Genomic DNA, 72,089 nt, shown 5'->3' with positions numbered 1-72,089 from the left:
GAAGGAAGATTCGAACCTGCGACCGTAGCGGTCGCGCGGTTCCAGACTGAAGCGCCTAGAGCCGCTCGGCCATCACGGCCGGCGTTTACACTAATAGATAAAATAATAGAAGAACACTCCAAAAGACGGTTATAATAATAATAACAATAATAATAATAATAATAATAACCATACCACGAAACACCTTTCCACTCACTTGTCCATGAACCGCTCCACAGATCATTTAAACCAAAATTCAAATCAGCCAATCACCAAAGCTCTCAACCACTCTCTAACAGCTATTACATTCATAATGAGAACTCTACATCTCAAACCATCAACCCCTCCCCTCATTTCACTCACACACAGACACAAGCACACACACACACACACACACACATATATATATATATACATATACACACTGTTCATCTCTCTCTCTCTCTCTCTCTCTCTCTCTCTCTCTCTCTCTCACACACACACACACACACACACACACACGGAGAGAGAGAGAGAGAGAGAGAGATAAACATCATGAATAGACGTTAGTTTTCAACATATACATCGTTAGTTTGGCAACATTTAGGCAAACAAACAAAACAGGAGAAAACAATGAAATCACCATATTTACGTCTTTAAAAGCACAGTTTTCGAACAAATAGTTTTCGAACAAATAGCTATGCCTAGTGGCAAGAGAGTAATAGTCCACTACATAAATAAGGAGAAACGTGGTAAACAGCGTGAAAGAGAAAGTTCAGAAGATAAAATTGTGCTTATGTTTTGGAAATGAAATGGTAGCGCGACCTCCAGATCAGACGAGACAAATTCAGATGACAACAAACTTAAGTAATTACTTATTTACATAAAAAACAGGACGTGAACTGTCTGATAATCTAAAGCCCACTGAAGAAGCCCTATAGCACGAAAAAGGCGGAACGCGCCCAGGAAAAATAAACTACGGTTGCAGCAAGAAAAGGCAGATTTATTTACAACACAAATATTGTGTACTTTAATTATTCATTGCGTTTAATAATTTGTTGTTGTTATGGTCTTCAGTCCAGAGACTGGTTTGATGCAGCTCTCCATGCTACTCTATCCCGTGCAAGATCTTCATCTCCCAGTACCTACTGCAACCTATATCCTTCTGTTTAGTGTATTCATCTCTTGGTCTCCCTCTATGATTTTTACCCTCCACGCTGTCCTCCAATACTAAATTGGTGATCCCTTGATGCCTCAGAATATGCCCTACCAACCGATCCCTGCTTCTAGTCAAGTTGGGCCACAAATTTCTCTTCTGTCCAATAATTTATAACGTTAAAAAGCATGTTGGCGCACAGTGCACGGTGCCGAGTCTGATAGTTTTTCAGCCAGTAACACAACCTTATAAACTTTAGCATTATAACCATACACCCTGTAATACTGGAATATTGTAAAGTTTAATTATTTATTGATTTTAATACCTTCCATTGAGTAAAATGTAATTTACAATGTTAAAAAACAAGCTTAGTGCACAACATTCTGCTCAAGAGGATTTTGTCTTTATTTATGATATTTGGTTATCAATGAACTTGTGTTCCTTGAGGACGCTAGTCAGTTGTCTCCTGAAGATGGCACAATAAGTCGAAAACACCAGGGAATCCAGATTACAAGCAGCAGTGAGTAGTGTGACTGATTATTCATTCCTTAAATTCGTTTCTGTACCAATTGAGAAAGAACCCAAGATAGGAGTACAAAACAGAAACGGAGTCTTTACGGATTAGTGAGTACCTTTCACGTTTTATAAGGCTTATTTCAGAATTATTTCAATTCGGGGGAAAGACTTCTTGATAATTTATAAGAAGCGTTGCCTATCGAACGCATGGGCTCTGAACGGTATATATCGAAGTATGACTGATGTCACACCGTAAAATGTGGAAAGTCTTTAGCGCGTTGCCAAGGGAACTTGACGTAACGTATACTGTTGTGAATAGGAACGAGTGAAATCGTCGTAGTTTCGAGTTCGGTACTCTGACCTGGAGAAACTTAATTCCTCGACTGTGCAATGTGCATTCTTGTTGAATTTCTGTTTGGAATATGAATTCCTGCCAAATGAAGATTTCAGATATTGTGTGAATTGTCATGCAGACAGCTGTGTGAAACTTCGTGAGAAAGGCGCCGATGGTGATTTTCCATTTCAATTGTATCGCGTAGAGCGTCAGAAAAGGACATCGATGATGAATACCACCTGCTTCAACAATTGTAAGTTGGCTGTCGTAAAGAGCACTATTTTAGTCTCATGTTGGATAAGAGACTATACCTTACAAGCGACCGCGTCCGAAACAGAATTATCGACAAACACCGTTTGTAGCTGTACGGTTGATTCAAATGGCTCAGAGCACTATGCGACTTAACTTCAAAGGTCATCAGTCGCCTAGAACTTAGAACTAATTAAACCTAACTAACCTAAGGACATCACGCACATCCATGCCCGAGGCAGGATTCGAACCTGCGACCGTAGCGGTTGTTCGGTTCCAGACTGTAGCGCCTAGAACCGCATGGCTACTCTGGCCGGCTAGCTGTACGGGTTCTGTGGAGAAGTCAGGTATGTGATAGTCACGAATGACAGTGTTCCTGTCGGTGGACAAAACAAGATAGTTTAAATAGAAGAATCGCATATAGCCATTAGGAAATGCAAGAAAGAACGATCACCAAAAATCCAAATTGAACATTTATGAAACTTCGGACGCACTGAAAGGGAATCTCGGAAGTCTTGCCAGAGACCAAAGTTAAACGGCTTTAAATCCTACAACACCTTAAAGAAATCAGGATTCCAGCATAAATTTGTAAATCATTGTGTGAAATTTGTCTCTTCGGACGATCCATCTGTGTCCACACGCGGAATATGGAGCGCTCGTGAAAATATTCAGATCGTTTATTAAAAGAACGGAATACAGGGACATGCTATGCCTCTTCCGGTACCCATACTTCCACAAAGTGCGGTTGCATGGGAATGTTCAGCCTTCTGAGACTCTCTCAATATTCCTTAGAGACATACACGGTTTACGGGAAACAAGGATAGCTTGCGGCGACCTATACAAATCTCAAAATGGTTTACAAAGAAGATGTGGCTGACGAGTAAAGTAACTGAAATTACTGATTTCCTTTATAATTAATATTTTGTAGTTCCTGTAATCACCACAATAAACAATATCCATATTTGCCTCCACCAGACTCGTGCGGTCGATATACAGGGCTATTACAAATGATTGAAGCGATTTCATAAATTCACTGTAGCTCCATTCATTGACATATGGTCACGACACACTACAGATACGTAGAAAAACTCATAAAGTTTTGTTCGACTGAAGCCGCACTTCAGGTTTCTGCCGTCAGAGCGCTCGAGAGCGCAGTGAGACAAAATGGCGACAGGAGCCGAGAAAACGTATGTCGTGCTTGAAATGCACTCATATCAGTCAGTCATAACAGTGCAGCGACACTTCAGGACGAAGTTCAACAAAGATCCACCAACTGCTAACTCCATTCGGCGATGGTATGCGCAGTTTAAAGCTTCTGGATGCCTCTGTAAGGGGAAATCAACGGGTCGGCCTGCAGTGAGCGAAGAAACGGTTGAACGCGTGCGGGCAAGTTTCACGCGTAGCCCGCGGAAGTCGACGAATAAAGCAAGCAGGGAGCTAAACGTACCACAGCCGATGGTTTGGAAATTCTTACGGAAAAGGCTAAAGCAGAAGCCTTACCGTTTACAATTGCTAAAAGCCCTGACACCCGATGACAAAGTCATACGCTTTGAATTTTCGGCGCGATTGCAACAGCTCACGGAAGAGGATGCATTCAGTGCGAAACTTGTTTTCAGTGATGAAGCAACATTTTTTCTTAATGGTGAAGTGAACAGACACAATGTGCGAATCTGGGCGGTAGAGAATCCTCACGCATTCGTGCAGCAAATTCGCAATTCACCAAAAGTTAACGTGTTTTGTGCAATCTCACGGTTTAAAGTTTACGGCCCCTTTTTCTTCTGCGAAAAAAACGTTACAGGACACGTGTATCTGGACATGCTGGAAAATTGCCTTATGCCACAACTGGAGACCGACAGCGCCGACTTCATCTTTCAACAATATGGTGCTCCACCGCACTTCCATCATGATGTTCGGCATTTCTTAAACAGGAGATTGGAAAACCGATGGATCGGTCGTGGTGGAGATCATGATCAACAATTCATGTCATGGCTTCCACGCTCTCCCGACTTAACCCCATGCGATTTCTTTCTGTGGGGTTATGTGAAAGATTCAGTGTTTAAACCTCCTCTACCAAGAAACGTGCCAGAACTGCGAGCTCGCATCAACGATGCTTTCGAACTCATTGATGGGGACATGCTGCGCCGAGTGTGGGAGGAACTTGATTATCGGCTTGATGTCTGCCGAATCACTAAAGGGGCACATATCGAACATTTGTGAATGCCTAAAAAAACTTTTTGAGTTTTTGTATGTGTGTGCAAAGCATTGTGAAAATATCTCAAATAATAAAGTTATTGTAGAGCTGTGAAATCGCTTCAATCATTTGTAATAATCCTGTATATCGTTCGGAACCCGCGCTTTCGACAGACAATGGGTCTTATAAATTAACGATTTCGTGATAATCCTAATGTCCACAACGACAGTACCAAGCGAGATCGCGCAATTTGACACCTACTCTCCAAGAACGGGCTTCAAATCGTGGTTGGACGAACTGCATTTTTAAACTGTCTTCTTCTGAAGTGAAATAGGCTCAAATCATTAGAAAGCCATTATCAGAATAAGAATTGAGCAGTGGTGTTCCCTTTAATCATTCCAGCTATGTCAAAAGGTTTTTTAAACGACCGTTTTCCTTCTTACAACTGATCCTTCTATGTTTCAACTCCTTCAGATCCTAAATATACAGGGTGTATCATAATTTATGGCGCAAACGCATGCAGTTGAAAGTACACGATACTAGAAGCAAAAAAGTCTCGGTAAACATAGGGTCGAAAACGCGTACCTTATGAGCTACGAGTATTTTTTCATCTTCGATACTGTGAAGCAAAACTCTTCTACTGCAAGCGCTCTGCTTTCCATATTTTGGAAAGTGATAATATGGACCAAAACAAGACAAAAATGACCAGTAAACATGTGCACTAAAATACATACCTTAAGAGCTATGAGCACTTGTTCATCTTCGGTACTTTGGAATACAACTCTTCTAATGAACAAGGGCTCATAACTATTAAGGTATGCATTTTAGAGCACATGTTTACTGGTCATTTATTTCTTGTTTTGGTCCATATTATCACTTTCCAGAATATGGAAAGCAAAACGTTTGCAGTGGAAGAGATTTGCTTCACAGTATCGAAGATGAAAAATTGCTCATAGCTCTTAATGTATGTATTTTCGACCCTATGTTTAATGAGACTTTTTTGCTTCTAGTATCGTGAGTAGTAGGGCAACCTATGTGCTATGATATGCTGCATTGTTGCTAAATTTATACAAGATGGCGGCGATGACGCCATTCAAGATGGCGGCATGTAGACTTGGCAACAGTGCATGACGTCATCCAAGATGGCGGATTTTGGTGGGAAAATAGGCCAATTGTGCTATGTCCACTAACCTAACCTCCAGAAAAAATGGCGGGAATTTTGAGTTTTGGCGGGAAAATAGGCCACTAACCTAAGCCTCCAGAAAAAATAGGCGCGAAATTCAAATTCCAACAGGATAATGCATGCAAAACCATACTTGTCTTTATTATTATTCATTATCATTCAGCATTTATTATTATTTATTATCATTATTTATTTTCATTTATTATTTATTATTATTTATTATCATTATTTATTATCATTTAATATTTATTATTATTTATTATCATTTATTATTATTTATTATCATTTATTATTATTTATTATCATTTATTATTATTTATTATTAATAGCTTACCTCCACAAACATAGAAAATCGCGCCATGTTCAAATTCACACTCCATAATCTCTGGAAAACCGTACTTCTATTTATTATTATTATCATTTACTATTATTTATTAGCATTTATTATTATTTATTCAAGATGGTCGATTTTTGCAGCAAGAAAGCCAGTTCCCTTACTTCCATAACAAAAAATCTCTCACAAATTCAAATTCAAACACGATAATTGTCACACCTACGAAAACAACGAGACCAATTGGCCATGTGCACTAACCTAAGTCCACCTCATCCTACGAAGTTTCAATTTTTCGCCCTCACTTATTGTTTCGCTCCTAAGCTATGAAAATCGCGTCAAATAGTAATAAAGTGCACTTTTACTAACGTAAGTCATCAGCTGTGAATTCGTTGGAAAAGGACTGAAGTCTTTATTTCAAACAGTACCGTCATCACTTGTTCTCCAGCAGAGTTAGTACACATCCTCGAGATCGCGGCAACACCCTGTGCACTCGGCACGAGGTCCACGCTCCGACTTACTTGGTTCATATGGTCGCCTGTAGAGGAGGCTTCCCTGGTCACCGTTAGCCCGCGGCTGCTCCCGGGCGGCTGGGGTCCGGTAACCAGGACGGCGCGCGCTCCCCCGCAGGTGCCGCAGAGTCCACCTACGTAAACATGTTTTCGCGGAGCGCGGCCGCGAGCACTTAACACTGGACAGGATGGAACCTGTCGACCACGTGCGGGGCAAAAGACACGTTCCACCCCAAATTTATTTTTCTGAACAGGTTTGAATCTGCCGATATCTAACTCACACAACCGCCCAAGATGTTTGGAAAGTTCTGTCACGTGACACGCTAAAAGCTTAGTACCTCCGCAAGTGAATGTAGCAAGTTCCCATGACTACTTAATTAAATTGATCAATTAATTAACCTCTCTGATGCGGGTAAGTGCCACGTCCACCTAGACTTGGAATCAATTTTCGCCAGTGCCATGACTTGGAATGAAATAGTTAAAGTCTCTACCGACCACCACGTCCCCTTACCGACCCATGTTCGTTGGCTAACATGTACTAATGTGTACTGCCGTTTACTAACGTGTACTAACCTACATTAACCTATATCACTTTTTGTCCACACAAATTAGCCAAGTTTTAATTCTGATGGTCAGTTCGTGTTTCGCTACCAACACAAGAAAATTGTGGCAAACCAAGCCACTAACCTAAGTCACCTGTGATGATTCCAAAATGTCGACTTTGCCTCTCTCACACACCACGAGCGCGAGACCGCCCACGTCACAGCCTGGACCTTTATACTCGCATCAGACATACTCCTCTGTAAATATTCTAGCTAAACTATGACCCAAATACTGTTATTCAATCCGCACAGTCTAGGACATGGCCAGAGCACACCCTAAGTACCTAAGCCGAGAACATCGCTCGCCCCACCTGTAGTTAACCGCTGAGAGACGGAGATATGCTGCAATCACATCCCTTGCGCTCTCGTAGCTACTTGCCTCAGCAATTCGATCTAACAAAACCTCCAAGTAGAAAAAATAATAACCAACTCGAACTCTCTCATATTCTATATCGTCCGACAAATACTTAACGTACATTTTATTTAGGCATCGAGTACATCTATCACTCTCGTACAAAAAACACTCGCCCTGATGTACCTGGTGTCATGCTGCACTGTCGGCAGACACGCAAACAGCTCCTAATTTCAGTGCACAGTATCAAACTGCTCCTAAATAATGCAGTACACATAGCTGTAAACACCATCAGTACTCGTAATCTGTCCAAATAACGCAAAGCAAAATAACCCAACAGACGCACACAATGAACCTGTCCCACACTTAGTCACACGTCCGACGGCTCTCAATTCGCTCAAAAGTCTCTGTTCGACCCCTCAAACATGACTTGATGACAGCCACATTCACACCTAACACCTGAGAAATTCATATCACCTAGACGCCGAACATGACTATCCAAGCAAGGCCGCGCGCGCCGTCTGTCACCGTCCTAACTCAGTGAAGTCCAACACACATGTTAAGGCCGCATTCCATCGCTTGCCGGCCTATTTGCGACACATCACCACCTTCACGCCTGTTGCCACAATAGCCGAGAGCGAGTTCACACACACACCCTCCGCACACATCCCAGTGCTGCCCTCCCCTCACAATCTAAAACAGTCATCATACTATGTAAAAAAAAAAAAAAAAAAAAAAAGAGCCCAGTCAACCTCTCCGAAATTGTATAGTGCCTCCCAGAAATAGTTAACGCTTGCTTCCTTTTTTTCTCAGCTTACTTGTAAATTCAAATTCTTACCCTAACAGAACTTGTTCACGAAAATAATACTGAATGCGCTCCTAACCTCCTACCCTTCCAGCTCTCAACATACGCAAATGTTCTCAACCCTCCTATATCCCAGAACAATCGATTAATCATTATTATTCCTTCTTACAGGCCTAATTTCCTAAGGACCCGTTATCGAAGTACCATCCTGCTTTTCTTTCTGGGGCTTTCTGTGCTTACTTTTACAGAGATCGCTAAATTACCTCCACAGCCCCCCTCAATTTATACACACACACACACACACACACACACACACACACACACACACACACACACGGTCATCCTCTCTACTCATCCCATAACATAAGCAATACTAACTTTCCAATCCATTATATACAAATCCTACACAATGTAAGCCACAGTAACTTTACAATACCGACTATATGCCCCAATGCTCTCCATTCCTACGGAAGCGCTGCTCTTTCTTTCTACACACGTGACACTCAGCGGTAGTCAGCCCTTCTACATCAACGGACAGAAATCCCTCTCAGAATTGTTTCACAATTTCGGCGATCGCTTCCCCTCAACACAAATGCGTTACTTTCTCTTCTTCCTTGCCTTCTCGCTTTTTTTATACAAACATCTCCAGACTCATAGCCTACAAGAACACACCACAATTTATCGAAGTACAGAATCCTGTAAACCACTCAGTAACTAGAAACAAACAGACCAAAAAATGATATTCTCACTCTCGAATACCGAAGTCGTTGATCTCATTATACTTACAGTTAAATGTTACGATCGCGGTCTCAATTGATTGGCATTCGACAATGAGCAAAGTATCGGAAATGCACTCTCTTGACCCCTGTTACTCTGGAAATATCTCTATCGTCCTTACCACTTCCTCTCTACTCATCACATAACATAAACAATATTAACTTTACAATGCAATATTTACAAATGCTACACAATGTAAACCACATTAACTTTACAATACAGAATATACACATTTGACACAAAACAGTGCACTTATCCAGTAAATCTCCACAGCATGCGAAAAAAAATTTCCTATTTCTAAGCGTCTATATACCCCAATGCTCTCCAATCCTAGGAAAGCACCGTCAACCTGCTCTTTCTCTCTACAGACCCGACACTCATAGCTAATCTTCTCTCTTACATCAGCAGACCTAAGTCACCCTCAGAACTCTTTTTACAAATTCATTATCTTCCTCCCTCCCCCCCCCCCCCCTCAGCACAAACGCTTTACTGTCTCTCCTTCCTTTTCTGTTCGCTTTTCTACAAACAACCTCAGACTCATAGACTGCAAGAACACATGTACTTTCTCCATAATGTTACACGATTTTAGCTGTACTTCTCAATATCATGCACTAGGCTACACCCTACCAATCACTAGTTCATCATAATTCCCAAGATATAGACTTCAAATTAATTCACTACAAACGCCGAACTTCATCTATGTGCAGCATGCTGTAAACTGACTAACTAGAAACAAACATACGCAAAATGATATTTCCACTCTCGAATACCGCTCTCAGTCATGTAACATATTCGAGATCTTGGCTATTATTTACACGTCAACTAAGGTCTGTCCCAGGTCTATAGAACCGACAAGCGTGTATCCAACACACCACAATTGATCTTCACTCAACTAAATAAAGGAAGCAAATGTGCAGAAGTAGTCAACTGAACAATCTACATTCCATCGAATAACACTCCAACTCAAACCAATCATCATCTCAAATTCTGACTTGATCACCAAAGCCGACCAACACATACTATTACTTCACGATTCGGTCGTCTAGAGGATATCAAAGTCGACTCTTACAGATCGATAAACAGGTCTCTGCATTCGGACAGCTGCTCCAGTTATTTATTATTATTTATTATCATTTATGATCATTTATTATTATTTATTATCATTTATTATTTATTATTATTTATTATCATTTATTATTTATGTCATGCGTGTGTGTTCGCCACGAGGTCCGGAGTCCAACTGGGTTAGTACACATCGCCACCAGCAGAGGGCCTCATTCAAGATGTCCGATTTTGGTAGGGAGTTTGAATTTTGACGGAAGATCATACAATTCGTTTACCTAACAAAAATGGCTCCAAGTTCAACTGTGTTTAGCTTCTATCACAATCACCAGAGCGCTTTATCATCATGTCAGTTGGATACGCAATTACCATTATTCCAGATGGCTGCACCCAGTGCGAAACGTGTCACCTTTCCCGAACCTGCATGCTACAGTAAAATTACAACTTGGCTTTTGTCACACCCTACACATCGTTTCAGCTGATCCCATTTCCATATCTTCGCGAGAAAGACATATCCATTACCTTCTGCAGCCTGTTTAGAAACAGAAGAACCTCATTTACTGCAACAGGACCTTGCCTTGACCATTCGCCGGAAATGCGAGCGCCGTCGGCGGCATTTCAAAGCCACATATCTGTCCATCTAAACAGCCGTCCACTAAGCCCCAGGACCAGCATGCCGAAGTGGGCTCTCTCTATACCTGCTCTCCAGCTATTGTCTAACCACATACACTGCACAAATGGGTTTCCTGAATAGCGCAGATCTCTATCCTCCCCTGCATCTCCAACTCGAGATGTAAACACTGTCTCTCCCTCAGCCAGCGAACGCGACGTCATTCATGCTGTGCTGACAATTTCCACTCACAAATCTTAAACACTCTCATATATAAAAGCCTATTCACTCCTGCCAAAACTCACTTAATAATAAAAAACATTCTCCCTTTCTAAGCATATATTAGTACGCTTTTAGAACAAATAGACAAACATAATTCCAAGCAGAAGTAATCCATATGATTAAAAAGAAAAAAAAGACCTCAATTTAGTTTATCCGACATTTATTTACATGTCCTAATGATACAGTCGTAGATGACTCGCGTCATCCACTCGCTCAGTCCTTCAACACACACTTTCACAGAACTTGTTCTACTTTTATGCCACCCACCCCGTTATAATAATTTTGTACAAGCATTTACGCCCCCCACATACAACCAAGCTCAATAGAACATAATAATTCATTTTTTTCCACAGGTCGTCATAATCGGTGAACAATTAAACGTACTAAATAACGCATACATGTAGTCAAATAAGCAAATACTTTTACCTACATACACACCCCTCTCACCGAGGAGAGAGCATTTAATATTATATACTTAAAAACAGACCAATAATAACAATATTCCGACTCGCACCTTGTCCTTGTAATAAAGATAAAATTCATTTTCCTATACAGTACAAAATAGCCATTTTTCATCAATGCACCCTCAGTCAACCTAAGTCGCCCTCAGAACTGTTCAGCTAATTCGAGAGCCTTTTCCCGTTGGCAGAAACTCGTCAGTCTTTCTGATCAGAGCCTGCTCTCTTTTATACAGACATCTCCAGACTCGCATATTAGAAGACCAAGAATATTTTTAATATAATATTATAAAATTCAACTCGCACTCGTCGATATTAAGCACAGTCCTAGTACTTTAGCGCGCCATAGACCTCTGACCAGATAGAATTCCTGCCATACACAGACATTAACCCGGACTGATGCACGGCCTCTCACAGGAAACTATACCTTGCACCTTGTAAATCATATTCTTATAGTCGATAGGATAACACTGAATGATTTTAAATAAAGGACAGCCATAACACAAGGAAACTAGAAGAGGCTGGTGGCGTTGTGGCAACTTTCCAAACTACCCCCCCCCCCCCCCCCCCGGAAGTGATTAACAGCCTCTACATTTAAACTAATATGTCGCAATGACCCAATAGTTGATAATTCTGCCTTCCACCCCTGGTGATTGTTCATTTTGCGCACAAGTACAGGATCACCATTTTCGGTGCTAACAACCCCAGAAGTTGCGGCCCATCAACCAAAATTTGTTCCCCAACTCATACAAGCATTGTCACTCAATCATTATGTGGTACCCAATGCACGGATGGTATGGATAAGACACCACTGATCTACTGTAATATTATCCATCACAACTGATATCGCGAAAAATTTTGCAGCAAGTCCAACACTGGCCACAGCATGTTTTCCTAATTTCAGTATCATAGCTAAACCATACCTCGTCTACTTTGCAAGTATCATTGCGTGCATTGATAGATGACTGCTCAGTACGTCCATTCACACTTAATTCTCGAACACACAAAATGATCCAAGTATAACAGACAACGCTATACATATTTCTGAGACCTCGCGCATAGTACTCGATCAATCTCCCTGCGTATGGCGGTCACAGAGCAATCTCGCCCTCCTACGTTAAAAGACCGTCCTCACCTCGGCATTGACCAGCCTACCCCGCAACATCGCTACCCAATTAATCCTCAATCGAGCAGACGAATATAGCTACGCTTCACCTCTCTTGAGTGAATAGAGCTTTCCTAGTCCTAACCCCTCCAAGTGCACCACATTTCTCGAGATGTAATCGAGTCTTGGAACTTAGCACACCATATCGATCTATAGTAACAGATCTCAAAGTGCCTTAATTTAATAGCATACAGTTAAGAAGAACAAGAACGGATTAGCCGTTTGTTAGGTGTGTTGTAAACCTACTGGGCATTACCTCATTTCAGTAGTTTGCGTATGCGTTCAGTGTCTTACTAGATTCCCCCAGAAATTGAAAGCGACGAACAGTCTAGAAACTTAGTGTGGATGTATAAAGGACTGTGAAACCTACAGAACATTTTTGTTCTTCACAGTTATACTCCTATCAGTTACATAAAAATAAATAGTATTTATAGCAAAACTGAAACTGTCATTGCTTGCTTCAGGTTTTATTCGAAAGTTGATTTGTAGCCTAAAACAGACGGATGCAGTAGTATAAATTAAAAAGTTACAGATTTGTCTTGTAGCGCTACAAATCGCAATTTCCTCAGACTAGGTAAAATTTTTAAAAAATGTAAAAACAAAAACGTATTAAAAATCGATTCAACACTTCGTCGAGCTTATATAAAAGACTTTTCTGGTATCGCTGAACAACTTTTGCACTTATCAATTATAACAGAAAACTGTTGCCCTTGATCATAATGAAGAACATTCTATAAACTACAAACTAAGAACAATAGTTATATAGATCTTTTTGTATTGTGCATGTAAACTGTACTTGCATCAAAAGTAATTGTTCTGGTTACATAAAAGCGCAGAAATTACCGAACAACTTTTTTTTTTTGCCTAAAAATGCAATTGATATTTTGTAAGGATACAGAAAACTCAATAGACTAACACTGAACGATGCACGGTTCTATAAGTAATTATGTGCAAACAAAGAAACGAAGAACAAACAGAAATCGTCAGCTCCCAGTTCCTCTCTCACAGATTCATTTATGTTACTTTCGCCACGGATGCTACCAATACTACCGGAAATCCTGCCGCCATGTCGTTTAGGTAGTGTACCGAAACTACCGAAATGTACGTTTGGCTAAGCGCAACTTTATTGTGCCTGATTGAATAGTCCTTAAGTTACATGAAAATTAACATCTGTAAACCTCTTATATGGCGCTAATCTTTTTTATACGAAGTTGTAATTATTTTATCTATGAAAAAAGGTACATTATATTGTTTCTTTCTTCCGTTTCTGATAGTGGCACGATACTGATGTAAGTGTCGTCATTGTATCATATTTGCCAATAATAACTGGACCGTTACGTTTCAAAGTTGGTTTCATTTTGTCAAATGGCCAACCTCTCGGTTCTCCTGTTTTAATTATGTGATGCATATAATTTCTGACTGTTTAAAATAAATTGCGAGTGACTTGCCTGCTGACGCAACAGTCGATCGCCATAAGCGGTCTATAGTTACTTATTTTATTATTATAAAGTCGCACCTGCGGCTTAATTCGAAATCCGAAGAACTTTTATAGAAAATAATCTATTTTGTATGAACGTTAACTGCGTACTAGGTGATTCGTCACCAACCATGCCGTTAACCAACAATGGCCATTTTGGACTGAATTTAATTTTTATTCGGCCTACTAAAACCAGTGGCCTTGATGTTACTTAAAGCAAAAAGTAATCAGCATCTACAACAATTTCCGCTGCAGCTGACAGTAATTGTGATTCACAACTTAAGTATACGAGGAAACTTAAAATTTCACGCGAAATGGTTCAAATGGCTCTGAGCACTATGGGACTTAACATCTGAGGTAATCAGTCCCCTATAACTTAGAACTACTTAAACCTAACTAATCAAAGGACATCACACACATCCATGCCCGAGGCAGGTCACGCGAAATCATTTGATAGAAAATCAATATTCTGTGAAGTCACCATAATTAAATTTAGACGTCATTACTTCTTGAAATTAAAAATTTTGTAAGTCTGAATGCGTTGTTCCCGTCAAATACTTCAGTGTGTTGTCACGTTACATCTCACAGATCCCTCTGAGTTTATAATGCCAGATGAAATGCTGTCTTCGAAAGAAAATTACGTGACCGGTACTTCGTTCGGAAGGAGAGGTCACGAGTACATAGATCCTTCTGAGTTTTTAATGTCACATCAGATGCTGTCCGCAAAAGGAAACTATATCACCAGTACTTCGTTCTGAAAGGGAGGCCAAGAGACTGCATCAAATTCCTGATCCCCAATCGTGTCCTGAATGAACTCTCACGCTACTCCCCACTGTACGATTTTGTTCAAATAAATGGTTCAAATGGCTCTGAGCACTATGGGACTTAACATCTATGGTCATCAGTCCCCTATAACTTAGAACTACTTAAACCTAACTAACCTAAGGACATCACACAACACCCAGCCATCACGAGGCAGAGAAAATCCCTGACCCCGCCGGGAATCGAACCCGGGAACCCGGGCGTGAGAAGCGAGAACGCTACCGCACGGATTTTGTTCATAGCTGTAATTCAACACCTGCAGAATATTTCAATAAAGACAAAAATCAGTCATCAGCTGCACAAGAAAACCTTTATTTCGTTCACTTTAATGGCTTAGAAAGTTTAAACTGTTGTGTTTAGAAGTGAAATAGGCTCAAATCATTAGTAAGCCAACGTCAAAATAAGAATTGGACGGTGGTGTCCTACAAAGGACTGGCAAAAAATACAGAAAATATGTATTTTTCGCTAATCCTTTGTAGGACACCACCAACCAATTCTTATTTTGACACTGGCTTACTAATGATGATTTCACTTCTGAAGATGACAGTTCAAAGTATCGAAACCGGTAAAGTGAACGAAATAAAGGCTTTCTTGTGCAGCTGACGACTGAGTTTTTTAACTTTGTTGACTCCCGAGTGTGCACAGGGAGATACGTTGAAGAAGGTCGTAATCTGTAAGAGACAGCCATCTATCCATTCATGGTAGTCAGTTCGTCAGATGAGAACGTTAAGTTCATTTGCTTCTCTATCAGAACAGCAGGCTGTGTCCGGGCACCGGATGACATCCTCTCCTCTGTCTTTCATCATCATCATCATCAACAAAACAACAGAAACACAAACAAAACACTGCCTTCTATATGCACACACCAGAGTGGCCTGTACAACACCGTTACTACTTTCAAGAGTAAAGTGCCTAGAAGAGTGGGGAAAAGGAAAACATTTCCCATTTAGCACAGGGAACCGTAGAGGACTTCCAGCTAACAAAGTTGCTCTGCGTTAACACATTTCACGTCTGAACAACATTCGGGCACTACCAATGAGCGTTTAGCCCAAACAGCAACAAAATCTAGAACAATAAAAGTCGGTTTCAGCTGAATTGTTATGTAGGAAATCACAATACAAAATACAAAAATAAATGTAATGTGGACTTCATTTCCTTTTGTAATGTTCTGATTGTATTGGTGTAAGATATCCAACAAGCTCCGGCCTAACAAAAAGCAAGAAACTGACAAACACTTCACTGGTTCAAAATAAAGGTAAAACGTACTTCATTAGCAATTCTTCCTGTTAACTGTAAGAACAATATAGTTCTTCTGGGTCTGCGACCGCATTGTCAGTGTGTAAAACCTCCGCCGTTTCGGCCACTACTGCAAGTGGCCTTCCTCGACGATATTTTTTTCTTTTTTTGGCTAATTGGTGAATGATAATAATCTGCTTCTTATGTACTGGCGAAAGAGGTAGTTTTCGAACTCTGATAAGCTGTCAAGATTGAGGAGAAAGTGTTGTAAATGTCCTTTATTGTTCTTTTGATTACTTCTTTTCATTGGTGGTAATAGACTTTGATGGTTGTTTGCTCTATTGCTTGCCACTGGTGTAAATAGGCCATAGGAAAAGTGCGGCAGTTGTGACGTAACGGTGACAGTTTACTGTTAATACGCTGCACAGTCTGTTCCTACGATTTCCTTGTGTTTTGTTAATCTATACCATCGCTCGTTGCATATCTTTGCTGGTTCGCCATATTGACGGGATCTACGAAACGCAATGACTGAATGACTGAACACATGCACAACACTGTAGAGATCCCTGGAATACTTGCGGACAAGAAAAGAGGCTCAGATATTGTGAAGAACCGTCTGCCTCTACACGCAAACGTAATTTGAGGAGGTCTGTCTGTGACCATATATATCAATGTTAAAATTAAAAAAAATACTCCTAAGCAAGTTTAAATCCATAGTTGTCACCAGAAGATGGAACTAAGGTTTTGAAACATGTTGCGACTAATAAAAATTCGTCCCATTAACGGATTACAACTAAACAGGACTTTTCATTATGATGCAATTATGTACACTCAGCAATCAATAGTATCCGGACGCCCACAAAAGCAAACGTTTATCGCATTAGGTGCATTGTGCTGCCACCTACTTCCACCTACTCTATATCAGCGACCTCAGTAGTTATTAGACATCGTGAGACAGCAGAATGGGGCGTTCCGCGGAACTCACGGACTTCGAACGTGGTCAGCTGATTGGGTGTCACTTGTGTCATACGTCTGTACATGAGATTTCCACTCTCCTAACCGTCCCTAGGCCCACCGTTTCCAATGTGATAGTCAAGTGGAATCGTGAAGGGACACGTGCAGCACATAAGCATACAGGCCGACCTCGTCTGTTGACTGACAGCGACCGCCAACAGTTGAAGAAGGTCGTAATCTGTAAGAGACAGCCATCTATCCAGACCATCACACAGGAATATCAAACTACATCAAGATCCACTGCAAGTACAATGACAGTTAGGTGGGAGGTGACAAAACTTGGATTTTATGGTCGAACGGCTGCTCATAAGCCACACAACACGCCGGTAAATGGCAAACGGTGCATCGCTTGGCTTAAGGAGCGTAAACATTGGACGATTGAACATCGGAAAAACGTTGTGTGGAGTGACGAATCACGGTGCACAATGTGGCGATCCGATGGCAGGGTGTAGGTATGGCGAATTCCAGGTGAACGTCATCTGCCAGAGCGTGTAGTGCCAACAGTAAAATTCGGAGGCGGTTGTGTTATGATGTGGTCGTGTTTTTCATGAAGGGGAATTGCATCCCTTGTTATTTTGCGTGGCACTAACACAGCACAGGGATACACTGATGTTTTAAGCACCTTCTTGCTTCCCACTGTTGAAGAGCAATCGGGGATGGCGATTGCATCTTTCAGCACGACCGAGTACGTGTTAATAATGCACGGCGTGTGGTGGAGTGGTTACACGACAATAACATCACTGTAATGGACTGTCCTGCACAGGATCCTGACATGAATCCTACAGAACACCTTTGGAATGTTTTGGAACGCCGACTTCGTGCCAGGCCTCACCGACCGACATCGATACCTCTCCTCAGTGCAGCACTCCGTAATGAGTGGGTTGCCATTCCCCAAGCAACCTTCCAGCTCCTGATTGAACGTCTTTCATATTGAATTCCAGCATTACCGACAGGGTGCCCCACGAACTTGTCATATTCAGCCACGTGTCCGGATGCTTTTGATCACATAATGTATCTAAGCTCATTCACCACTTGCTGAGTGTTATCGACGTTACAGAGTAAGTAAGCGGAAAATCTGCAGAACCTAATACTTTCTGTAGCGTAAGTGTCAAACTTCTCGGCTTACTTCACTTCGCTCAGCCCGAGCAAGAGCCTAGAGATTTCATTGCTACAGTGCTCATTACGGTCTGCGTCAGAATGAGAATGAGTGCGAAACTAAAAATAACAAAGCGGTCGACGCAATGACGCTTTGATAGCGATACTCATGTCACAGAGCCCTCATTAAAAGCCGATAGACGTTCCAACGCCGGCGCAAAGCTCTTGTCGGCTACAGCTGGTCTGAGTTGTTTTCGTGGTCGTTTCTCTGTACATCCTCGTGTGACAGGAATCTTCGACGCCCAAAGTCTTTGTTAAGGGACGGAAGGCGCGATAATTTCATGGAGAGAAATGAGCAGTCTAGGGTGGATGGTCGAGTGTCTGCCTCTTGAGATGGCGTAACTTCTGCATAACGACCTTTGCGATATGAAGACGTGCGTCATCATCAAACAGCTGCACCTATTGTCGCAGTTTTCCCGAACGTTTAGCCTTAATTGCAGTCCGTAATTTCTCCAGCGTTGCGCATTACCGCTTTTCAGTAATGGAGACAATAGGTTCCTTGAAATCAATAAGCAATTGGCGCCGATAATCAAAGAACAGAGTGAACATCACCTTTTCAGCAGATGGATAGCTGTTGAACTTCTTGGGACGAAGAGATGATGGATGCCACCGCTGCACCGTCGACGCTTTCACGATGGTGACACCAGCTTTCGTCGCCCGGAAGGAGGTGCTTAAGGAACATGTTGCTTTCATCACTGATATGCATCACACGCTTCAAACAGACATCCGGTATGTGTTTTGTTCGACATTCAACTCCCGGGGTTTTGACTAGCTGCAGACCATGTGGTAGTCCAACTTCTGACGGATAATATGTTGCACGCTATCGACGGTGACGTCGAGAGCCTTTGCAAGCGCGCGAATGGTTATGTGCCTGTCCCCCACAATCGCATCATCAGCCGCCCGCTTGTCGTTCATAACGGATGAGGCTGGCCTCCCAGATGGACCAGCACCTTGTGCCGAAACGCAACTGGCTCGTGAACTTGGCACACCGTTCTACAGCGACGGTTTTCGACAAACACGCTGCACCATACACATTCTTCGTACTCCGATGGATGTCAACCTGTGTTTCTCCTTCGGCAGCCGAGGAAAGATAACAGCATGTTGGTTCTCTCGGAATCATTTGGTAATAACGTCGGCACAGTTCACGTTTCAGCATTTTCCGCACGCACGCCAGAGAAATACGAATGCCACACTAATCCCTTGCCTACATGTCGGTGCTTATATACCCGCATCGTAGTAGCACTACGTTGCATAAAAGCTGCAACAACGCCCTCAGATGGAAATTATTTGATCACCCCTCATATTTAAAAAAATTTTGTTTGTTTGTTAACGAAGGGAAATAGGAAGAAATATTGGCAATCACAATCAATTTCAATGTGTTGTGATAGAAGACTAAATACGGTATGGGCCGGCCGGCGTGGCCGAGCGGTTCTAGGTGCTTCAGTCTGGAACCGCGCGACCGCTACGGTCGCAGGTTCAAATCCTGCCTCGGGCATGGATGTGTGTGATGTTCTTAGGTTAGTTAGGTTTAAGTAGTTCTAAGTTCTATGGGACTGATGACCTCCGCTGTTAAGTCCCGTAGTGCTCAGAGCCATTTGAACCCTTTCTGAAATACGGTATGTTTTCTTCCTTGTTTGTAGTAAACGACTCCCCTCCTTCACTTCAGCTTACTTTATTCTGTAGGAAAAAATCGAAGATTACAAACGGCAAACATTCTACTCCATAAAATACATTGGGGTAATTCAGAGTATCGAAGTATAATGCATTAGCTCAGATATCTGCGTTCGACGTATAAGGTTTTTCCTGTCAACGAAGTGGTCATAAGAGAGCGGCCGAAAATTCGAGTTACTCAACGACTGGGAAGAAAATCGACCACGTCATGCCAAAGTTTAAGATCACTTCAGTGAAGGGGTGAAATTGTCCTTTGTTTGACAATCAAGATAAGTCAAATTATAAATCTGCTGTTAAGAAATCTGCAAAATTTTATCACTCTTATTGAATGCACAGCACATGCAGAAACTGCAAATTACGAGGGTTGGAGCCAGCGATGTGGAAGTCGTAGGATACTCTTAGCAGTGCCAGTTGTGTTGACAGTTCGAGCGGCGCGGTCAATTGCCCGACGAATTTGTATCACTTCTGAAGCGAATGCCGTGAAGTGTTTCCTTCAGTTTATAAATCGAATTGAACTCACGAGGGCTTAAGTCAGGGGAGTGCAGTAGGTGGTATAGCAATTAGCAGCCCCACCAGTCAAACAAATCAGTAACAGGTGCTTGAACATTGTCCTGCAAAATTATGGTCAGGGCCTACAGAAAGTGTCATCACTTCTGTCTCTAAGATGGTCGTAGGTTGTGTTCCAAAAATGAACAGCACACAGACAGAAGTGATAACGCTCTCTGCAGGACCTGACTATCACTTTGCAGGACAATGCTCAAACACATACAGTGCAAGCCGTTACTGATTTATTTGACTGATGGGGCTGCTAAGTGCTATACCACCTACTGCAATCCCCTGACGTAAGCCCTCGTAAGTTCAACTCGACTTGTAAACTGAAGAAAATACTTCACGGAATTCGCTTCAGAACTGATACACATTCCTCAGGCAATAGACCGCGCCACTCGAACTGTCAACACAACTGGCACTGCTAACTGTATCCTACGACTTCCACATCGCTGGCAACGGGTTATATACAATGCTGGTGACTACTTTGAGGGTCAGTAAAACTTTGAAACACGTATCTACACTCCTGGAAATGGAAAAAAGAACACATTGACACCGGTGTGTCAGACCCACCATACTTGCTCCGGACACTGCGAGAGGGCTGTACAAGCAATGATCACACGCACGGCACAGCGGACACACCAGGAACGGCGGTGTTGGCCGTCGAATGGCGCTAGCTGCGCAGCATTTGTGCACCGCCGCCGTCAGTGTCAGCCAGTTTGCCGTGGCATACGGAGCTCCATCGCACTCTTTAACACTGGTAGCATGCCGCGACAGCGTGGACGTGAACCGTATGTGCAGTTGACGGACTTTGAGCGAGGGCGTATAGTGGGCATGCGGGAGGCCGGGTGGACGTACCGCCGAATTGCTCAACACGTGGGGCGTGAGGTCTCCACAGTACATCTATGTTGTCGCCAGTGGTTGGCGGAAGGTGCACGTGCCCGTCGACCTAGGACCGGACCGCAGCGACGCACGGATGCACGCCAAGACCGTAGGATCCTACGCAGTGCCGTAGGGGACCGCACCGCCACTTCCCAGCAAATTAGGGACACTGTTGCTCCTGGGGTATCGGCGAGGACCATTCGCAACCGTCTCCATGAAGCTGGGCTACGGTCCCGCACACCGTTAGGCCGTCTTCCGCTCACGCCCCAACATCGTGCAGCCCGCCTCCAGTGGTGTCGCGACAGGCGTGAATGGAGGGACGAATGGAGACGTGTCGTCTTCAGCGATGAGAGTCGCTTCTGCCTTGGTGCCAATGATGGTCGTATGCGTGTTTGGCGTCGTGCAGGTGAGCGCCACAATCAGGACTGCATACGACCGAGGCACACAGGGCCAACATCCGGCATGATGGTGTGGGGAGCGATCTCCTACACTGGCCGTACACCACTGGTGATCGTCGAGGGGACACTGAATAGTGCACGGTACATCCAAACCGTCATCGAACCCATCGTTCTACCATTCCTAGACCGGCAAGGGAACTTGCTGTTCCAACAGGACAATGCACGTCCGCATGTATCCCGTGCCACCCAACGTGCTCTAGAAGGTGTAAGTCAACTACCCTGGCCAGCAAGATCTCCGGATCTGTCCCCCATTGAGCATGTTTGGGACTGGATGAAGCGTCGTCTCACGCGGTCTGCACGTCCAGCGCGAACGCTGGTCCAACTGAGGCGCCAGGTGGAAATGGCATGGCAAGCCGTTCCACAGGACTACATCCAGCATCTCTACGATCGTCTCCATGGGAGAATAGCAGCCTGCATTGCTGCGAAAGGTGGATATACACTGTACTAGTGCCGACATTGTGCATGCTCTGTTGCCTGTGTCTATGTGCCTGTGGTTCTGTCAGTGTGATCATGTGATGTATCTGACCCCAGGAATGTGTCAATAAAGTTTCCCCTTCCTGGGACAATGAATTCACGGTGTTCTTATTTCAATTTCCAGGAGTGTGTTTTGTACGAGTTGTAAATAAATAGTTGCCACTATTAAAGTTCCAACCTTCGTATATGCCTTCTGCTTAAGAAAGTTATTCCCTCCCCCCGCCCCCCCCCACCCGCCCAACACAGCTGTAACTCTTCAAACTACACCGACACTTGTTGCTAATTTCGTAGGGCTCATTACGAATGCATAAAGCATCCTCTAAATATTATTATCTGAACAACGATCGTCAAAAAAATTGTGCGTCAGCAGTCTTCTTTCAGTAACCATCTATGAACTTACTAAATTTATTAATGATGAATTGGATCTCAGTTATCCAAAAGTCCCAACCGTCATTGTTTCGAAAATTGGAGTCACATGGCTCTGGATAGAAGTGCTTGTTGGAGAGTATATGTGGTACGGCATAACCCTAAGGCACTAAATCCCTTTTAACCTTTGTCTATCAGAGGCAACTGCTGATCTGTTTATTTGGTCATATCGCAAAAGAATACACATAGTTGACAACGGTGACTTACCATTACCTAACATACAAGAACTTGCAGGTAGCGTACTACACAGGATTGATTCCTGATAGTTATCAACACTAAAAAAAAGTCAGCTTTTGAGACAAAGTGTGGAAAAATAAATTGTTTCTTAACACGTGCGTCAGATACGTAAGTGGTGGCCCAGTTGACGTGACGCTATGAATATTTTATTGGAGCCGGCCGCTATGACCGAGCGGTTCTAGGCGATTCAGTCAGGAACCGCGCTGCTGTTACGGTCGCAGGTTCGAATCCTGCCTCGGGCATGGATGCGTGTGATGTCCTTAGGTTAGTTATGGTTAAACACACTACTGGCCATTAAAATTGCTACACCACGAAGATGACGTGCTAGAGACGCGAAATTTAACCGACAGGAACAAGATGCTGTGATATGCAAATGATTAGCTTTGCAGAGCATTCACACAACGTTGGCGCCGGTGCCGACACCTACAACGTGCTGACATGAGGAAAGTTTCCAACCGATTTCTCATACACAAACAGAACTTGACCGGCGTTGCCTGGTGAAACGTTGTTGTGATGCCTCGTCTAAGGAGGAGAAATGCGTACCATCACATTTCCGACTTTGATAAAGGTCGGAATGTAGCCTATCGCGATTGCCGTTCATCGTATCGCGACATTGCTGCTCGGGTTGGTCGAGATCCAGTGACTGTTAGCAGAATATGGAATCGGTGGGTTCAGGAGGGTAATACGGAACGCCGTGCTGAATCCCAACGGCCTCGTGTCACTAGCAGTCGAGATGACAGGCATCTTATCTGCATGGCTGTAACGGATCGTGCAGCCACGTCTCGATCCCTGAGTCAACAGATGAGGACGTTTGCAAGACAACAACCATCTGCACGAACAGTTCGACGACGTTTGCAACAGCATGGACTATCAGCTCGGAGACCATGGCTGCGGTTATTCTTGACGCTGTTTCACAGACAGGAGCGCCTGCGATGGTGTACTCAACAGCGAACCTGCGTGCACGAATGAAATATGTCATTTTTTCGGATGAATCCAGGTTCTGTTTACAGCATCATGACGGTCGCATCCGTGTTTGGCGACATCGCGGTGAACGCACGTTGGAAGCGTGTATTCGTCATCTCCATACTGGCGAATCACCCGGCGTGATGGTATGGGGTGCCACTGGTTACATGTCTCGGTCACCTCTTGTTCGCATAGATGGCAATTTGAACAGTGGACGTTACATTTCAGATGTGTTACGACCCGTGGCTCTACCCTTCATTCGATCCCTGCGAAACCCTACATTTCAGCAGGATAATGCACGACCGCATGTTGCAGGTCCTGTACGGGCCTTTCTGGATACAGAAAATTTTTGACTGCTGCCCTGGCCAGCACATTCTCCAGATCTATCACCAGTTGAAAACGTGTGGTCAATGGTGGCCGATAACTGGCTCGTCGCAATACGCCAGTCACTACTCTTGATGAACTGTGGTATCGTGTTAATTTTGCATGGGCAACTGTACCTGTACACGCCATCTAAGCTCTGTTTGACTCAATGCCCTGGCGTATCAAGGCCGTTATTACGGCCAGAGGTGGTTGTTCTGGGTACTGATTTCGCATGACCTATGCACCCAGATTGCGTGAAAATGTAATCACATGTCAGTTCTAGTATAATATATTTATCCAATGAATACCCGTTTATCATCTGCATTTCTTCTTGGTGTAGCAATTTTAATGGCCAGAAGTGTAGTTCCGGGTTCTAGGGGACTGATGACCTCAGATGTTAAGTCCCATAATGCTTAGAGCCATTTGAACCATTTGGACTCTTGTTGGAGGCTGTACACATGGCACAGAGCCAAACACACTGCGCTACAAAACCGAAGGAAGAGTTAGATACAGTAACGTAACTCATAAAGAACTCGGTAGGAATGAGTGAAAGTGCAGAATATGTTGCCGGAGATCTCCGAGTATGCGCACAGGAAGCTGGACGTTACATGACGTTTGGGGAGCGTGATTATAGCGTCAACTGGGGGTCCCCGCAACAAGGGCAGTTTTTTTTTTCCTTTATTGTAATTTTAATCACCCATACAGGCGGGCTGGCAGCAGCACATTACGCTGCTCTTCAGCCTTAAGTGGAACAATAACATGACAGAGGTGATACAGACAATACAAAAAACGGCGAGCAAAAAATGGAGATACAAAAAAAAACAATAAACATGAAGCCGTTCACGTTGGACGATAAAAACACTAACACTTGTGGACACGGCGCACAAAACACGGAGAACGGCGATGGCACAGGTGAACAGTGGAGTCGTAACTGCACGAAACACAAAACGAAGCACACACACGAGATACTGATGTCGATGATCTCCGGCGCGCGAATGTTCACGATGCGTGTGCGAGTCCGGGGACCTGCCAAGAGAGGAGGAGGAGGAAGGGGAGTGGGAGAGCGAGAGGGGAGAGCAGAGATGCCACGGGCAGGGGAGAAAGGGGAGAGGGAGGAAGGGGGAGGGGAAGCCCAGGGGAGAGGGGTGGAGAGAGGGGACGTGGGAAAAGGAAAGAGAAGGGAAGGGAAGAGAAGGGAGGGAGGGTGCCTAAAGGAAAGGACACCGGAAGTGGGGGGTGGGGCAGGGTCAAAGTTGATAGGAGGGGTAGATGGAGGGGAGGAGGACATCATCAGGAGGGGGAGCTGGCGGAAGCTACCTTGGGAGAGGGTAAGGAGGGTGGAGAGATGGAGACCGGGTGGGATGTGCGAATACAGGCGCGGCAGCGGGCGGGGGTGGGAGAGGATCGGGGAGACGAGCGGGTGAGGAGGATCGAGTTTGCGGGAGGTGTACAGGATCCGCATCCTTTCAAGGAAAAGGAGGTGGGAGAAGGGGATGAGATTGTACAGGATCCGCGTGGGGGAGGGGAGACGGATGCGATAGGCAAGGCGGAGAGCATGACGTTCAAGGATTTGGAGGGATTTATAAAAGGTAGGGGGGGGGGGCGGAGATCCAAGCCGGATGGGCATAACAAAGGATAGGGCGGATGAGGGACTTATAGGTGTGGAGGATGGTGAAGGGGTCCAGACCCCACGTACGGCCAGAGAGGAGCTTGAGGAGACTGAGTCGGGAGCGTGCCTTGGCTTGGATTGTCCGGAGGTGGGGAGTCCAGGAGAGGCGGCGGTCGAGGGTGACGCCAAGGTACTTAAGGGTGGGAGTGAGGGCGATAGGACGGCCATAGATGGTGAGATAGAAATCAAGGAGGCGGAAGGAAGGGGTGGTTTTGCCTACAATGATTGCCTGGGTTTTGGAGGGATTGACCTTGAGCAACCACTGGTTGCACCAAGCGGTGAACCGGTCAAGATGGGATTGGAGAAGGTGTTGGGAGCGCTGTAGGGTGGGGGCAAGGGCAAGGAAGGCGGTGTCATCGGCAAACTGGAGAAGGTGGATGGGGGCTGACGGCGGCGGCATGTCCGCCGTGTACAAAAGGTACAGAAGGGGGGAGAGGACGGAGCCTTGGAGCACACCGGCAGAGGGGAAAAAGGTGTAGGAATCTGTGTGATGGATGGTGACATAGGAAGGACGGCGGGAGAGAAAGGAGCCGATCAGATGGACGTAGTTAATGGGAAGGGCAAAGGTTTGGAGCTTGAAGAGGAGACCGGAATGCCATACGCGGTCATATGCACGTTCGAGGTCCAGGGAGAGGAAGATTGCGGAGCGACGGGAATTAAGCTGTTCGGAAAGGAGATGAGTGAGGTGAAGGAGAAGGTCGTCGGAAGAGAAGGACGGCCGAAAGCCACACTGGGTAACGGGAAGGAGGCGGTGCTGGCGGAGATGCTGGTGGATGCGTCGGGTGAGGATAGATTCCAGGACCTTGCTGAAGACCGAGGTAAGGCTGATGGGACGGTAGGAGGAGACGGCGGACGGCGGTTTGCCAGGTTTAAGGAACATGAGGATACGGGAGGTTTTCCACAGGTCGGGGTAGTAACCGGTGGACAGGACTACATTGTAGAGCCTGGCCAGGGTGGAGAGGAAAGAGACAGGAGCTTCACGAAGGTGACGGTAGGTGACACGATCGTGACCAGGAGCGGTGTTGCGTTTTGTGCGGAGTGTAGCAATGAGATCCTGTGTAGTGATAGGGGCATTGAGTTCCGTGTGTGCAATGTTGACAAGGGCAGTTAGAGGAACGGAAAATGAGTGTTTGTCAATCAGCAAGCAGTTACGGTGCACTGTGCTGGTATTCTTCGTTACAACGTAAGAGAATTCGTTGCCTTCCGTGGTGATTACACACCCTATTAAGATCTGTTCTGGCGTAACCACAAACACCGGAACGAAGATGCGAAACGAAAGACCAGAGAAGGCAGTGAAAAAAGGGCGGCCAATGGTGCACGGAATCGGACCGCGCTGCGCCAGGCGCGCCCCCTACAACAGCTGCATATAAACGCAGCTCCTGCAAGGCTCGGCCGCACATGATCGGCTCGAGTCTGCAACGTGATTGGTGCTACGCTGTCAGTATCAAGTGATTCCTTGGACTCTGTGTACACCAAGAACTGTACTGTTTTCACATCGCCTCTCGTTAGTGATATTTGCTGTAACGAAAGTTAAGTAACGTCAGTTTGCTTTCTGAAAGTAAAACTACTAATGTTATTTGTTTGACATTGTTGTACAGCATTCCGAGAACGCTGCATCCCGTAGGCACTTTATTAGTGACGAGAGGGCAAGACCCCACAAGAACCGAGTCCCGTCTTTTCTAATGTCCAGAGAACCATCATAAATCGGGGTGATTTCAGTGTAATTACGTCTTTGAATAACAGTGCGATTTCTGCCCTTCTTACTATTTCTTTCAGTTACTTTCTGCACTAGGCTGTCAGAGTTCTTTCTACAATATGTGATAAAAGTATCCGGACACCTGGCTGAAAATGACTTACAAGTTCGTGGTACCCTCCATTGGTAATGCTGGAATTCAATATGGTGTTGCCCCACCTTTAGCCTTGATGACAGCTTCGACTCTCGCAAGCATACGTTCATTCAGGTGCTGGAAGGTTTCTTGGGGAATGGCAGCCCATTCTTTACGGAGTGCTGCACTGAAGGAGAGGTATCTATGTCGGTCGGTGAGGCCTGGCACGTAGTCAGCATTCCAAAATAATCCAAAGCTGTTCTTTAGGATTCAAGTCAGGACTCTGTGCAGGCCAGTCCATTACAGTGATGTTATTGTCGTGTAACAACTCCGCCACAGGCCGTGTATTATGAACAGGTGCTCGATCGCGTTGAAAGGTGCAATCGCCATCCCCGATTGCTCTTCAACAGTGGGAAGCAAGAAGGTGCTTACAACATCAATGCAGGCCTGTGCTGTGATAGTGCCACGCAAAACAAGAAAGGGTGCAAGCCACCTCCATGAAAAACACGACCACACCATAACACCACCGCCTTCGAATTTTACTGTTGGCACTACACACCCTGGCAGATGACGTTCACCAGGCATTCGCCATACCCACACCCTGCCATCGGAACACCACATTGTGTACCGTGATTCGTCACTCCACACAACGTTTTTCCGATGTTCAATCGTCCAATGTATACGCTCCTTACACCAAGCGAGGCGTCGTTCGGCATTTCAAAAATGGCTCTGAGCACTATGGGACTTACTGCTGAGGTGATCAGTCCCCTAGAACTTAGAACTACTTAAACCCAACTAACCTAAGGACATCACACACATCCATGCCCGAGGCAGGATTCGAACCTGCGACCGTAACGGTCGCGCGGTTCCAGACTGTAGCGCCTAGAACCGCTCGGCCACTCCGGTTCGGCATTTATTTGTATGTCTTATGAGCAGCCGTTCGGCCATGAAATCCAAGTTTTCTCACCTCCCGCCTAACTTCCATAATACTTGTAGTGGAACCTGATGCGGTTTGGAATTCCTGTGTGATGGTCTGGATAAATGTCTGCTTATTACGCAATGAGACGCTCTTCAGTTGTCGGCGGTCTCAGTCAGTCAACAGACGAGGTCGATCTGTACGCTTTTGTCCTGTACGTGTCCCTTCACATTTCCTCTCCACTATCACATCGGAAACAGTGGACCTAGGGATGTTTAGGAATGTGGAAAAATCGCGAGCAGACGTATGACACGAGTGACATCCAATCACCTAAGCACGTTCGAAGTCCCTGAGTTCCGCGGAGAACGCCATTCTGCTCTCTCACGATGTCTAATGACTACTGAGGACGCTAATGTGAAGTACCTGTCAGTAAGTGGCAGCACAATGTACCTAATATGAAAAACATATGTTTTACGGGGTATCCGGATACTTTTGATCACATAGTGTACTTATTGTCCAAGTTTCATCGAGCTATATGTACCTGACAGTGGAACATCATTCGAAAGTTACTTTCGTCCTTAAAGTGTTGCACGCCAGTGTATATTGGACGAGTACATAGGACGAAAAAATTTGGAGCAGGACCTTTTTGCCGAACTCATTTTGAAGCTCGTTTAACTAGAACGGTCATGTACCGTCCATACATTTTCAAAATGAGCTGAAGAATATGGTCTACCCACCTCATACTTTATTTATTCCTTGCGATATCATTTACTGCGATTATGTCAAGGATGATGCGAAGATTTAACGGCAGCCAAAATAAAACATATAACACCACAGTTCCTATGGATAGTCAGTGCAATGCCAAGACTGAGTCTACTGGATTGGTGCTTAGTAATGTGAAGCATTGGGTTGTAGATGAAGACTGACTGCTATGTGCGTGGTAACAATTTTGGTACCTCACTTACTATTAATTATTGAAATGAACATGGCCAGTCAACATACTGATATCAGGCGAGCTGTCCTACATTAATGCAAATTACATTTGAATAACAGTATCCAGGCAATCGTGTGTCATTTGGATAATGCTGCTGAAATGTGCTTTTCAGAGGTAAATGAAAACAAGATAGGTATGAACAAGAAGATACTAGCAGGGGTGATGTTGCTGATGACATCTTTCTGCTATGAAACACACAGTGCTTATTTAATTAGTGAATAGTAATCGAAGCCGTTAACTGTGAAATATGTCGTATCTTATACCGTAATCTAACTCCCTTTTCTTTTAATTTTTGCAGAGATTCATCTGTCTTTAAAGCAGTGTATGTATTCAGCTACGTCTTCTTATTATTTCGATACCGCTACATCATTTAGATTACAGTGAATACTGTTCATAAACTCCTGAATGTAGCAAACCCTATTTTAACCGCCTGCTTTCGACGTCCTTCATGGAAAGAAATTTTGGCTGAAGCCGCGCTTTCATGTATAATTCAACTTGTTTAAGTGAAATCTACTGCTGCTACCCCTAGAAGGGCGACCTTTTTCGCTGCTATCTGGGCGGCGAACGTTTCTTTTTCTTTTCTAACTGCGTCTCATATATTTCTTTAAAACTACAGGAAACATTCTCAGTTTTTCAGTGAAAAGTCGTTAGCACATTAACTCTTAACAAATGAGTGACCACTCTTTCTCGTGATAATTTTGTTAGATTTACTTCATCTATAATTTTGTGATAAACTGAATTCCACATCACTTTAACTAATAAAATGTTCGGTACCAATGGTTATATTTTTTAAGCACGTATGAGTTTAAACTTAGTTGCTATGAGTAAAAGATTATTTAAGGCGCCATACAGAATAGTTTGCGATAGTCTGACCGATGCTGTTACATATTGTTTCCCCACCTACGTACATACAGGGCGTAATTGAATTCCCTTTAGAGACTTGAGGGCAAGTTCCGTACAACAGAAAAAGAAAAAATATTTAGTAAACATTGGCTCTAAAATACATGCTTATTCCTTCTTCAGCAGAAGAGATGTGTTTCTCAGTAGCGAAGATAAGCAGGTGCTCAAAGGTATGCATTTTAGAGCAGAAATTTACTAGATATTTTTTTCTTGTTTTGGTGTAAAAACCTGTCCCAAAAGCCCCTAAAGGGAATTTAATTACATCCTGCACATATTTAATCAGTAGTCCACCGTAAGGTGCATGGCAGAGGGTACATTTACCACTGCTAGTCATTCCCTTTCCTGTTCACCTATCAAATTAAACGAGTGAAAAATGACTATCTACATGCATCTGTAGTAGCCCAGATTTCTCGTTTGTCGTCTTCGTGGATCTTATGGAAAATAGCGTTTTTGGCAGGAAAAATTGTTCAAATGGCTCTGAGCACTATGGGACTTAACTTCTTAGGTCATCAGTCCTCTAGAACTTAGAACTACTTGAACCTAACTAAAGACATAACACACATCCATGCCCGAGGCAGGATTCGAACCTACGACCGTAGCGGTCGCGCGGTTCCAGACTGTAGCGCCAAGAACCGCTGGGCCACTGCGGCCGCTTTTTGGCAGAGGGGTCGTTCTGCAGTATGGTGCAAATACCAGGTCTCAAAACTCTCTCAATGTTGTTGTTGTGGTCTTCAGTCCAGAGACTGGTTTGATGCAGCTCTCCATGCTACTCTCTCCTGTGCAAGCTTCTTCATCTCCAAGTAACTCTTGCACCCTACATCCTTCTGAATGTACTTAGTGTATTCATCTCTTGGTCTCCCTCTACGATTTTTACCCTCCATGCTGCCCTCCAATACTAACTTGGTGATCCCTTGATGTCTCGGAGCATGTCCTATCAACCGATTCCTTCTTCTTGTCAAGTTGTGCCAACAATTCCTCTTCTCCCCAGTTCTATTCAGTACCTCCTCATTAGTTAGTTATCTGTCCATCTAATCCTCTGCATTCTTCAGTAGCACCACATTTCGAAAGCTTCTATTCTCTTCTTAACTATTTGTCGTCCATGTTTCACATTCATACATGGCTACACTTCATACAAATACGAGGGCGGTTCAGAAAGTAACCTCCGATTGGTCACAGTGCGGGTTGTGGGGGGAGTAGCGACGCCATCTGTGCGTTCACGCACTCAACAGGTCAGTCGGCATCAAGCTGTGGTCGAGTGAACATCGTACCTGCGCTAGTTTAGTTTTTGTGGCAGTTTGAAATGTGTGCTGCAATAGAAAACCCCGCCAAATGTGAAGTGCGTGCTGTCATAAGGTTTTTTACAGCCAAAGGATATTCTGCAGCAGCTATTCATCGTGAGCTTTGTGCCGTGTACGGACCAAGAGTTATGAGTGAAGGAGTTGTCCGTGAATGGGTAGGTTTATTTAAAAGTGGACGAGAAAACGTTCATGATGAAGAGAGGAGTGGTAGACCATCATTGGTGACTGACGAACTCGTTCAGACAGTTGATGCAAAAGTTCGTGAAAATCGACGTTTCTCAATGTCGGAGTTGTCTACTGGTTTTCCACAGATTTCTAAGACTCTCTTGTACGAGATAGTGACAGCAAGATTGGGTTACCGTAAGTTCTGTGCACGATGGGTGCCCAAAATTCTTACCGACCACCACAAAACTCAAAGAATGGCCTCTGCATTAGACTTTCTGTCACGTTATGAGGACGAAGGAGAACCATTGTTAAACAGAATCGTGACCGGTGACGAAACCTGGATTAAGTACGTGAACCCTGAGACAAAAGAACAATCAAAGATGTGGGCACATTCAAATTCGCCTACCAAACCAAGAAAAGCCTCGCAAGATTTTTCTGCCAGAAAACTGATGGCAACGGTGTTTTGGGATGCCAAAGGGGTGTTGTTGGTTGAATTCATGGAACGTGGTACGACCATTAATCAAGACGTGTACTGTGAAACAATAAAAAAGTTACGACGGGCTATACAGAACAAACGCCGTGGTATGCTGACTTCCGGTATCGTTTTTTTGCACGATAACGCCCGTCCTCACTCTGCTCGCAGAACAACGGCCCTTCTTGAGTCCTTCAAGTGGGACGTTATCAACCATCCACCTTATAGCCCAGACCTGGCGCCAAGTGATTATCACCTCTTCATGCATTTGAAGAAATGGCTCAGGTCACAGCGGTTTGATGACGACGAAGAGCTCAAAGATGCGGTCACAGGCTGGCTCCAGGCACAAGCGGGTGATTTTTATGCAGAAGGAATTTCAAAGCTTGTGAAGAGATACGATAAGTGCCTCAATCGCTATGGAGACTATGTAGAAAAATAGTGCAAAGATGTAGTTGTAAGATGTATATATTAAAATATTTTTATTTAACTTGGTGTATTTTTTTAAATCAACCGGAGGTTACTTTCTGAACGGCCCTCGTATTTTTAGAAAAGGCATCCTGACATTTAAATCTATACTGGATGTTAACAAATTTCTCTTCTTCAGAAACGCTTTTCTTGCCATTGCCAGTCTACATTTTGTATCCTCTCTACTTTGACCATCATCAGTTATTTTTCTCCCTAAATAGCAAAACTCATCTACTACTTTAAGTGTCTCACTTCGTAATCTAATCCCCTCACCATCACCTCATTTAATTAGATTACATTCCATTATCCTCGTTTTGCTTTTGTTGATGTTCATCTTTAATCCTCCTTTCAAGGCACTATCCATTCCGTTCAACTGCTCTTCCAGATCCTTAGCTTTCTCCGACTGAATTACAATGCCATCGACAAATTCGCACTCCAAATTTGTCTTTTGTTTCCTGTACCGCTTGCTCAGTATATATAGGGTGGTCAGAAAATGTCTGAAACGCCTGTCGTGATGCAGGGCAGATTGTACTGAGACATAAATGTTAAGAAAAAATGCGATACGTTGCACCGTTTCCGAGTTATTAAGCACTGAATGTAGCCAATCGGGGCATCGCGCGCTCACATTCACGCGGCCTGCCAGGGGCGGTGTCACCTAACGAGTGCTTTGATTGGTTAGCAGAAACTTGAATACGCGCGCGCAACGACCTTATTGGCTAACTTCAATGCTAAATTACTCGGAAACGGCGCAACGTATCGCATTTTTTTCTTAACATTCATGTCTCGGTACAATCTGTCCTACAACATCACGACAAGCGTTTCAGACATTTTCTGACCACCCCTACTGCTTCCCTTTCAAGCCCCTCGACTCTTATAACTGCCAGTTGGTTTCTGTACAAATTGTACATAGCCTTTCGCTCCCTGTACTTGACCCCTACCACCTTCAGAATTTGAATGAGAGTATTGCAGTCAACATTGTCAAAAGCTTTCTCTAAGTCTACAAATGCTAGAACCGTGGATTTGCCTCTCCCTAATCTATCTTCTAAGATAAGTCGTAGGGTCAGTTTTGCCTCACGTGTTCCAACATTTCTACGGAATCCGAACTGATCTTCCCCAAGGTCGGCTTTTACCAGTTTTGCCATTAGTGTGTAAAGAGTTCGTGTCAGTATTTTGCAGCTGTGACTTCCGTAATTTTCACACCTGTCAACACCTGCTTTCTTTTGGATTGGAATTATTATATTCTTCTTTAAGTCTGAGGGTATTTCGCCTGTCTCATACATCTTGCTCACCAGATGGATGCCTTTTGTCTGGGCTGGCTCTCCCAAGGCTATCAGTAGTTCTAATGGATTGTTGTCTACTCCCGGGTCCTTATTTCGACATAGATCTTTCAGTGCTCTGTCAAATTCTTCACACTGTATCATATCTCCATTTTATCTTCACCTACGTCCTCTTCCATTTCCATAAAATTTCCCTTGAGTTCATCGCCCTTGTACAAACCCTCTATGTACGCTTTCCATCTTTCTGTTTTCTCTTCTTTGGGTAGAACTGGTTTTCTGTGTGAGCTCTGGTATTCATAAAGTGATTCTCTTTTCTCCAAAGGTCCCTTCAGTTTTACTGTAGGCAGTATGTCTCTTACCCCTAACGATGCCTCTACATCCTTACTTTGTTCTCTAGCCATCTCTGGTTCGCCATTTCAGACTTCCTGTCGATCTCATTTTTGAGACGTTCGTATTCCTTTTCACCTGCTTCATTTATTGCATTTTTATATTTTCTTCTTTCATCAATTACGTTCTATTCTGTTACCCAAGAATTTCTTTCACCTCTCGTCTTTTTACCTGCTTGATTCTCTGCTGTCTTCACTATTTCACCTCTTCTTCTGTCGTATTCCTTTGCCCTGTTCTTGTCAATCGTTACCTAATACTCTGAAACTCTCTACAACCTCTTGTTCTTACAGATTATTCAGATCCCATCCCCTTAAATTCCCACCTTTTGGAGTTTCTTCAGTTTTAATCTACAGTTCATAACCAATACATTGTGGTCAGAGTCCATATGAAGGGATTATTTCAATAATGGTACAAGTCGATTTTTGTTCATTCTCAACTGCAGATTTTTCGGCACTCATTTAATTTTAGGACTCTGTATCTCAGAATGAACAAAAATGGACTTGTACCATTATTGAAAGAGCCCTTCATATCTGCCCCTAGAAATGACTTACAATTTAGAACCTGGTTCCTATATCTCTGTCTTCCCATTACGTAATCTATCTGAAACCTTGCTGTGTCTCCAGGCGTCTTCCATGTATACAACCTTCTTTCATGATTCTTGAACCAAGTGTTAGCTATTATTAAGTTATGCTCTGTGCAGAATTCTACCAGGCAGCTTCCTCTTTCATTTCTTACCCCAATGCATATTTACCTACTACGTTTCCTTCCCTTCTTTTTCCTACTATCGAATTCCAGTCACCCATGACTATTAAATTTTCGTCTCCCTTCACAATCTGAATAATTTCTCTTATCTCATCATACATTTCATCAATTTTTTCGTCATCTGTAGAGCTAGTTGGCATATAAACTTGTACTACTGTGGTAGGCGTAGGCTTCATGTCTATTTGGCCAAAATAATGCGTTCACTATTCTGTTTGTAGTAGCTTACCTGCATTCCTATTTTTCTATTCATTATTAAACCTACTCCTGCATTACCCTTTTTTGATTTTGTATTTATAACCCTGTATTCACCTGACTAGGAGTCTTGTTCCTCCTGCAACCGAACTTAACTGATTCCCACTATATCTAACTTTAACCTGTCCATATCCCTTTTTAAATTTTCTAACCTACCTGCCCGATTAAGGGGTCTGACATTCCACCCCCTGATCCGTAGAACGCCAGTTTTGTTTCTCCTGATAACGACGTCCTCCTGAGTAGTCCCTGTCCGGGAATCCGAATGGGGGACTATTTTACCTCCGGAATATTTTACCCAAGAGGACGCCATCATCATTTAACCATACAGTAAAGCTGCATGCCCTCGGAAAAAATTACGGCTGTACTCTCTCCTTTGTTTCAGCCGTTCGTCGTACCAGCACACAAGGTCGTTTTGGTTAACGTTACAAGGCCAGATGAGTCGATAATCCAAACTGTTGCCTCCGCAACTACTAAAAAGTCTGCTGCCTCTCTTCAGGAACCACACGTTTGTCTGGCCTCTCAACAGATACCCCTCCGTTGTGGTTGCACCTACGGTGCGGCTATCTGTATCGCTGAGGCACGCAAGCCTCCCCACCAACGCCAAGGTCAATGGTTCATGGGGAGGACTCTCTCAATATTGCTTCCCAAAGTGAAAGTCTTCTTCGCTTTATGGATTCCCATTTGAGTTCGCGGAACATTTCCGTAATACCCTCATCTTGACCGAACCTAATGGCAACAAATTAGCAGCAAGCAGTGAGTCGCATCTGCGTTCTGTATGCCGTCTCCTTAATATACGAGCTACATTTTCCCCCAATAAACCGAAGTAGATCATTCGCCCTCCTTACAACCAACCTTACGTTCTCGCTCAGCTTCATGTTGCCTTGCAACGTTACATCTAGATACTTTACTAACGCGACTGTCAAACAGCATAGCAGAAATACTGCATTGTAACATTATAGCATTGATTTTATTACTCAGCTGCTTTAATATTTGGTGTAAGCTGTCATTAATCACACCAAATAGAAATTCTATCCAAGTCATTCAGTGAACTCCTACAGTCACTCAGAGACGATACTTCCCCGTACGCTTCAGCATAACCAGCAGTCATCTTATCCATCTAATCGTGTTTGTAGATAGAGAATAAGAGAGGTTTCTCATACTTCCCTGGGGCGCTTCCGACGGCACCTTTGTCTCTGGCGAACGTTGGTCGTCCAGGAAAACTAACTGGGTTCTGTTAATTGAAAGATCCTCTAACTACTCACATATCTCAGAACCTATTCCGTAAGGTTGGTCCTTATTGCCCTTTATCAGACATCTTCCGAAAATCTAGGAATATAGAATCTGCCTGCTGCTCTTTATTCATGTTTCGTAAGATACTGTGGAAGAAAAGGGCAAGCTGAGTTTGGCACTAGCGGTGCAAAATCAGTGTTGACTTATGGACAGAAACTTTTCTGTCTCAAGGAAATTTATTATATTCAAACTAAGAATATGTTCAAGAATTGTGCAGCAAACCGACATTAAGGTTATTGGTCTGTGATATTGTGGGTTCTATCTCTTATTCAGCGCTTTATTTCCAGTCGCTTGACACTTGCCGCTAGGCGATTAATACAAGTTGAGATGGGGTCAGCGCCGACGACTACTATTGTAAAACAGAATTCTGGTTCCATCTGGACCTGGCGACGCATCTGTTTTCGACTCTTTCAGCTGATTTTCAACGCTGTTCCACGTTTATTTCCACGTCCTCCATACGGGAGTTTGCTCAGCAGTCAAAAACAGTGGTATGTCTGCAGATCGTCCTGTGTGAATGATTTTTAAGCGTAAATTTTAAAAACTGAGCTTTCCTTTTGTTGTGGCCACACCATACTGATCAATGACTAACTGAATAGAAGTCTTCGACTCGCTTACTGATTTTATGTTGCGGCAGAATGTTCGAAGATTGTCGGCAAGATCTTTCGTTAATATATGACATTCACAATTGTTGTATGCATCACGTTCTGATCTCTTTATAGATGCACAAATTTCTACTAACTTTTACCTGCAAACATTTCTGCGTTATTTTTTGAATCGAGTGTGCAACAGTCTCTGTTGTCTCAACATTTTACGAATTTTTTCCCATCCTTAATCCATTAACTCGACACATATTTCTCCTGAGCGCGATTTACAATACATTTAAACTTTACACATAATTCCTTTACGTTCTTCATATTAGAATTACACTATACGACGTCCATTCATTGTCTAAGTACAAGGCGGCTGACAACTGCTGATCTGCTCTTTCCAGCACGGAAACTCTCCTAGCCTTATTGATTTGTTTATTAACTTTCGTAACCATTGTGGCTGTGATGACTGCGTGATAGCTAATTCCTGCTTCTAACTGACACTATCGACAAAGTTAGGCCTCTTTGTAGCTACGTGGTCTAAAATATTTTCATTGCATGTGCGTTATCACATAAGCTGCTCAAGAAGTTTTTGAAGAAAACATTCATAACTTCGCAAGTCTGCCTGCCCACAACGCCTGCAACGAAGCCATCAAAGACCCAGTCGATACTTATGTAAAAAGCACTGCCGGCCTGGCTACAAACTGGCCGTCGGGCCCGACCGACCACCGTGTCATCCATCGTCCAATGGCTCCACGTGGATGCTGTATGGACGGGTGGGTGTTAGCACGCCGCACTCCTGGCCGTTTTCGGTGCCACTACCCAGTTGGCTTCTAATTGGCGTCGCGAGGCTGAGTGCACCCCGTTCCAGCTCTTCGACCAAGGAAAAATCTCTGGCAGTACCGGGAGTGGAGCCAAGGTCCTCCGAATGGCAATCGCCTATGCTGACTGCTCAGCTACGGCCAGTCTACACTTAGTCACTTCATATTTTTTACTCGACTTAATTTTGCATGTCCTTCATTTCAGTCGCCTTAGAAGACCGTCTGGAAGTGTATAATAGAGTGAAATACAGTCCTGGAAATGGAAAAAAGAACACATTGACACCGGTGTGTCAGACCCACCATACTTGCTCCGGACACTGCGAGAGGGCTGTACAAGCAATGATCACACGCACGGCACAGCGGACACACCAGGAACCGCGGTGTTGGCCGTCGAATGGCGCTAGCTGCGCAGCATTTGTGCACCGCCGCCGTCAGTGTCAGCCAGTTTGCCGTGGCATACGGAGCTCCATCGCAGTCTTTAACACTGGTAGCATGCCGCGTCAGCGTGGACGTGAACCGTATGTGCAGTTGACGGACTTTGAGCGAGGGCGTATAGTGGGCATGCGGAAGGCCGGGTGGACGTACCGCCGAATTGCTCAACACGTGGGGCGTGAGGTCTCCACAGTACATCGATGTTGTCGCCAGTGGTCGGCGGAAGGTGCACGTGCCCGTCGACCTGGGACCGGACCGCAGCGACGCACGGATGCACGCCAAGACCGTAGGATCCTACGCAGTGCCGTAGGGGACCGCACCGCCACTTCCCAGCAAATTAGGGACACTGTTGCTCCTGGGGTATCGGCGAGGACCATTCGCAACCGTCTCCATGAAGCTGGGCTACGGTCCCGCACACCGTTAGGCCGTCTTCCGCTCACGCCCCAACATCGTGCAGCCCGCCTCCAGTGGTGTCGCGACAGGCGTGAATGGAGGGACGAATGGAGACGTGTCGTCTTCAGCGATGAGAGTCGCTTCTGCCTTGGTGCCAATGATGGTCGTATGCGTGTTTGGCACCGTGCAAGTGAGCGCCACAATCAGGACTGCATACGACCGAGGCACACAGGGCCAACACCCGGCATGATGGTGTGGGGAGCGATCTCCTACACTGGCCGTACACCACTGGTGATCGTCGAGGGGACACTGAATAGTGCACGGTACATCCAAACCGTCATCGAACCCATCGTTCTACCATTCCTAGACCGGCAAGGGAACTTGCTGTTCCAACAGGACAATGCACGTCCGCATGTATCCCGTGCCACCCAACGTGCTCTAGAAGGTGTAAGTCAACTACCCTGGCCAGCAAGATCTCCGGATCTGTCCCCCATTGAGCATGTTTGGGACTGGATGAAGCGTCGTCTCACGCGGTCTGCACGTCCAGCACGAACGCTGGTCCAACTGAGGCGCCAGGTGGAAATGGCATGGCAAGCCGTTCCACAGGACTACATCCAGCATCTCTACGATCGTCTCCATGGGAGAATAGCAGCCTGCATTGCTGCGAAAGGTGGATATACACTGTACTAGTGCCGACATTGTGCATGCTCTGTTGCCTGTGTCTATGTGCCTGTGGTTCTGTCAGTGTGATCATGTGATGTATCTGACCCCAGGAATGTGTCAATAAAGTTTCCCCTTCCTGGGACAATGAATTCACGGTGTTCTTATTTCAATTTCCAGGAGTGTAGTTTCATTAGCCATCTGATATTGCGGACATAACAAGATTACTGTAGTTTTATAAAGTATATGTGCAAATAAAGCTATTAAATAAAGTTACCCTCAGTATATATTTGGAAAATTATAATGAATGTTCTAAACCTCGAGGATAACATGTGAAGTCGGATTATGATGAATTAAAAACTGTCTGTTGACAACAATATAGGAAATAAGGACAGAACGTTCTGTGGTATCAGATGTGTTTTGATGACCAGGGTCTGCTACTGCGAACGTGTTGCTAAGTGTTAATAATCTACTTTTTGTGTTACAAAATGTTACTCCCTTGTTATAATACTGTGTATCTGTAAACTATTTGAATCCCAGAGTAGTACATACATGAAAACTTTAATGTCCAGAAAGAATGAGTCGAATGAATGTACACGGAGTGTGGAATTTTGTATCAGCAGTAAGTGATTAAGATTAGAGACATGGCAATATTGTGAAAAAGATAAATTGCTAATCGCCATATAGTAAACAAGTTGTCACAAATAGGCACAAAAAAAGACTGCTAAACAAGTAAGCTTGCGATTAAAAGGCCTTCTTCTAAAATAGTCAACATACACACATACGCATGCTCTCTCTCACACACACACACACTCACACACACACACACACACACACACACACACACACACACACATGACCGTTGTTCTCAAGATTTGAGAGAGATTGTAACACTATTATCGATATTACCTATAATGGTCTTATCTAACTTCATTGCCTGTTTTTTCTACTTAACGTGACTTCTGTATAACCATGTTCTCTGATGTAACACCCATGTAAATGTTTTTATATTACGTATGATAACTTATGTAATAGTAATTAATCAATTAATTCAATTTCAAAAGTAACGTGCTGTAATACAATATAAAAGTTAAAACTTTAATTGTAACATTGGGGCCGCGCGGGATTAGCCGAGCGGTCTAAGCGCTGCAGTCATGGACTGTGTGGCTCATACCGGCGGAGGTTCGAGTCCTCCCGCGGACATGGGTGTGTGTGTGTCTGTCCTTAGGGTAATTTAGGTTAAGTAGTGTCTAAGTTTAGGGACTGATGACCCTAGCAGTTAAGTCCCATAACATTTCACACACATTTGAACATTTTTTTGTAATACTGGGTGCTCATTCCTAGGGTACGTAGGTTTGTAAATGATGTAAAACTTTGAGGGAAGTCCCTCCGCAACGGAAGTGGCTAGACGGGAATAGAAAAGGTGGATCTGGCGGTCGAACTGCAAGGCTCCTGTGTGGCATGAATCAGTCGGTGGCTAGCATGCAAAGGATGCGTGCGAATCTTGTGAACTGAAAGAGGAGAGAAGAACTGAAATAGTATACGCTGAAGAGCCAAAGAAACTGGTACCCCTGCCTAATATCGTGTAGGGCACCCGGGAGGACGCCGAAGTATGGCAACACGACGGGGCATGGACTCGACTAATGTCTGAAGTAGTGCTGGAGGGAATTGATACCATGAAACCTGCGGGGCTGTCCATAAATCCGTAAGAGTACGAGGGGGTGAAGACCTCTTCTGAACAGCATGTTGCAGGGCTTCCCAGATATTCTCAATAATGTTCATGTCTGGGGAGTTTGGTGGCCAGCGGAAGTGTTTAAATACAGAATGTTCCTGGAGCCACTCTTGTAGCAATTCTGGACATGTGGGGTATTGCACTGGCCTGCTGGAATTGCCCAAGTCCGTCGGAATCCACAATGGACATGAACGGATGCAGGTGATCAGACAGGATGCTTACGTACGTGTCACCTGTCAGCATCGTATCTACACGTACAGGGGCTCCATATCACTCCAAATGCACACGCCCCGCACTATTACAGAGCCTCCACCAGCTGACATGCAGGATCCATAGAGTTATGAGGTTGTCTCCATACCCATACGCGTCCATCCAAATGTGTTCAAATGTGTGTGAAATCTTAAGCGACTTAACAGCTAAGGTCATCAGTCCCTATGCTTACACACTACTTAACCTAAAATTATCCTGACAAACACACACACCCATGCCCGAGGGAGGACTCGAACCTCCGCCGGGACCAGCCGCACAGTCCATGACTGCAGCGGTTTTAGACCACTCCGCTAATCCCGCGCGGCACGCGTCCATCCGCTCGATACAATCTGAAACGAAACTCGTCTGAACAGGCAACATGTTACCAGTCATCAACAGACCCATATCGGTGTCAACGGGCCCAGACGAGGCGGAAAGCTTTGTTTCGTGCAGTCATCAGGGTTACACGAGTGGGCCTTCGGCTCCGAAAACCCATATCGACGACGTTTCGTCGAATATTTCGCACGCTGACACGTACTGATGGCCCAGCATTGAAATCTGCAGCAATTTGAGGAAGGACTGCACTTCTGTCACGTTGAACGATTATCTTCAGTCGCCGTTGGTCCCATTCTTGCAGGATCTATTTCGGGCCGTAGCGATGTCGAGGATTCTATGTTTTACCGGATTTCTGATATTCAAGGTACACTCGCGAAATGGTCGTACGGGAAAATCCCCACTTGATCGCTACCTAGAAGATGCTGTCTCCCATCGCTCGAGCGCCGACTATAACACCACGTTCAAAATTACTTAAATCTTGATAACTTGTCATTGTAGCAGCAGTAACCGATCTAACAACTGCGCCATACATTTCTTGTCTTGTATAAGTGTGGCCGACCGCAGCGCCGGATTCTGCCTGTTTGCAAATCTCTGTATTTGAATACGCATGCCTATACCAATTTCTTTGGAGCTTCAATGTATAATACAGGTCGGATGCGGAAGTAATTCAGTTTATTATTTATGTGACATTTTGGTTAGCTCTGTACTTTTATAATCCGATGCTAAGTAGAGCATTTTCAGAGCTTGTTACACAGAAAGAAGCATGGATATCCTTGGCCCCCTTTTTAATAGCACGGGAGACACTGCCACCACGTTCATCTCAAAGTATCAATTCAATATTTCATAATTGCATCGACCAGTTACGTCGTTTCGTCTTCACTAACAGTTTTATGTTCTGTAAACTGTGTTGAGCCACTGTGTGTTATCCTTAGTCGTTTACCTCAACAGGGTTCTACCCCAAGTGCTACGATAATTCCGAGTATCCTCTTTTACTGAACTGGAAAGTAATTTTTTTAACAAAAGTTAATGAACTTTGTAGAATGGTAAAGTAAGTAATTATTTAGTGAGCGTAAGTTTTGAAATACTCCACGTCGTTTTCATAAATGGACACTTAAAGTTTCATCAGAGTACAATTATACATAAACTATTCAGCTCAAATATTCTTCTTATTGAAAGAATAGCGTTTACAATTTCGTGTGTTATGTACTTCACAGCGTTTCCCATATTGTGTTTGACTAAAGTGTTCAGCCCCGATCTAAGTCTACCGATAGCTTTCTTTCTAGTTCGTTATGCCAATAGTTGAGCCAGATTTAAACGTTGTATTACAATAACGGCAATCAAGAATAAGAAACTGGCTACAAATATTTAAACTGTACTAGATCCAGGAATCAAATGTCCCCTTTGACCTAAACAGTACAAGGAAGTGAATATTCCTTAAGAACGCAAATAATAATCAGTACAAAATGTGCAATTACTTTATAAGTATTTAAATAGCAGTAATTTTCTATTATTAAACTGACAAAAGAACCTCTTGTCCAAGCCAGTAGTGCTCCACCGTCAGTAAGAATTTCACCTATAATTATCATTATCTTCCTACTGTATTATACAGATAGTAACTGTTATTGAGAGCCAGTTGTTGCCTAAATGTTTCAATACTCCTCCTATGTAGTTCAAGTCAAATCACTGGTACATTACTTGCTAAACTGTGCTACTGTCTTGTATCTTATCAGCAAAACAGACGTTCAGTATCAGTTACAGTCAGTCCCAATAGTTAACTTGCTTTATGAGCCACGCTAGTACTGGGTACAACATTCCCCAATAAGGCTGCCGACCGTTTCCTTTTCGTGTTATTACAGTTTACTAGATTACCAATAAACGTTGGTTCGATTCCCATTTGTTTTGCTACCGCTTCCTTTCAATAGATGTCTTTAGGAAAACAAAATTAGTCCGACATCTTTCCATTACGCACGACCACGGTCAAAAAATATCCTTTCACAGGAGTAACATTATCGGCATATTACTAATTTAATAGTGACCGACAGTGTTACAAGATGTGCGATTGGGAATATCACTTTTATACAAAGCTCATCCAGCGAAGAGCCCAAACACGAAGATGAAACATGCCACTGTGGCTCATGGAAGATCAAAGGGCTCAATAGTAGCATCACATTGAGAGCGCGCAGGCTAAAACGATCGGTATTCACCACACTTATTTCTGCGCGGTGTTTGTAGTCTCGAAACTGGAGCACTGCAACGGGTGTGGACTTGCCTGCGGCTTTGACTGAGGCGTACACGCACCACTGCGATGACCTCCATTTCCTCAGAAATTGCGTACGTCTTAGACTGCAATGGGTACGTGAGGGCCGTTGCTGACGAGCTCAGTGACAAGTAGTAGGCTTTCCAGGCGAGTGACGCTTCGTGTCCTACAGCGATGGCTGCCACCGACGTCTGAGCAGTGTGTTAACCTTCGTTATCAAGCACAATATAAAGGGGGAACACTAATTCTTGTGGTTGGGGATGTCTCTGTGTACAATATTGAGTCTTCACTCTTACCCGCAGTCTTCACTCTTACCTGCAGTGTTACGGGAGATTTCAAGGTAATGTCCATCCATCAGGCAACTAGCGCAGCGCCACCTCAGCATTACATTCGCCAACCGCGGGTGGCCTGGATGTTGTTGTTGTGGTCTTCAGTCCTGAGACTGGTTTGATGCAGCTCTCCATGCTACTCTATCCTGTCCAAGCTTCTTCATCTCCCAGTACCTACTGCAACCTACATCCTTCTGAATCTGCTTAGTGTATTCATCTCTTGGTCTCCCTCTACGATTTTTACCCTCCACGCTGCCCTCCAATAATAAATTGGTCATCCCTTGATGCCTCAGAACATGTCCTACCAACCGATCCCTTCTTCTGGTCAAGTTGTGCCACAAACTTCTCTTCTCCCCAATCCTATTCAATACATCCTCATTAGTTATGTGATCTACCCATCTAATCTTCAGCATTCTTCTGTAGCACCACATTTCGAAAGCTTCTATTCTCTTCTTGTCCAAACTATTTATCGTCCATGTTTCACTTCCATACATGGCTACACTCCATACAAATACTTCCAGAAATGACTTCCTGACACTTAAATCTATACTCGATGTTAACAAATTTCTCTTCTTCAGAAACGCTTTCCTTGCCATTGCCAGTCTACATTTTATATCCTCTCTACTTCGACCATCATCAGTTATTTTGCTCCCCAAATAGCAAAACTCCTTTACTACTTTAAGTGTCTCATTTCCTAATCTAATTCCCTCAGCATCACCCGACTTAATTAGACTACATTCCATTATCCTTGTTTTGCTTTTGTTGATGTTCATCTTATATCCTCCTTTCAAGACACTGTCCATTCCATTCAACTGCTCTTCCAAGTCCTTAGCTGTCTCTGACAGAATTACAATGTCATCGGCGAACCTCGAAGTTTTTATTTCTTCTCCATGAATTTTAATACCTACTTCGAATTTTTCTTTTGTTTCCTTTACTGCTTGCTCAATATACAGATTGAACAACATCGGGGAGAGGCTACAACCCTGTCTCACTCCCTTCCCAACCACTGCTTCCCTTTCATGTCCCTCGACTCTTATAACTGCCATCTGGTTACTGTACAAATTGTAAATAGCCTTTCGCTCCCTGTATTTTACCCCTGCCACCTTTAGAATTTGAAAGAGAGTATTCCAGTCAACATTGTCAAAAGCTTTCTCTAAATCTACAAATGCTAGAAACGTAGGTTTGCCTTTCCTTAATCTTTCTTCTAAGATAAGTCGTAAGGTCAGTATTGCCTCACGTGTTCCAGTGTTTCTACGGAATCCAAACTGATCTTCCCCGAGTTTGGCTTCTACTAGTTTTTCCATTCGTCTGTAAAGAATTCGTGTTAGTATTTTGCAGCTGTGACTTATTTAACTGATTGTTCGGTAATTTTCACATTTGTCAACACCTGCTTCCTTTGGGATTGAAATTATTATATTCTTCTTGAAGTCTGAGGGTATTTCGCCTGTTTCATACATCTTGCTCACACGATGGTAGAGTTTTGTCATGACTGGCTCTCCCAAGGCCGTCAGTAGTTCCAATGGAATGTTGTCTACTCCGGGGGCCTTGTTTCGACTCAGGTCTTTCAGTGCTCTGTCAAACTCTTCACGCAGTATCATATCTTCCATTTCATCTTCATCTACATCCTCTTCCATTTCCATAAAATTGTCCTCAAGTACATCGCCCTTGTATAGACCCTCTATATACTCCTTCCACCTTTCTGCTTTCCCTTCTTTGCTTAGAACTGGGTTACCATCTGAGCTCTTGATATTCATACAAGTGGTTCTCTTATCTCCAAAGGTCTCTTTAATTTTCCTGTAGGCAGTATCTATCTTACCCCTAGTGAGATAGGCCTCTACATCCTTACATTTGTCCTCTAGCCATCCCTGCTTAGCCATTTTACACTTCCTGTCGATCTCATTTTTGAGACGTTTGTATTCCTTTTTGCCTGCTTCATTTACTGCATTTTTATATTTTCTCCTCTCATCAATTAAATTCAATATTTCTTCTGTTACCCAAGGATTCCTACTAGCCCTTGTCTTTTTACCTACTTGATCCTCTGCTGCCTACGCTACTTCATCCCTCAAAGCTACCCATTCTTCTTCTACTGTAGTTCTTTCCCCCATTCCTGTCAATTGTTCCCTTATGCTCTCCCTGAAACTCTGTACAACCTCTGGTTCTTTCAGTTTATCCAGGTCCCATCTCCTTAAATTCCCACCTTTTTGCAGTTTCTTCAGTTTTAATCTACAGGTCATAACCAATAGATTGTGGTCAGCAAGGGGAAACTACGGCTGTACGAGAGATGGCTTGGATTTGATGCTGTACCCCCAAACTGCACTGCACACATCCCGGCCACCCGAGGTTGGCGAATGTAATGCTCAGCACACATCCACATGGACCCTGCCGTTGGTGGGGAGGCTTGCGTGCCTCAGTGTTACAGATAGCCGTACGTAGGTGCAACCACAACGGAGGGGTATCTGTTGAGAAGCCAGACAAACGTGTGGTTCCTGAAGAGGGGCAGCAGCCCCTTCAGTAGTTGCAAGGGCAACAGTCTGGATGATTGACTGATGTGGCCTTGTAACACTAACCGAAACGGCCTTGCTGTGCGGGTACTGCGAACGGCTGAAAGCAAGGGGAAACTACGGCCGTAATTTTTCCCGAGGGCATGCAGCTTTACTGTATGGTTAAATGATGATGGCGTCCTCTTGGGTAAAATATTCCGGAGGTAAAATAGTCCCCCATTAGGATCTCCGGGCGGGGACTACTCAGGAGGATGTCGTTATCAGGAGAAAGAAAACTGGCGTTCTACGGATCGGAGCGTGGAATGTCAGATCCCTTAATCGTGCAGGTAGGTTAGAAAATTTAAAAAGGGAAATGGATAGGTTAAAGTTACATATAGTGGGAATTAGTGAGGTTCGGTGGCAGGAGGAACAAGACTTTTGGTCAGGTGATTACAGGGTTATAAATACAAAGTCAAATAGGGGTAATGCAGGAGTAGGTTTAATAATGAATAGGAAAATACGAATGCGGGTAAGCTACTACAAACAGCATAGTGAACGCATTATTGTGGCCAAGATAGATACGAAGCCCACACCTACTACAGTAGTACAAATTTATATGCCAACTAGCTCTGCAGATGACGAAGAAATTGAAGAAATGTATGATGAAATAAAAGAAATCATTCAGATTGTGAAGGGAGACGAAAATTTAATAGTCATGGGTGACTGGAATTCGAGTGTAGGAAAAGGGAGAGAAGGAAACATAGTAGGTGAATATGGATTGGGGCTAAGAAATGAAAGAGGAAGCCGCCTGGTAGAATTTTGCACAGAGCACAACATAATCATAGCTGACACTCGGTTTAAGAATCATGAAAGAAGGTTGTATACATGGAAGAACCCTGGAGATACTAAAAGGTAACAGATAGATTATATAATGGTAAGACGTTTAGGAACCAGGTTTTAAATTGTAAGATATTTCCAGGGGCAGATGTGGACTCTGACCACAATCTATTGGTTATGACCTGTAGATTAAAACTGAAGAAACTGCAAAAAGGTGGGATTTTAAGGAGATGGGACCTGGATAAACTGACTAAACCAGAGATGGTACAGAGTTTCAGGGAGAGCATAAGGGAACAATTGACAGGAATGGGGGAAAGAAATACAGTAGAAGAAGAATGGGTAGCTTTGAGGGATGAAGTACTGAAGGCAGCAGAGGATCAAGTAGGTAAAAAGACGAGGGCTAGTAGAAATCCTTGGGTGACAGAAGAAATACTGAATTTAATTGATGAAAGGAGAAAAAATAAAAATGCAATAAATGAAACAGGGAAAAAGGAATACAAACGTCTCAAAAATGAGATCGACAGGAAGTGCAAAATGGCTAAGCAGGCATGGCTAGAGGACAAATGTAAAGATCTAGAGGCTTATCTCACTAGGAGTAAGATAGATACAGCCTACAGGAAAATTAAAGAGACCTTCAGAGAAAAGAGAACCACTTGTATGAATATCAAAAGCTGAGATGGAAACCCAGTTGGTCCGCAGCTCGTGGTCGTGCGGTAGCGTTCTCGCTTCCCGCGTCCGGGTTCCCGGGTTCGATTCCCGGCGGGGTCAGGGATTTTCTCTGCCTCATGATGACTGGGTGTTGTGTGATGTTCTTAGGTTAGTGAGGTTTAAGTAGTTCTAAGTTCTAAGGGACTGATGACCATAGCTGTTGAGTCCCATAGTGCTCAGAGCCATTAGAACAATTTGAAACCCAGTTCTAAGCAAAGAAGGGAAAGCAGAAAGGTGGAAAGAGTATACAGAGGGTCTATACAAGGGCGATGTACTTGAGGACAATATTATGGAAATGGAAGAGGATGTAGATGAAGATGAAATGGGAGATATAATACTGCGTGAAGATTTTGACAGAGCACTGAAAGACCTGAGTCGAAACAAGGCCCCGAGAGTAACAACATTCCATTAGGACTACTGACAGCCTTGGGAGAGCCAGTCCTGACGAAACTCTACCATCTGGTGAGCAAGATGTATGAAACAGGCGAAATACCCACAGACTTCAAGAAGAATATAATAATTCCAATCCCAAAGAAAGCAGGCGTTGACAAATGTGAAAATTACCGAACTATCAGTTTAATAAGTCAAGGCTGCAAAATACTAACGCGGATTCTTTACAGACGAATGGAAAAATTAGTAGAAGCCGACCTCGGGGAAGATCAGTTTGGATTCCGTAGAAGTGTTGGGACACGTGAGGCAATAATGACCCTACGACGTATCTTAGAAGCTAGTTTAAGGAAAGGCAAACCTACGTTTCTAGCATTTGTAGACTTAGAGAACGTTTTGACAATGTTGACTGGAACACTCTCTTTCAAATTCTGAAGGTGGCAGGGGTAAAATACAGGGAGCGAAAGGCTATTTACAATTTGTGCAGAGACCAGATGGCAGTTATAAGAGTCGAGGGTCATGAAAGGGAAGCAGTGGTTGGGAAGGGAGTGAGACAGGGTTGTAGTCTCTCCGCGATGTTATTCAATCTTTATATTGAGCAAGCAGTGAAGGAAACAGAAGAAAAATTCGGGGTATGTATTAAAATCTATAGAGAAGAAATAAAAACTTTGAGGTTCGCCGATGACATTGTAATTCTGTCAGAGACAGCTAAGGGCTTGGAAGAGCAGTTGAATGGAATGGACAGTGTCTTGAAAGGAGGGTATAAGCAAAGAGGGCAAAAGCAAAACGAGGATAATGGAATGTAGTCTAATTAAATCGATTGATGTTGGGGGAATTAGATTAGGAAATGAGACACTTAAAGTAGTAAAGGAATTTTGCTATTTGGGGAGCAAAATAACTGATGATGGTCGAAGTCGAGAGGATATAAAATGTAGACTGGCAACGGCAAGGATAGCGTTTCTGAAGAAGAGAAATTTGTTAACATCGAGTATAGATTTAAGTGTCAGGAAGTTATTTCTGAAAGTATTTGTATTGAGTGTAGCCATGTATGGAAGTGAAACATGGACGATAACTAGTTTGGACAAGAAGAGAATAGAAGCTTTCGAAATGTGGTGCTACAGAAGAATGCTGAAAATTAGATGGGTAGATCACATAACTAATGAGGAAGTATTGAATAGGATTGGGGAGAAGAGAAGTTTGTGGCACAACTTGACCAGAAGAAGGGATCGGTTGGTAGGACATGTGTTGAGGCATCAAGGGATCGCCAATTTAGTATTGGAGGGCAGCGTGGAGGGTAAAAATCGTAGAGGGAGACCAAGAGATGAATACACTAAGCAGATTCAGAAGGATGTAGGTTGCAGTAGGTACTGGGAGATGAAGAAGCTTGGACAGGATAGAGTAGCATGGAGAGCTGCATCAAACCAGTCTCAGGACTGGAGACCAGAACAGCAACAACAACATGGTAACTGATAACAAACTCTCCCTCAATAAGTGTTACCGCTGTGTGCATGGCACTAGCCTCATTTGTGATGAGACTACTGTCCAGACGGCGATCGCAGTTGGATCTTAACGTACCGGAAAAGATCCTACAGTACTGACCTGTCGTCTTAAAAAAAAAAATGGTTCAAATGGCTCTGAGCACTATGGGACTTAACATCCGAGGTCATCAGTCCCCTAGAACTTAGAATTACTTAAACCTAACCAACCTAAGGACATCACACATCAATGCCCGAGGCTGGATTCAAACCTGCGACCGTAGTGGTCGTGCGGTTCCAGACTGAAGCGCTTAGAACCGCTCGAGCACACCGGTAGGGCCTGTCGTCTTCACTCCAAGTAATTTGTGCCAGTCGGCCCTGTCGTCTTCACTCCAAGTAATTTGTGCCAGTGCAATGACTGATGAGCCGTCGGTTTTTGATCAGGTAATGTTGGCTGAAATGGCTTGCTGCTATACATGACTCCAGTTTTTAGATTTACAAACAAGTGACGAAGTCGAAGCTTCACAAAGGATACCAAGTATTTTGTTCACGACGTTGACGTCGGCCAAAATAAGGAAATTGTAATCACAAAGTTGTGTGATCATAACGATCGACGATCTATAATCCACACAAGATAATCCATTTATGTCACAAAAATACTTTCGATGTGCGAGGAGCATTAAATAACTTTCCCAGTTGCTAATGGATCTGCGTTTCTCAATGACTCAGCAATAAATAACTTTCCCAGATGGTAAATGGCCTGCGTTTCTCACAGACTCTTGTCAAGACCCAACTTCACCGCTGACCGCAAGGCGAACACCCCATTAGCGACAGTCAGCGCCAATCACTGCTTGCAGTGCTGCTCGTGACAGTCGGGCAACGTACGAAGTGATTCGGGGTGTTCATATCATTTCTTATTCATGTTTTTATTTTACAAATGTTATTGTCAGATTATTTTAGTAAGTACATCCTACGAAACAGCTCCTACTCCACGTGACCTACTGGTACATCGTATAAAGATTATTCTTCAATAAAACAGTCTTGATTGCGAATATATTGCTTTAATGACGCGTAGTGTCTTTGTAAAGCAGCAGCAGGTTATAATGGATTGAGAGACATTTTTATAACTACTATGCTGAGGTATAAGCTCGATTCGACGTGTGCTTATTCCACAGCATAATAATTCTACAAATGTCTCTCAGTCCATGATAATCTGATGATGCGCTACGAAGGCGAAATGCGTCGTTAAAGCAACATTTTCGTAAACAAGATTGTTTTATTCAAGAATATCCTAATGAGTACATTAATGATACATATTACCCTTATGCAAATTCGCCTCTCCTTATTAGTGAATAGTATTGAAGTCTTAGGTATTGGCGTGCAAACCGTAGCCCAGTAGCCAACCGGAGTTACAAATTAGCTAAACGCAAGAGCTCAGCGAACTGTAGCGCCGTATGCAAAGCGACGTATGGAAAACACCGATCAACCCTTTTTTCTGATGTCAGCTGTCTGCTAGAACACGAAAGATGCTTTGAACAACAAGAGAGTAATCATGGCTACAAGAGCTAGAATGTTACATTGCCCTGTTGTGGGAGAGTCAACACAAAAGACTGGACGCATTATAGCGTCCCCAGTGAAATAATACGAAAAGACTTAAAAAAAACAGTACTTATGAAGAAGAGACATTTAAAAATTGAATAATATACATTTTTCTCATGTACCCGTATTATAATAATTTCTCTATGTAAGTTTCGATGGCAAAGAAATGTAACAAAATTATCTAAAGAGACGACAAGATACGCTCTTTTGTTAATTTTTTAGTCGTCTTCACTTCTTCCCTTGTCTTGGTTGCGTGTAGACGGACATCTTGCGAGTGCTGGCAAATGTAAGCATATTTATACTAATTAAGCAGATAATATATTGATTTAATATTATTGTTCACTTTTAATTTGTAAGAGGTGATCCCGATTTCATGTCCGCCACCTTGAATTAACCTGCATTCGAGTAATTTACAGTGCAACAATCGCAGCGGCCGATGCAGCCAACGACGCCATTACGTGGTGATATTAACTTATAAAAATTAGCGGAAGCGAAAAACTCGCCCGCTATTAATATAAGATACATTTTTCTCCACAGCCGCACGACGTTGCAGAAAATACGTAGCTTTAACATTCTTATTTTCAGTACAACATCCGAGAGCCAGAGCCAGGATCCCGACTACAATGCAATGCTTAACGGAGGTAAGAAAAAATACTCTCGCGAGTGTGTAGGCCGCAATTGTAATTAATAACTAAAGATTGTTTGCTTTAAAGTGAACTGACTAGCCAAGGAAATTAATATGAAAAGTTTATTCCATTGTTCAACTTATATGCTCATGTTTTAAGATTCAGCGAGTCTAACGTTCATTAAGGTAACAAATAATGTATACTGGAGATCAATATTGCTAAAAAAGAGAACTTCACAAAAGTATTTAATTGTAAATCAAAATAAAATGAAATATCATTTTGATTAAGGCCCACCACGTAAGTCGGCAACAATCACCATCACCAATAAATTTTTGTGGTAAATAATATATTAAATTACGACGGCCGACGAACGCGAGAGCATCTAGCGTTTTTCAGCTTTCCCTCGAACAAATAGCAAAGTTGGACCGCAGCCGTTGGCTACGGTTCTCCACTCTCAATGGGTCCTGCGAAGCATCTTGCAATCGTCCTTGTCCTGATGACGCAGAAGTCACAAATCGCTCCAAAGCAAGAGTCTGTTTCATCAAATTAAAAAGAAAAAATTACGTCAACCATCCTTCCAGTTGCGCCTTTCGCATTACCATCTGTTACGAGCTACACGCTGTGGGTTGGATGTCAGAGGAAGCTTGGTGAACATTTGTACAATTCGATGGGTACATGCATCACCTACCTAAAAAACTTCATTGTCGTCTGAAAGGGATGAATATACGTGTGCCTGCGAGATTAAACTGAATTTCTCTGTGAAAGAGTTTCCAGCGAGACACACTAAATGTATTTTTAGTTCTCATGAACATGTGCGTAGCGCGCCGTTCCTCTGCGTTATACATCCCGCGTAATTTGCCCTTTCAGGGTCTGTTGCGCTCGTTACTGTATATAAATGGCTCATGAATACCGCGTCGCCTTACGCAGACGGAAAACTGCGAAGTTTCGGCTCTTTCGTGTCTGGTGTCTAGATTCACTATGCAGTAGCTAATACATATGAAACAAGTATGCAGCGTTAGTGCTGGCACGACTAAATCATGGAACCATTAGAATTATAAAAACAAAATGACGTATTACATCATCATATTATAGGCTCAGTCCCAGTAGAGATGGCTTGTCGCTGCCCACCTGCGTCTTGTCAGTGAGTTGTAATATGTGTAATCACACGGGTGACTGACGAATTCTTGTGCTGTGTTGTTTCGAGTGATTGTGGTAATGAGAGAAATGAAAAAAGAACAACGCTACACACCCTGCTGCTCTCCAGTAGCACTTAGGGGCTCATCAAGCTTTACGTCCCTCTTCGAAGGACAGATGACCGTTAAGAACCATATCCTCTCATAGCTTGACTACGAAGGGATGTGGCGTTTATGTAACTCTCTGTCTCACAATATGAAGACTGTTAAAACTGTGCTTGCAGTGAAGGGTGAATTTTACGGCTGGTATCAATACTTTCTGTGATCTCTACATTGTCAATGATGGGGAGTTTCTCTTCTGCAGCCTACCACTTTTGTCAGCCCAGTTATGTCCAACATGTAGCTCCTCCCCATTGGCGTTCCTAGTCGTGGGAGTGGAGAGAGATCCAGTAGCATCTCACCCCATAGAAGAGAAAATTATCTTCATAAACCACCACACATGAATACTTAACTAAACTATGTGATCAAAAATAACCGGACACATGGCTGAAAGTGACTTAAAAGTTCCTTGATGACAGCTTCCACTCTCACAGGCATACGTTCAATCAGGTGCTGGAAGTTTACTTGGGGAATGGCAGTCCAATCTTCACCGAGTGCTGAACTGAAGAGAGGTATTGATGTCGGTCGGCGAGACGTGGCACAAAATCGGCGTTCCAAAACATCCAATAAGATTCAGGTCACTACTTTGTGCAGGCCAGTCCATTACAGGTATGTTATTGCCGTGTGACCACTCCACCACAGGCCGTGCAATCTGAACAGGTGCTCGATCATGTTTCATGATGTTTGGTTTGTGGGGCGCTCAACTGCGGGGTCATCAGCGCTCTTAAAGTCCCCATTTTTATACAGTCCACATTTTTACAATCCAATCTAGTTACTCTCACAAATGACGATGATGAAATTATGAGAACAACACAAACATCCAGCCCCCTGGCAGATAAAATCCCAATCCCGGCCGGGAATCGAACCCGGGTCCCCGTGATCCAGAGGCAGCAACGCTATCCCATAGACCACGAGGTGAGGACCTCGATCGTGTTCAAAGACGCAATCGCCATTCGTAAACTGCTCTTCGACAGTGGGAAGCAAGAAGGTACATAAAACATCAATGTAGCCCTGCGCTGTAATAATGCCACGCGAAACAACAAGGGGTGCAAGCCCCCACCATGAAAAGCACGACCACCCCAAAACTACACCGCCTCCGAATTTTACTGTTGGCACTACACACGCTGGCAGATGACACTCACCAGGCATTCGCCATACCCACACCCTGCCACTGGATCGCCACATTGTGTACCATGATTCGTCACTCCACACAACGTTTTGCCACTGTTCAATCGTCCCATGTTTACGCTCCTTACACCAAGCGAGGCGTCGTTTGGCATTTACCGGCGTGATTTGTGGCTTATGAGCAGCCGCTCGACCATGAAATCCAAGTTTTCTCACCTCCCGCCTAACTGCCATAGTACTTGCAGCGGCTCCTGGTGCAATTTGGAATTCCTGTGTGATGGTCTAGATAGATGTCTGTCTATTACACGTTACGACCCTCTTCAACTGTCGGCGTTCTCTGTCAGTCAACAGACGAGGTCGGCATGAATACTTTTATGCTGTACGTGTCCCTTCACGTTTCCACTTCAGTATCACATCGGAAACAGTGGACCTTGGGAAGTTTCGGAGTGTGGAAATCTCGCGTGCAGATGTATGACACAAGTGACACCCATCACCTGACCACGTTCGAAGTCCTTGAGTTCCGCGGAGCGCCCCATTGTGCTCTCTCACGATGTCTAATGACTACTAAGGTCGCTGATAAGAAGTACCTGGCAGTAGGTGGCAGCAGAATGCACCTAATATGAAAAACGTATGTTTTGGGGGTGTCCGGATATTTTTGATCACATAGTGTATTCAGTATCATTTTGATAAAAGGCGGAACATTTAGTAGCTACTGAATAGTGGCAATTGCACCCAGAACCATTTTTCTTGAAATATCAAAAGTATTTCGCTGTTCCCCTTGAAACTGATACGAGGTGCTCTCATTTCTTCCCCCTTTTCCTGCCCTTCCACAAAAGCTCAGATCCTGAGTATGCTCTTACCCCTACTACTATTTAAAAAGGACACTGATAAAGGATGGACGCTAAGAAACCACTGCACGTTGCATGGGGGCTTAATTATATAAAAATGATGAAAATGCAATAATTTTAGTAGCTGTGTGTCCGGTTACGAAGTCTCGTAACCGGTTGGCCCTGACTAGTATTAGTACGCAATCTGACTGCATAAAATAACAATAAAGAATTAAAGGAAATTTCCGTTAACACAATTGATTAATTAAGTCCCCTGCAACTATAAAAGCTACGAAATAACAAAGCACAAGTGTAACTGTTCTGTGTGTGGAAGTGTGATTCAACGTACACGTATCTGGCACGGTTCTTCCTCAATACGACAAGATATAATTTAAACACCATTTACAATGAAGTAATTAAAAAACCAGAAATATTATAATTGCACATAGAAACCAGAATTACAGTCTAATACATGAACACGAGCCAGATGCTTTGTTGACTGAACCTGTGACCAGGAGGCATTGTTATTTAGGAAATTTGAAACAAAAAGTTTTTGTTACCTTCATATACATTGACGAAAAATACACTGTGATCATTGCAACATCTTCCATCTATACATTACACCAACCGAACAGCATCTGCTGTCTCGCCCAACAGAACAACTGCACACGACATGCTGTCAACTAGTACTGCTCTCGACATCCTCTCAACAAGCACTTCCCACGGTAACCTCTGAACTACAACTGCCCTCGACAGTCTCTGAACAACTACTGCGCCAGTGGAGGCGGCGGAATAATACTCTTTGGCGCAATCTCTGGCGCTGTGACTCAGTGTAGCCACCTTTCATATGCCCCTCCTCCACGGGCTAGAATTTGATGGTATTTTTGCCAGAATTGGTGGTGAAAATACCACCAAATTCGTCCAAAAAAAATAATACAGACAAAAATAAAGGATGATATTAATAAGTAAAGATCACATAACTAAATAAATTTTGGCTTTGCACTGACACTTCAATAACCTAATGTATAAAATACTGTGAGGAATACAAATACTTGCATACATGTGATTTTACATAATAGTTTACACAAGTGTTATTCAATCAATGGCACCAGCAATGACGAATACGTGCAGGTAAGAGTCCCATAACATTTCATAAACAGTAAATACACAAAAAATCAGTTTATACAAATATTCACATAAAATCTTTTCAATAGTTCAATAAACAAGTAGCACTCCTCAGAGTAGTTGACAGTTCCAACAGTAGCACCCAGCAATGGTCAACAGGTGCAAATAGCAGTCTCATAACATTTCATCAGCAGTATTTAAACAGCTCCAACAGTGGCACCCAGCAATGGCGAGCAGGCGCAGACACCAACAAGTGACATCATCTCAGTAGAAGCAGTTCCATCAGTGGCACCCAGCAATGTTGAACCGGTGCAGACAGCAACAAGTGACATTATCTCAGTAGAAGCAGTTCCAACAGTGACACCCAGAAATGTTGAACAGGTGCAGACAGCAACAAGTAACATTATTTCAGTAGAAGCAGTTCCATCAGTGGCACCCAGCAATGTTGAACAGGTGCAGACAGCAACAAGTAACATTATCTCAGTAGAAGCAGTTCCATCAGTGGCCACGTTTCAACGTCGAGGTTCGTTTACAGCGTTCTGCTTCTAAAAATGTTGTTTGACACAAAGTCTGTTTAGGTGACCATTTATTAATCAGTTTTACTCTACTGCTTTTACTTTCGAAGTAAAGTTCTTTGCTGTTGTTACTAGTTTTTGTCCAGGAGTCCTTTCCAAATGTTCGTATCAGCTTCAGTTTTTATTTATTCAGAAATGGTTCCACTTTAAGTCCTTGACATATGTCGGAATACATCTTCATGTCCAACAAACTACACGAATGCCTGTCTTAAAAATTTGCTACAGACATATGAATTTCGGTCTTGTCCTCTTCCCTGTCTACAGTACATTTACTTCCACGTACAAGAACGGGTGCTGCAACGACGTTGAAATATTTCATGTAGGTGTGTACTTACGTTTCTCATTTTCAGAAATAGTCTTGGTTCCGCTGACGATATCCGTTGTCTCAATAATAAACTATATTCGCCAATGGTGGCAAATTTCAACTAGATTGTCATTATCGAGCCTACTGTAGTATTATAAGGTATATATTAACAGTAGAAAACACATTCAGTCGAAAAGAAAAGGACATTGAGGCCTATTCATTGGTGTATGTTTATTAAAGAATCGTGTAAAAATTTGAAGTAAGTCGCTTAAGAGCTTGTCGAGATATTTACAAAAAACGTTTTCCTTTGCATATTATATAAATACTTATAAGGCACATTTAAAAAGTTCATTTCCAAAATATATAAAATACGAAACTTACCACGTACGTTATACTTTTCCGCTTTCTATTAATGTCGAAGTCCGTAGTTCGTGGTCTTGCGGTAGCGTTCTCGCTTCCCGCGCCCGGATTCCCGGGTTCGATTCCCGGCGGGGTCAGGGATTTTCTTTGCCTCGTGATGACTGGGTGTTGTGTGTTGTCATTAGGTTAGTTTCTTATTTATGTTAAGAATTTTTTACCCATGTCTGTCCGAACATTTGTCAGAGTATCGTGCAAAGATTTGAAGTAAATCGGTCATGAATGTTTCGAGATTTTTCCAGTCGCTTTCCAGTAATATGTGTTATAAATGTATTTACATACTCCACAAAGAAAAGTATGTACGCCAATGTCGATCCAAATGTCTATTAAAGTATCACGTAAAAATTTGAATTCAGTTGGTCAAGAAATTGTCGAGATATTTACTAACAATATTTTCTCTTTATATATCATGTATGTGTATATATCATACATATTAAAATATGTAGCCCATGTCTATCCGAACGTTTGTCAGAGTATCTTGTAAAAATATGAAGTTCATTGGTCAAGAACTTTTCCAGATTTTTACTAGCGAGGTTTCCCTTTACGTATTATATAAGTATTTACATGTCACATTTCCATTAAAAGAATATGTAACCGATGTCCATCCGAACGTTTGTCAGAGCATCGTGCAGAACTCTGAAGTAAAAACTTCAGAGTTTTGCACGATGCTCTGACAAACGTTCGGATGATGGACATCGGTATATACACTCCTGGAAATTGAAATAAGAACACCGTGAATTCATTGTCCCAGGAAGGGGAAACTTTATTGACACATTCCTGGGGTCAGATACATCACATGATCACACTGACAGAACCATAGGCACATAGACATAGGCAACAGAGCATGCACAATGTCGGCACTAGTACAGTGTATATCCACCTTTCGCAGCAATGCAGGCTGCTATTCTCCCATGGAGACGATCGTAGAGATGCTGGATGTAGTCCTGTGGAACGGCTTGCCATGCCATTTCCACCTGGCGCCTCAGTTGGACCAGCGTTCGTGCTGGACGTGCAGACCGCGTGAGACGACGCTTCATCCAGTCCCAAACATGCTCAATGGGGGACAGATCCGGAGATCTTGCTGGCCAGGGTAGTTGACTTACACCTTCTAGAGCACGTTGGGTGGCACGGGATACATGCGGACGTGCATTGTCCTGTTGGAACAGCAAGTTCCCTTGCCGGTCTAGGAATGGTAGAACGATGGGTTCGATGACGGTTTGGATGTACCGTGCACTATTCAGTGTCCCCTCGACGATCACCAGTGGTGTACGGCCAGTGTAGGAGATCGCTCCCCACACCATGATGCCGGGTGTTGGCCCTGTGTGCCTCGGTCGTATGCAGTCCTGATTGTGGCGCTCACCTGCACGGCGCCAAACACGCATACGACCATCATTGGCACCAAGGCAGAAGCGACTCTCATCGCTGAAGACGACACGTCTCCATTCGTCCCTCCATTCACGCCTGTCGCGACGCCACTGGAGGCGGGCTGCACGATGTTGGGGCGTGAGCGGAAGACGGCCTAACGGTGTGCGGGACCGTAGCCCAGCTTCATGGAGACGGTTGCGAATGGTCCTCGCCGATACCCCAGGAGCAACAGTGTCCCTAATTTGCTGGGAAGTGGCGGTGCGGTCCCCTACGGCACTGCGTAGGATCCTACGGTCTTGGCGTGCATCCGTGCGTCGCTGCGGTCCGGTCCCAGGTTGACGGGCACGTGCACCTTCCGCCGACCACTGGCGACAACATCGATGTACTGTGGAGACCTCACGCCCCACGTGTTGAGCAATTCGGCGGTACGTCCACCCGGCCTCCCGCATGCCCACTATACGCCCTCGCTCAAAGTCCGTCAACTGCACATACGGTTCACGTCCACGCTGTCGCGGCATGCTACCAGTGTTAAAGACTGCGATGGAGCTCCGTATGCCACGGCAAACTGGCTGACACTGACGGCGGCGGTGCACAAATGCTGCGCAGCTAGCGCCATTCGACGGCCAACACCGCGGTTCCTGGTGTGTCCGCTGTGCCGTGCGTGTGATCATTGCTTGTACAGCCCTCTCGCAGTGTCCGGAGCAAGTATGGTGGGTCTGACACACCGGTGTCAATGTGTTCTTTTTTCTATTTCCAGGAATATATATATATATATATATATATATATATATATATATTTATTTATTTATTTATATTTATTTATTTATCTCGGGAATAAGCTGAGATAGAGTTTTTGTACGGCCAAGCAGATGGAACTTGGACTAGCATTCATCACAATGTCCCGTAGAGCCCAATCCTCCAAGTCTGATATAGGCACAGACCGCCGCCTCCCTGCTCGTTCGTCTGTCTAATAGGATTTATGATCACACAAAAACCCAAAAAGAGCTTGAAATGTTGTGCGATGTGGTTGGTGCCTGTGAGGAGAATTGTTTTGATATAACTGTGCTGCCTCTCGAGCGTTTCCATCTGCTTGGCCACACACAAACACCATTTCGGCTTGTTCCCGACATGAATACCGGACTAATCTGCTGCTCACTATACGCTGCGTCACTAGCACAGCCTGCAACACACAAGGGACACACGGCACCTGGCCAGAGCAACTGTCATTCGTCAGCTCTGTCTACCGTGGTAACGATTGTAAGTAGCCTGTTTGTATGTTGATAGCTCTGTAGACAGCGCTCTGCGCCCTCGGCAAAAGATTCTGTGTAACTTCCTGGCAGATTAAAACTGTGTGCCGGACCGAGACTCGAACTCGGAACCTTTGCCTTTCGTGGGCAAGTGCTCTACCAACTGAGCTGCCCAAGCTTGGGTCTCGCTTGGGCACACAGTTTTAATCTGCCAGGAAGTTTCATACCAGCGCACACTCCGCTGCAGAGTGAAAATCTCATTCTGAAAAGGTCGTGGTGAGCGGGCGCGGACCGCAGGGGGAACGCTTGGTACCCCAGACCGTAGATGAAACCCCCAGGAGCGGGTTTGGTGGGCGCGGACCGCAGAGGGAACACGTAAAACCACAGCGGACCGAAAACGGAGAAGCCGCGCTCCAGCAGGTCGCAGGGAATGGGCGCGGACCACAGAGGAAGCGCCTGCAGCCGTTGGTGGAGGGGGAAGGCCATAGGCATAAATACTGCACCAGGTCCACTCGAGGAGCAGTCTCAGGTCGCACCTGATGAAGGTTACGAGCTGCGTGACCGAAATATCGTGCAAGTACGACGCTGATATCCGGCAGAACACCCGACAACCCAAGATGTACACAGAAGCTGTTCTGCGGCCTCGAGTTCGAGTCTCGGTCTGGCACACAGTTTTAATCCGCCAGGAAGTTTCATATCAGCGCACACTCCCCTGTAGAGTGAATCATTCTGGGCATCCTGTAACTGTCTGCCATTGACAAGCATGTATTTAAAATCTGACTCAAAAGTGCCTGTGGCGCTATGGTGCAAAAGCGTGCCGCGCTGCAACGTCACCCCCTGGCTGGCCGACGCTCCGAACAGCAGTGTGTCGACATATGAACAGGAAAGGCCACAGCTCAGTTCATGTCAGGTGTAAGGCGGGTTAATGGTGTCACAATAGCACAAAATTTCATTAGAAACATTTTAGATATACCGCCGCTCAGAATCGACACGGAAAGCCCTCAGGTGTCATAAAGTGCTTCAGTCAAACCACTCCCTCCCTTGGGGTGTTAATTCCCACACATTTCACGGTCAAAAACGACAATTCGCTAAGCAATAAGTAGCAGTACGACAATCTTGACAACGTTCAACATTGCTGATACCCCGTTACACGATTAAACCCTACTCTAAGGATACCGTGAGGCTGCAAACCCACTGAACGTGATCTGACCACTTTGGCGTGTAGTTCAAACACAGTCTTTTGCTCTGGTATACAGGGTGGAATCTTTTACTCTGGTACACAGGATGGAACCAGACGGACTATTCAAAAGCATTCGATGAAATGAGACGTGATCCGAAGCAGCAAAGGGTGTTCATGCTATGTCAACCCTCCTGTTTCGCGCGTTCCTGCGGTTTGATCACGGAAGGATGCAACATTGGCAAGTGTGTGAGTCAAACGGCAAACATCGCCGAAGGGACTGCCTGTCCTCAGTTGCTATGCGAGCCGCGAGGTACCATTCAATTAAATCGATAAATATAAAAGTGGTCAGATCACGTTCAAATGGGTGCCGCCCCACGATGGGCTTAGCGTAGCTTTGAATCGTCTGGGAGGGGGGGGGGGATTGTCAGCAGTGTCGAACGTTGTCAAGAATATCATACTGCTGCGCACTGATCAACGAACTGTCGTTTCCGATCCCGAAGTTTGTGGGAATCAACACTCCAAGGGAAAAGATCGTTTCTTTGACGCCCTTTACGCCGCCTCTTGAGGAATCTTCGTATCGATTCTTGGCAGCGAAGTATCTGAAACACTTTCTTTTCCCAACCATAAAGAAATCGCATGATGCCAACGCTGGATGGCGCAGTTTTGACCTCCTTAGCAGATGCGTCAAAAGGAGTGAAATATGAGTAAGAGGAGGTGAGAGGATCTACCAATAATGTGATGCGTCACGACGGCACTGGGCGACATTGCGGTGAAGTGTTGTGCTAATGTGACAGCGTTAACCCATCTTACACCTCACGTGAACTTCTGAGCTGGTGCGTTTCCTGTGCACGTGTCGACGCGTTGCTGTCTGAAGCGTTGCCAAACCCGAGGGTGACGTTGCAGGACGCCACGCTTTTGCACCGTTACGGAGGGTGTTGTAGACAACTTTGAGTCAAATTTCAAACTTACGCTTCGCAGTGGGAAACAGGCACAATATTTCGCAAAATTTCCAACTTTTTAGAATTAAATGTTATTTTGCCAGAGGGATGTCTCACTGTAAGGTCCTCGTTCTTTTAAAATCTTTGATTACAGTCACCTGTTCACATTGTGAACTGCTTTCCAAAATCGATCGCTAAATACACTGATGAACCAAAGCATTTCGGGCACCGCCCATCGCAAGACTGAATTCCGTCTGGTGACCTCAATATTATTATTGCTGTTACGTGACGCAATAAGGAGAGTATATAAGCAGAGCAGAGACGAACTGGCAATCATTCTAGCGATGATACAGGCTGCAAATGAGAAATCCACTCACGTAAATGATTCCAACATGACGATTTTCATGACCTGGCGCCTGGTGGCGACTGTCTTAGAAACGGTTATTCGTGCAATCATTTATGGGAAGCGGTTAAAGGAAGGTCACACAATATGGAAGTCGAAGGCGCTATGTGAAGGAGGACAGGCGATTATCTGTGGTAGATTTGATGACAGAGTACTGGTGCTGAAGCTAGGGTTTAGGACAGGGTTTCACAACATACGTGCTCGCGGAGCAAGCTGTGAGCAGCAAGGCGCGAGCACGGAGCAGCGCGAGCACGCTACCCCCACTACCGGACTAGAGCGGAGAGTGGGGAGAGTCACGTGGGGCACACAACGGCTGCCGCCAGTCAATGTAAATCTGCGGCCACCCGCAGGGATATCACTCACGAATTATTACTGCGACAAATGAAACAAATAAAGGAGAATGTACACGTGCCACATAATTTTACTTAGTGTATGCATCTACATTCGTATTAATTTGTGAACTGTTACACAATAAAAGGTGTCACTGAAGTGTGGGATTATCGGTTAGCTTGTACTTTTTGCCCTTTACAATTGCGTCTATGTTCGAAGTAATGTTCTTGCGCATTGTAGGCGCAGCGAGCAGTTTAAATTTCGATCAGACAATGCGTGTCTCAGGCGCGTCTTGTTACATTTCATTGCAGAGAACAGTTGTTCACAAACATACGTGGAACCGAACATTGATATTATTGTAGCCGCCAGTTTGTGCAAACGAGGAAATCTATCCTGAGGGAAGTGTCTGCAGAATTCCAAAATGTTTTTCTTGTTCTGAAATTTGTCTCTGTATTCTCTGTCACACTGCAGGTCAATAATTTCTAGTTGCAGCTCAGGACGAATCTCTTCAATATTCGCTGAATATGGAGAGGAGAACAGATCAAAATCACTGTCTAGTGCTGTCAGATCTTGAAAGCGTTGATCAAATTCTTCCTTATAGGCAACTAAACTATGTGAATAACGTTCACAGTCTTTGTGAACATCTTGCATGGATGATAATTTAGGAAAATGAGCTAGATTTCCTGTTTCTAGCTGACTCACCCGAAGTGTAAATTTCATTTTAAAAGCTGGTATTCGATCTATGAAATGAGTAATTAGCAGATCCTTACCTTGTAGTGAAATGTTCAAAGCATTCAGATGGCTAGTTAAATCTGCTAAGGACACGAGATCACAGTTCCATGAAGGCTCTTTCAATTCAGGAACACACATGTTATTTATTTCCATGAACATATTTATCTCATCTATTAGGGAAAAAAATTGATTTAATAATTCGCCACGACTAACTCAGTGGATCTCGCTGTAATAAGGCAGGCTACCATACTGGCTTTCTACATCCTCAAGAAAGCTTTTAAATTGCCTGTGTTGTAGCCCATGCTTCCTTATATAATTGGTTGTACGAACAACACTCATCACATTTTTTAGAGTGATACTCTTTGCACATAAGTTTTCCTGCTGGATCACACAATGAACGCCCCTTATTTTATTCGGCACGGTCAGTTTTTGCATTTTCTCCTTCAACAGCGCAATGAAACCTGATTTGTTCCCTGTCATCGCTGGTGCACCGTCTGTAGACACTGAAACTAAAGAATTCCACGACAATCCTATATTTTCAACACTTTCTTCAACACTACTTAAAATATCACCTCCGATTGTAGTGTTCTTCATGGCTACTACATCGAGGAGCTCCTCCCTCACCTGAAGATCTCTGTTAACACCTCTAATAAATATGGCAAGCTGCGCTGTTCCAGTGATATCAACACTTTCGTCCAGAGCTAGAGAATACGCCATAAAGTCTTTACAGATATTTGCAAGATGGCTATGGACGTCATCTGCCATGTCCTGTATGCGACGCATAATGGTCATGTTAGATAATGGCACAATCCGAAACTGTTCAACTTGAGATGGACACAAAAGTTCCGCTGCAACTACCAAACATTCTTTTATTAAATCGCCATCAGTGAAAGGGCGCAGGGATTTTGCTAAAAGCAAAGCAATTTTGTAGCTCACTCTGAGAGCTGTCTCAGCTGATTTTTCTTCGTCGTCCAGATCTTCTTCAGATAGCTTCCTTTTAAGTTTCATAACTTCCCGTGCACGATCTGGTCCATCACATTTTCCTCTTCCGTAGTCTTTCGCGTGGTACGACATATAATGTCACTGCAAATTAAATTTCCTAAAAGACTTCAGCGTTTTGTGACATGCTAAACATTTTGCAACACCATCCTTTTCTGTAAACATATACAATTCCTCCCAGTGGGGGTTCAACTGCGAAAGCATGGTTGGGGTTACACAACGGTGACTTGACATGATTCTTAACCAGCGAAGTGACTGTTAGAGCTGATCGTAGTACTTTAAACGTTACACAGTCGGCGCGAATTCAATAGGCACGCTGCGGCCCTATTCAAACGTGCGCGCGCATTTCCCCTCCCTCCCCTCCCTCCCTACTCCACGACCTTGCACCTGCTCGCGAGCACGGGCCTGAGCAGACGTGAGCACTCACGCTCAAAACCGGCCAGTTGTTAAGCCCTGGTTTAGGGTTCTGGGACGTGCGATGAGCGCCCGTACACTCATTCTTCTTTGTGTCACCAATCCACTCTGCCTGGAAAACTTCACAATTTCACGCAGTAAACAGGCCGTACTTGGTAATCACAACATTTAAAACCCACTTCTCAAGAAACTTGGCTAGGAACAAAAGATCTACAATAATAAAAATTGTAAAATAGACAATTTCAGATTACACATAGAGCAGGCAAACTCCAAAATTGTCAGAGCTCTGAAAAATGTTTAAAAGAATCTGATAACACACACGAAGACAAAAAAACGACGCACTACGGAGGAAATATCCGAATTTGGCCGAAATCGGCAGATGTGATATACATGTACAGACAATCAAAGATTACACTTTCAGAAAAATTGATGATTTATTCAAGAGGAAGATTTTCACAAATTGACCAAGTGAGTAACAAGTTGGTCCACCTCCGGACCTTAATCAAGCATTTATTCGATTGGTATTGATTGGTAGAGTTGCTGGATGTCCTCCTAAGGGATATTGTGTTGAATTCTGCCCAACTGGAGCATTATGTCATCCAAATCCCGAAATGATTGGAGGGCCCTGCCCCTAATGTTCCAAACGTCCTCAGTTGCGGAGAGATCTGAATACCTTGCTGGCTAAAGCAGGGTTGGCAAGTATGACAACAAGCAGTAGAAACTGTCACTGGTCATCGGAGAGCTCACTTCAAAGCGGGACTCGTCACTGAAGACAATTCTACTCCTGTCAATGATATTCTAGGCCCAAGACGTGCCTGGAGGCGCCCCGGAGAGCTGTGAGATACCGACCTGACTTTCGCCCGCCATACGGCTCGACAACGAAAAGTCTTGGCCTGCGGTGCCATTTCTAAAAATAGCAGGACCCCTCTGGTCGTAATCCGCGGCACCCTTACAGCACAGCGGTAGAGTCTGCGGCGGATACGGTAGCCGATGCGCAGTGACCGATTTTCGCCCATAGCGCAGGACGAGTTCATTAGTTTGTTCGGAAGGGGAGGCCAGCAGTGTTGGCCGCTTTCGGCCGGTGAGCCACGCGCTGCCATGAGAGAATCGAGATGGACGTCCTGCAGTTTATCTCAAACGATTTTACAGAAACTATTCGGTAAAAAAAAATCATTTTTTCGTTACTTATAGCTTTATATGTCAGCTTCATGATGACGTGCCCATCATTTCGTTAATGGTCTTAGTTATTGTGATGTTTCCATGTAACCAAGAGACTACGATATATTCGAAAAAGTTTGCAATGAAAAATAAATGTCGCTATGATTTTGCGTTTTGTGTGTATTACGTAATATATCGCTGCTTATGAAATTTGGCTAACATATTGAAGTTTTCTTTAGACTTGGGTGGAGGTCTCTTTCTGTCACCAACCTCGAGGAAATTGACCTGATAAAGCACACTCATTTCCGATCACGTATGCTAATTCAGGAATACATGCCGACGTCGCAAGATGAAGAGATAGAGAAACTACATGAGGTATATAAAGGGTAATTAATATACGTAAACGGAGATAAACATCTAATATTCATGGGGGATCGGAACGCACTTGTAGGGAAAGGTATAAAAGAAAAGGTTACAGGAGGCTATGGGCTTGGGACAAGGAATGAGAGAGGAGGAGGACTAATTGAGTTCTGTAATAAATTTCAGCTAGTAATAGCGAATACTCTGTTCAAGATTCAGAGGAGGAGGACATAGAATAGACCGAGTGATACAGGCTGATTCCAGTTAGATTACATCATGGTCAGACAATGATTCCGAAATCAGATACTGGATTGTAGACGTAACCAGAAGCAGATCTAGACTCAGATTACAATATAGTATTTATGGTTCAAATGGCTCTGAGCACTATGCGATTTAACTTCTGAGGTCATCAGTCGCCTAGAACTTACAACTAATTAAACCTAACCAACCTAAGGACATCACACACATCCATGCCCGAGGCAGGATTCGACCTGCGACCGTAGCGGTCGCTCGGCTCCACACTGTAGCGCCTAGAACCGCACAGCCACTTCGGCCGGCATAGTATTTATGAAGAATAGACTGAAGTTTAAGACATTAGTCAGGAAGAATCAATACGCAAAGAAGTGGGATACGGAAATACATGGGAATGACGAAATACGCTTAAAATTCTGTAAAGTTATAGATACAGCAGTAAGGAATAGCTCAGTTGAAGGGGAATGGATACATCTTAAAAAGGTCATCAGAGAAGTTGGAAACATAGGCACAAAGAAGGTAACTGTGAAGAAACCATGGGTAACAGAATAAATGCTTCAGCTGATCGATTAAAGCAGGAGGTACAAAAATGTTCTGGGAAACTCAGGAATACAGAAATACAAGTCACTGAGGAATGAAATAAATAGGAAGTGCAGGGAAGCTAAGAAGAAATGGTAGCATGAGAAATGAGAAGAAATCTAAAAAGAAATGATTGTCGGAAGGACAGACTCAGCATGCAGGAAAGTCAAAACAACCTTTCGTGACATTAAAAGCAACGGTGGTAACATTAAGAGTGCAACGGGAATTCCACTGTTAAATGCAGAGGAGAGAGCGGATAATGGAAAGAATACACAGAAAGCCTCTATGAGGGGGCATATTTGATGTGATTGAAGAATAAACAGGAGTCGACTTAGAAGAAATAGGTGATCCAGTATTAGAATCAGAATTTAAAAGAGCTTTGGAGGACTTCAGATCAGATAAGGCCGAAGGGATAGATAAAATTCCATCAGAATTTCTAAAATCATTGGGAGAAGTGGCAACAAAACGACTATTATGTTGGTATGTATGACTGGCGACATACCATCTGACTTTCGGAAAAACCCCATCCACACATTTCCGAAGACTGCAAGAGCTGACAAGTGCGCGAATTATCACATAATCAGCTCAACATCTCATGCATCCAAGCTGCTGATAAGAATAATATACAGAATGATGGAAAAGAAAATTGAGGATGTGTTGGATGACGATCAGTTTGGCTTCAGGAAACGTAAAGCAACCGGAGAGGCAATTCTGACGTTTTGACAGTAGAAGAAAGTAATGAGAAGTAGCAGAAATGAGAGCAGCGAGAAACATGGTCACGAAGTAGATGAAGTTACGGAATTCTGCTACCAAGGCAGTAAAATAACCAATGACAGATGGAGCAAGGGGAACATAAAAAGCAGACTAGCAATGGCAAAAATGGCATCCCTGGCCAGGAGAAATCTGCTAGTATCAAACATAGGCCTTAATTTGAGGTTCCAATGGCTCTGAGCACTATGGGACTCAATATCTGAGGTCATCAGTCCCCTAAAACTTAGAACTACTTAAACCTAACTAACCTAAGGACATCACGCGCATCCATGCCCGAGGAAGGATTCAAACCAGCGGTAGCGGTAGCGCGGTTCCAGACTGAAGTGCCTAGAACCGCTCGGCCACAACGGCCGGCTCCTTAATTTGAGGAAGAAATTTCTGAGGATATATGTCTGGAGTACAGCATTGTGTGGTACTGAAACGTAGACTGTGGAAAAACCGGAACAGAAGAGAATCGAAGCAGTTGAGACGTAGTGCTACAGACGAATATTGAAAATTAGGTGGACTGATAAGGTAAGGAATGAGGAGGTCCTGTGCTGAATCGGAGAGGAGGTTCAATGCCCACCCTTAGATGGTACGATAAAAAAAACCTCACGAATAAAACTTAAAACTAAATCTACTGTTGAGGCATTGTCGCCCAACACCGAAGGAAGGGGCTATAAGTGGGCAGTCCAGCAAGATGTGAACGACAGTCATATGTGAGCCACAGTGACACCGAGGTGGGTCCTCGCGATAAAGGACGTGTTAGCCACGTATGGCCAATGCAGAGCTGGCAGAGAACCAAAGAGTGCCTGCAAGATTCCCGCATATTCCACACATTCGTAGTCTCCTTAATGGCATGCAGTTTGTTGTGCGTACTGAGATTATCCCATTCCATCTCCCAAAGCTGAAAAACCTTGCAGCGTAATAATGATCGCAGGTCAGTTACAGGGATGCCAATCTCTAGAAGCTGTTTCTGTGTAGCCTGTCCACAAGTTCATTTCCTGGGATGCCAATGCGGTCTGGGGTCCACACAAAAACCACGGAGCGACTAGACCACCGCAGGGCATAGATGGACTCCTGGGTGGTAGCTACCAAAGGAAGGCGAGGGTAGCAGTGATCGATAGCTTGTAGGCTGCTCAAGGAATCATTACAGAGAAGGAACGACTCGCCATAGCATGAGCGGATGCGCTCAAGATCACATGATCATACTCGAAGCCATTGTGATTATCAACCATTGAGCTGTCGGTGTAAACCACTTCGTGGTCCCGGTACAGTTCAAGAATCGAGAGGAAGTGACAGCGGAGAGCCGCGGGATTAACTGAGTCCTAAGGACCATGTGAAAGGTCCAGGAAAAGCTTCAGCATAGTTGTACACGAAGGAGGTGTACGTGAATGGAGCTCAAGTATAAATGGTAAAGGCAAGGACTCTCCTTCAGACTGAAGAGATCTGACGCGAACCACAATCGTAAACCCTCACCTGGGCATCCGATGCGGGAGATGAACCGCCGTGGGTGGGAGAAGGAGAGGGTAATTCTGATGCAACGCCACTGGCCAGCAGTTGTGAACGCCTAACCTTCAGTGGAGGGACTCCGGCCTCCACCAGGACGCTGGTCACCGGACTCATCCTAAAAGCACCTGTCACTAGTCTAACGCCACAGTAGTGCATTGGGTCGAGTAAACGCAACGCTGAGGGCGCCGCTGAACCATAAATCAGACTCCCATAGTCAAGGCGGGATTGAACAAGGGCTCTGTAGTGCTGCAGCAACGTAGAGCGATCTGCACCCCAGTTGCTGTTGCTCAGGCAGCGGAGGGCATTGAGGTGGTGCCAGCACTTCCGCTTCAGCTGACGAAGGTGAGGAAGCCAAGTCAATCAGACGTCTAAAACCACTCCTAAGAATCGATATGTCGCCACTACAGTGAGTGGATCGTCATTAAGGTAAAGTTCTGGTTCCGGAAGTGCATGACACACTTTTCGCGGCTGAAAAGTGGAAGCCGTGGGCTAGAACCCATGACTGCGCCTTGCCTTGCGAATGGCTCCCTGTAGGCGCCACTCAGCAATACCAGTGCTGGATGAGCATTACGAAATGCAGAAGTAGTCTGCATACAAGGAAGGTGAGATGGATGGCCCGACAGCTGCTGCTAGGCCGTTAATGGTTGCTGCACTACGCAGGACGAAAGGAGATCCGACACTATCGTAGTACATGTTTCATGACTTGTCACCTCAATTTAATTCCGCATAGCGTTCGATACAGTCCCGCTTACGAACTGTCATATCAGTTTTGTGACAGGACTGAAGAGTTCCTGTCGAACGGCTCATGTCATTCTTAACGGAGAAAAATCTTCAGATGTAATGCAACGACAGCCATACCAGAAGAGAGTGTCATCGGAGTACTGTTATATATATTGGTGCTAACGTCGGAAGCTCTACGAAGCTGTTCGTTGTTGTATACAGGGTGTTACAAAAAGGTATGGCCAAACTTTCAGGAAACATTCCTCACATACAAATAAAGAAAAGATGTTATGTTAGAGCTCATTTTAGTTTCGTCAGTATGTACTGTACTTCATCGATTCACCGCCAGTTGGCCCAATTGAAGGAAGGTAATGTTGACTTCGGTGCTTATGTTGACATGCGACTCATTGCTCTACAGTACTAGCATCAAGCACATCACTAGGTAACATCAACAGGTTAGTGTTCATCACGAACGTGGTTTTGCAGTCAGTGCAATGTTTACAAATGCGGAGTTGGCAGATGACCATTTGATGTATGGACTAGCATGGGGCAATAGCCGTGGCGTGGTACGTTTGTATCGAGACAGATTTCCAGAACGAAGGTGTCCCGACAGGAAGACGTTCGAAGCAATTGATCG

The sequence above is a fragment of the Schistocerca nitens genome, chromosome 1, assembly GCF_023898315.1.
Source record: "Schistocerca nitens isolate TAMUIC-IGC-003100 chromosome 1, iqSchNite1.1, whole genome shotgun sequence".
Taxonomy (NCBI): Eukaryota; Metazoa; Arthropoda; class Insecta; order Orthoptera; family Acrididae; genus Schistocerca; species Schistocerca nitens.
Note: the sequence above shows the minus strand (reverse complement) of the source record.